At 34.7% G+C, this 72,089-nt stretch overlaps 1 protein-coding gene and 1 long non-coding RNA gene across 2 annotated transcripts; both read left to right on the top strand.

Moving 5' to 3' along the window:
* Window positions 1–13,332: 13,332 nt before the first annotated feature.
* Window positions 13,333–14,687, top strand: LOC121228128 (uncharacterized). The gene is made up of 3 exons (XR_005925597.1): window positions 13,333–13,818; window positions 13,953–14,066; window positions 14,387–14,687. It is a non-coding gene; the product is annotated as an uncharacterized lncRNA (long non-coding RNA).
* A 15,762-nt stretch (window positions 14,688–30,449) lies between these two features.
* Window positions 30,450–33,659, top strand: LOC107947817 (uncharacterized). The gene is made up of 4 exons (XM_041111195.1): window positions 30,450–30,488; window positions 32,497–32,770; window positions 32,905–33,018; window positions 33,339–33,659. Exons 1-4 carry the CDS (start codon window positions 30,450–30,452, stop codon window positions 33,359–33,361), a joined length of 450 nt encoding a protein of 149 aa, XP_040967129.1. The 3' UTR covers window positions 33,362–33,659.
* The last annotated feature ends 38,430 nt before the right edge of the window (window positions 33,660–72,089 follow it).

Below are 72,089 nucleotides of genomic sequence, written 5' to 3'. Positions count from 1 at the left end.
AAGTGTGATAGGTAAATTTTAAAGTACCAAATAATGCATGAAATGATGACATGAGGGATTTGCATGTCAAATGGACCAATTTTGTTTAGTGGTCGGCCATAAATGATGGTTGATACAACATCTATGTTTTATTATACTATTATAATAAGTGATGGCTTTATTTTTTTAAAGAAATTAATTAGTAAAACAATAAAAGTTGATAAAAAAATAAATGTTCATCCTTTTTCTTGATTGCCGAATTTGGGAAAGAAAATATTGAAGAAAGAAAAGGGGGAAGACTTTCGGTTATTTAAATGCTTAAGAAGCTCAAGAGCAAAGAGGAACTAATTCAAATAGGGGAAAGGAGAAAGCAATCGAGTAGCCTATCTGCAACTATTCAAAACATCCGAGGTAAGTCTTTGAGTAATGGAACTTAGCTTATGATTTGATAAAATCATGATATATAAGCATAATATATAAATTGTAACCTAATGTTTCTACTTGAATTAAGTAGTGAGATAAATAATTTGTACATATGACTTGTATCTGAATGCTTATAGAGATCATGTTGAATATTGAAATGAAATCGGGTTCTTTGTATGTGGCTATTGAGCCGAAAGTGAAATTATTGATAAGCATGTTGTGCTTGTGTTCTAGTAAGGTAAATGAAATGCTAATGTATTAAGATATATATATGTGCACGATAATTGAGGATTTTAACCGAACTAAGACCCGCAGGCATTGTGTGAGATTTATATCTGGGCTAAGTCCCGAAGGCATTCGTGCTGGTGTTATATCCGAGCTAAGTCCCGAAGGCATTCGTGCTAGTATTATATCCGGGCTAAGTCCCGAAGGCATTCATGCTGATATTATATCCGGGCTAAGTCCCGAAGGCATTCGTGCTGATGTTATATTCGGGCTAAGTTCTGAAGGCATTTGGGTTGAAAATCTGTGATCTTGCTGTAATAATTCAAATAAATGGGCTCACAAACCTAAGATGGTCAGGTATGTACCATATATATGTTATAAAAATTGATTCGGTTTAAATTGTGATTATTCATTTGGATAGTGTTCTTTCGGCCATTGCATATGGTTGTATGAAGTATATATATAACTTATTCAGGATATATGAATTTTGATTCAAGTGAAAATATGTTAAGATTGGCTCTGAGTATGTAAGTATATTAGTTGAAGTATGAAGTAACATGAACATGTGAATATGCGTATATGTATTTATTTAGCCTTGAAATTGGATGAGATGTATTCGGCTAAATAATGAAGTTGGTTGAATAAAAAGAAGTTATCTATGTGATATGAATTGATGTTTAATAAATAAATTAAAATGACAGGCATGAACAATAGTAGTATATTTAGACATGTTTATGTTAGGTCAAAGAAAAAATGATAAGCATTATGAATGCTATGCCTCAATTTTTAATGATTTCATTACTTAAAACTTACTATGCATAGAAATGCTTACTATGTTGCTTTAATCCTCTGTTTTATAGATCTTGTTCGTTAGCTACGGTCTCGGGGATCCCAAAGTCGAAGTCGTCCACACTATCTAAGCCCATTCAGTACACTAGTAGTTAAACTTCGATAATGGCATGTATAGGCTTGTCTTTTTGTTGTTAAATAAGTATCGTTTTGATGATGTATATATGTATAGCCATGCGAAAATGGCTTGTTAAGTTACTATATGTATTCCATATAGTTAATGTGAATGTGTGTTTGATATTTGATTAATGTTTTCAATGTTTTGATGTGAATTGAACTTAAGAATGAATCAATATGCCCATTATCTTGAGATGGCTCTTTTGTATATTGTATAATCGGAAAAACAATTTGGAATTCGGTTTTATAAGTGTGATATTGGGAGTTATTCAAATATATAGTTAAATGAAATTTCGTGCTTGTTTGGTAATACTCTTTAACCCTCCGGCAGTGTGCTAGGCCGTTTGATATAACACGGGCGTGTGATCGACGAGGCCAGGCCGTGCATACAAGACATGGCCGTGTTATGGCTAGGCCGTGTACGACATACGGGCAAGGCTAATTTGGGCCGTGTGGACCACACGGGCAGACCACATGGGCGTGTGAGCCTATTTTCATTAAATTGATTGCTAAGGTTGCACGGGTCGCTCAAGTCGACTGTGAACCTACTGTAGGGTCGGTAAGCATCATTTAAACCCGTAATTGTGTGAATTGACTGTTTGATTTATATTTAAGCCTAATATACTGGTAGCTGAGCTGCAAACTATTGTTTTGTACCGTATTTGATACTACTTGAAGTGTAGGGATGAGTGGGTTGATTTAATCCCCACATAGAATGTAGGGTTGGACGGAGATGGTGTGTAGAGGCTGGTTGGGTAAGACTTTGTTACTAAATACTGCATGACTGCTACTGATACTGTGATGGGCTAAGGCCCTAATGCATATTGATACTGAGATGGGCTAAGGCTCAAACCATTACTGATACTGAAAGGGGTTTAGGCCCAAAACTGTATTTGACTGTGCACTGTGTTTACTATTGTTTGTTTTCTGTGGGATTACACACTGGGTTTACGTAAACACACCCTTCTTTGTTTAGTGCACAGGTAATCCCCAGACTTGACGGATCGGTGCAACGATGGATTCAACGGTGGCCACACGTATTTTTAAACCATTGTAATTTCAGTTTTGGTGTTTATTTCATAATTATTTCCTAGGTTATTTTTTTGTATAAATTGGACTTTTTAGACTGTTTGTTTTTATTTCAAATTTTAGACTGTTTTCGTAGATTTAATAACTAAACAAACTCAATAAACAAATGGTTTTCTCTAAAATAAAAGGGTTTTTTTAAGATGGACGGATTCACCTAATTAATTTGGTTTTCCATAAATTAAATGATTTCTAAAGCTTCTACAATGAATTGCGTTTTAAAATAATTGAGTAAATAAGTAAGCAATTTTGGAGTCAACAAGAGTAAACAAATGGAAGCGGTTTTATCGTAACAACTTAGTTTCAACACGCTATTATGTGACATCACCAGATTCGGCCATAGCGTCTAGGCTGTGTTTAGGGTGTTACATTTAGTGGTATCAGAGCCAGGTTGCAAAACTCGAATGTGGATTTGGGTTTAAAATTTTATTTTTAAGAACTGATTTTTCAAATGTTTGGAAATAACTGACTGAATATGTGGTATATCGAGTCTCCAGCGCTGATCCTATAAGTATTCTGAAAACTAATTTTTGAAAATGTTATGATATTCTGAACTACAGTAGGTAGTATACTGTGGAAATACTCTAGTTAGTATATACTGAAAACTGTAGTTAAGCTGAAACTATAGTAAACTACTAGAGACTGCTCCGTACAAAAACAAACTCTGAACTACTAAAATTGTTTCCATAAAATATTTGCTAATAACTATTGAATTATAACTGATTCATAAAAATTTTAATATAGATAAATGCGACTAGACAATGAGCGCACGAGGTACTTGCGGATAGGGTACTAGAAGCCGAGGTAGAGGCCGTAGAGGGGCTCGAATTGAGTCCTCTTCACTGGGCAGTATGCCAAATTTAGACACTAGCAAGATGCCGGTGTCGCCTGTCACTCAGACTGGGTCACAACACCGTGCTGCTAGGGACAAGGCACTGTCTCAAGCCATGTTGAGGATATTGGAGAGGGTCACTGGGCCCAATACTGGATTTGGGTCCCGAGGTTCAGTTACGGAATGACTCCAGTCCAATGGAGCTGAGCTTTTTAGGGGTGTCACTAAAGTCGCCCCTAATGTGGCCGAGTACTAAATAGAGGCTACTATTGCACTCCTGAGCAAAAACTGAAGGGTGCGGTCTTACTATTGCAGGATGAGGTTTACCAGTGGTAGCTGACTGTTAAGGAGGGCACTCAGCCCGAATGTCTGACCTGGGAGTAAAGACTGCCTTCTAGGGGAAATATGTGGGAGCGAGCTACGTGGATGCCCGTAGGAGAGAGTTCCTGAACCTTACTTAGAGAGATCAATCTATGGCCGAGTATGAGGTCGAATTCCTGTGACTGAGCCGCTATGCGTGTGGTATGGTGGCAACTGAGTATGAGTGATGTGTTCGCTTAGAGGATGGCCTGAGGGATAATTTGAGAGTCTTGATAGCTCCACAGAGGGAGCGAGATTTTTCTTCACTGGTTGAGAAGGAAAAAATTGTCGAGGAGGTTAAGTGCGCTGAGCGCCAAAACCGTGATAGAGAGAGAGGTAAGAATAAGAGGGATTCAGAGCCTTCGAGTTCTGTACAGAGGCCTAAGAAAAAGGCTAGAGCTGATGGGCCGGTTAGAGCTGGGCCCCCTGTTGCTGCTACTAGATAGCAGCCATGTGTTGATTGTTGTAGACTTCATTAGGGCGAGTGTGGGAAAAGGGCTGGGGTGCGTCTAAGGTGTGGATCATTGGATCACCGTATCAGGGAGAGTCCGCTGAGGGCTGATCAGATGCAAGCTCAGGGTACTAGTAATGCACAACCACATAGGGTAGTTCAACAACCACCGAAAGGTCGTGGTTAGGCTAGGGGTGGTAATGGCATGGGCTGTGGGCAGAGAGCACCTGGTAGAGGTGCTGGACAGACTGAGGCGAGGCAGCTTGCTCTTGTACATGCTACACGTCACCGAGAGGATGGAGATGCTTCGGACATCATCATAGGTACGTTCTTTATTCATGATGTACCTTATATTGCATTGATAAATATAGGACCCACTCACTCCTATGTAACCTATACTGTGTCTGAAAACTTGGGGATGTTGGTTGAGAGCACTACGAGTGAGGTTACTGTACTGATTCTGTTGGGGCAGTCTATAAGGGTTAGAAAGTTATTTAGAGATGTCCCTTTAGAGGTTCAAGGGGCAACCTTTCTGGCTGATCTGATGGAGCTTCCGTTTGGGGAGTTCGACTTAATATTAGGTATGGATTGGTTGGTTAAGCACCGTGTCAGTTTGGATTGTGTGACCAAGAGGGTCGTATTGAGAACTGAGGAAGATAATGAGGTGGTCATGATAGGAGAACACCAAAATTATTTGGCTAGTGTAATCTCTGCACTGGTGGCTGAGAAATTGGTTCGTAAGGGATGTGAGGCGTACTTGGCCTATGTAAGTGTCTTGAATTCTGGGGATTCTATAGTTAAGGATATCAGAACGGCAAAAAATTTTTTGGACGTCTTTCTTAATGAGCTACTGGGTTTACCTCCAAATGGAGAAGTGGAGTTTGAGATTAAGCTTTTCCCTAGTACAACTCCGGTGTCTATCGCTCCCTACCGAATGGCATCGAAGGAGCTTACAGAGCTTAAGGCTCAGATTTAGGAATTATTGGATCGTGGGTTTATCCGCCCTAGTATGTCTCCGTTGGGAGAACCAATACTATTTGTAAAGAAGAAGGATAGATCCATATAGATGTGTATCGACTTTCAAGGATTGATGATTAGTTCGACCAGTTTCTAGGGGCTTCTGTATGCTCCAAGATTGACTTGCGTTCTAGGTATCATCAGTTGAGGGTTAAGGAAGCTGATGTATATAAGACGACATTTAAGACTCGTTATGGTTACTATGAATTCCTAGTGATGCCATTTGGACTGGCTAATGCACCGGCAGCTTTCATGGATCTAATGAACCAAGTGTTTCAGCCCTACCTAGATCGGTTTATGGTGGTGTTCATCGACAACAAATTGGTTTATTTGAGGACTGAGAATGGGCATGACGAGCACGTTAAGATTGTTATTCGGATTTTGAGGGAAAAGTAGCTTTATGTTAAGTTTAGCAAGTGCGAGTTCTGGTTACGTGAAGTAACATTTCTGGGTCATGTGGTGTCTACTAAGGGGATTCGAGTCGACCCTCGAAAGCTTAAGGCTGTACTGGTTTGGAAACAGCTTAAGAATGTGTTAGAAATTTTCAGTTTTCTGGGGCTGGCAGGTTATTATCGACGGTTTGTGGAAGGGTTCTCACTGATTGCAATACCCTTAACTAAGCTGCTACGTAAGGGTGTACCGTTTGTCTGGTCTGATACGCAGCAAGTGAGTTTTGAGAAGCTCAAGACTGTACTGACTGAGGCACCTATTTTGATACAGTAAGAACTTGAAAAGGAGTTCATAATTTATAGTGATACGTCACATGTCGGTTTGGGATGTGTGTTGATGCAGGATGGTAAGGTGATAGCATATGCGTCACGTCAGCTTAAGACGCATGAGGTGTAACAGTTCAGTTTAGACCTTAATCAGAATAGTGGTTTTGAGACCACAAATCTGAGTCTGAAAAATATTTAAATGTTATTTTTCATGTTTATGATATATGAATTAGCATGTGTGAAATTTTCGTATGAAAATTTAATCGTTTGTGTGCTTAATTTGATAAAAGGACTTAATCGCGTAAAAGGTAAAAGTTGGTTGCTCTTTGTTAAAAGTGCCGAATTGACATGGCTTTTTAAGTATAAGGTCCTTATTATGTTATTAGACTATTAAAAGTATGAGTGGACATAAATGGCCTTATGTTTAATGATTTAATAGTTTTATAACAAAGGGTAAAATGGGAATTTAGTTAATATGATAATTACAAGAAAACAAATGCATGAAAATGGATCATTTTATGTTCATCCTTGATTGAAAATACAAGAAAAGAAAAGAGAAAAGTTTGCTTAGGGTTTGGCACTTGTGATCTTTAATTAAGGTATGTGTTTTGATCGGTTTTTTTATAATTTCTACATTTTTGTAATCGTTGCTTCGAATACTATCAAGCCCATGTCTCAATTTCTGATTTTTTTTGATGATTTTGAAATGTGCCATTGATGAAACTATGAGTTTTGTGAAGTTAGTTGTTGATAAATGGAAGATATGTTTTGGGTTAACATGTTTTGTCTTTGGATTTTTGATGAATTTGAGTAAAATGGGCTAAATTGTAAAAATTTTAAATTGAAGGACTAAAATGTGAAATGAATGAAATGTGTGGTCTAGTATGAGTACCAGGAGAATTTGGCCAAGCATGAGTATATGCAAATTATGTGTATTTTTTGATTTTGTGAATTAGGGACTAAAGTGTCAAAATGTGAAAATGTGAGGGCTAGTTTGCAAAATACCCTAAATGTATGTTTGTGGATTGAATTGAAAGACTTAGTGAATAAAAGGGTTAATTATGAATACATATAAATCAAGAAAAGAGGAGTTCAGATTTAGGCAGAGGAAACTCAAAGATAATCAAGTAGACGATTCAAATCGATAATTCCGAGTACGAGGTAAGTTCGTACGTAATAAATGATATTATAGTCATCATTTAATGCTTTGAATATGCATGAATTGTATAGATGTTTTACTATGGTTTGTGTAAATGGATAAATCGAAGGTATTCGGCACTAAGTGTGCGATTTGAAATAGTTGCGGTTATAAATAGCACTAAGTGTGCGAAATGGAATAGCTTTGGCTATATGAGGCACTAAGTATGCGATACTGAGGAAGCTTTGGCTATTTGAGATGGCACTAAGTGTGCGAGATCATTTTAGCTTCGGCTAATTATTAAAGCACTAAGTGTGTGAATTCTTAAAGCGTGAAAAGACTTCAGAAAGAGTTAATGTATTCGAATGAGAGGTTAGAATAAAAATGAATAAATACGAGAAAGTTCAGGTATGTACGACACCTATGTAGTAGATGATACTATGTGTATAAAGCTTGATAAGTTGGTATGCACATATTAATTTGTGATGGAATAGAATTGATAAATGATTTGAGAACTACTAAATTTCTATTAAATGATGATGTTTTGTATTATATAAAATGTTGGTTATATTTAGTACGAGCTTACTAAGCTTTTGAAAGCTTACTTTGTGTGTGTTTTCATTGTTTTATAGATATCAAAACTACTGTGGGCTCAGGGATCGTCGAGGATTGTCATCACACTATCTAACCTTGTTTTGGTACTTTTGAAATGGATATATTAAAATATACATGCATAGGCTAGAAGTGTTTGGATTATGTTTTGTAATGTTTATACCATGCCATGTGATATGGCTAGCTTGTGTTTAAACTTATGGTTGGGAATGTTATATGGTATGTGAGGCATTATGAATTATATGGTATGTTTTGAATGACCAAAAGAATTGGTCAATGTTGATAAGTTTTGGTAAGTTTTGAGCATGAGATTGAATGATGTATTGAAACATATGTTTTGGTATGATTTTAGTTTAGGTTTTGGTATGTTTTGGTAGATGAATTGAGATTGGAATTTATTGATAATGTAAAGGCATGAATAATGTATGTTTTGGTATAGAGACTGGCTGAAATTGGTGTACAAATATGCTTAGTTTGGTGCTTGTAAGTTTGACCCAATTGGGGTGGCAATTTGGCTATTCAAATGGCCTATTTTTATCCACACAGGCAGAGACACAGGCGTGTGTCTCAGCCATGTGTGACATACAGTCACGTTACACGGCCGTGTGTCCCCTGGGGTACCCTACGAATTAAAATTAGTATATCCTCCAGTTTTAACGTGGCCTAAACACACGGGCGTGTCTATTGGTCGTGTGTGTCACACAGGCTGGCACAAGGGCATGTGGTCGGCCGTGTGGCCAAGTCAGTAGCCTCCCAAATTTTCACATGGCCTGGTACACGGGCATGTCTTCTGGCCATGTGGACAAGTTAGTATGCATGCCTTGTTTCACCACGGCTTAGACACATAGGCGTGTCGAATGCCATGTGAGGCACAAGGCCTGTTCACACGGGCGTGTGACACTTGAAAAGTTAAATTTTTTTTAAGTTTCTGAAACTTCCATATGTTACCGGTTTGGTCTCGAATGCATGATTTATGCTTTGTATGCTTGATTTAAGTTCATATTGAATAAGAATGACTTATATTTATTGAAATGAGATGATATTTGATATATGATTATTCTGAATTGAGTTACAAGTCTAGTAACGCCTCTTAACCTATTCCGGCGACAATTACGGGTTAGGGGTGTTACATAAGGCGAACTATACGACACATGATTTGGAATTGGCCGCCGTAGTTTTTGCTCGAAAAATCTTGAGGCATTACTTGTATGGTGAGAAGTGTATCATTTACACTAATCACAATAGCCTCAAGTACCTCTTTACTTAGAAGGAGCTAAATCTTAGGTAGCGTAGATGGATTAAGCTGCTTAAGGACTACAACTGCACCATTGAGTACCATCTTGGCAAGGCTAATGTGGTGGCCGATGCACTGAGCCATAGAGCTATGACTGATTTGAGGGTGATGTTTGCTCGCCTAAGCTTAGTTAATGATGGTAGCTTATTAGCTGAGCTTCAGGTTAAGCCGACATGGATTGACCAGATTAAGGGTAAAAAATTGAAGGACGAGTCCTTAGGTATTCGATTCTGACAGATTGAGAGTGGTATCACTATGGATTTTGGACTGCATAGTGATGGGGTACTTTGTTTCCGTGAGAGAATCTGTGTTCCGAATAATAATGATTTGAGATAGTCTACATTGAGGGAGGTGCATAGTAGCCCTTATGCTATGTATCCTGGCGGAAATAAGAAGTACCGAGACCTCCGTGAGTTATATTGGTGGCTAGGGTTGAAACGTGAGGTTACTGATTTTGTGGCAAGATGTCTGACGTGCTAGCAGGTTAAGGTTGAGCATAAGTTTACCTTCGGATTTGCTGCAGCCAGTTAAGATTCCTCAATGGAAGTGGGAACGAGTAACCATAGACTTCATTAGTGGGTTGCCCCTAACACCCACTAAGAAGGATTCGATATGGGTCATCGTGGATCGTTGACAAAGTCTACGTACTTCGTACTGTTAGGGTGGATTATTCTCTGCAGAAGCTGACGAAGCTTTATATTTCTGAGATAGTGAGACTGCATGGGGTATCGGTTTTGATCATCTCTGATACAGATCCTCGTTTCACGTTTCGGTTCTGGAAAAAGCTACATAAAGCTCTGGGTTCAAGGTTGGACTTCAGTACTGTGTTCCATCCTCAGACCGATGGTCAATCTGAGTGGGTAATTGAGATACTGGAGGACATGTTAAAGAGCTATGCTATTCATTTTCAAGGAAGTCGGGAGGATTATCTGTTGTTAGCGGAGTTTTCCTATAATAATAGTTACCAGTCTAGCATTAAAATGGCACTGTATAAGGCCCTATATGGTCGTAAGTATTGCACTCCCTTATGTTGGATTGAGTTGGGCAAGCAATATGTTATTGGTCCTGAATTGGTTTCTGAGACTGAGGATAAGCTCAGATTGATTCGGGATCGACTGAAAGCGGCTTCGGACAGGCAGAAATCATATGCGGATCTAAAAAGATGCGAGATTGAGTATTCTGTAGGAGACTTTGTTTTTCTTAAGGTCTTTCCATGAAATAAGATATTGAGGTTTGGTCGTAAGGGAAAGCTGAGCCCTAGGTTTATTGAACCTTACCGTATTCTGAAGCTAGTGGGACCGATTGCTTATCAGATGGAGTTATCTCCGGTGTTGGATCGTATCTATGACATGTTTCACGTCTCTATGTTGAGGCGTTAGTGCTTTGATCCTACTCATGTTGTCCCTGTTGAGGAGATTGAGGTTAGGCCAGACTTAACCTTTGAGGAGAAGCTTGTCCAGATTCTGGATCGTGACATAAAGGTTCTGAGGAGGAATTCTATTACTTTGGTGAAGGTTCTATGGCATAATCATAGTACTGAGGAGGCCAAATGGGAGCCTGAAGATACAATGCATCAGTAGTATTCTCATCTATTCTGATCAGGTAAATTTTGAGGAAATTTTTTTTAGGGGGGTAGAGTTGTAACGCCCCAAAAATTTAAATTTTTGTTTTTACGAATGTGTGACACAATTGGGTATTTTCTTCAGTAGTTAAGTGTTCTGGGTGTGTGTGGGAGGGCCCAAGTTCAAGCCATGACTTGGGAAAATTTTGGTGTTTTAGGAATAAAGCCCAATCTTTGGTCAATAGGCTTGTATGTAATTGTTGATAAGCTTATATCAGAATGGGTCTGCTGGTCTGGTGGTAAAGGGGAGTGTTAGTTGGCAGAGGGTCAGGAGTTCGAATCCCTACGTGAGCGTAAGGACAAATATTTTTATTTGCTCGTTGGTTGGAGACTTTGAGTTGTATTGGTATTCTGAATAGTGGGAGTTTGATAGAGAGAATTTAAGAGAGTGGATTTTGGGGTTATCAGATTTTCTGAGCATTATCGTTTCTTTTTGCAAAATTTCAGTTTTTTCCAAAACTCCCCACCTCTCTGACACCATCTCTTCTCCTTTCGTTTTTTTTGTTGTCAAATCCGAATTCTTTGTTCCGTTGGGTCAGTTCTCGTCATGTTCTGGTAAGTGGAGTTGTCGAAACCATTTTTTATTTTGAAAGAAAAAACGAGAATCGACTTTTTTAAAACGAAAATGTGGAGTCGCCACCAATCTCTTGGTTTAGGTGTGATTGGGCCACCTACTAAAACGTTTTGCTCCATTAAAGACAATTTTGGTCCACGTAAAATCAAAAATGGGTTCAGGAGTCGGTTACGCATGAGGAAGGGTGAGCACCCTCATTACGTCCAAAAATTGGTACCAAATTGATTCGGTGCTATCCTTATATCAAAGGTTTTTAAAAAAAAGATCTTTCGAAGTATAATTCTTTTTAAACTGTTTGACTAGTTCAAAGTAGCAGTCAAAATTCTCTCGTTCCAAAGATATGCAGCATCATATCCAGCACAATTGGACACGATCCCTTATACCTTCAAAAATACGATTGATTTTTGACCCTCAAAAACTCGTATGTTAAACTTATAAAAGGATACCCAAACATTTAGTTCACCGAAAAATCATACCCAACATGGTAGGGCTCGATTTCCCGAATTCCCCAAATATTGAATATTGCCTTATTTCAAAATTTTTGATTAATAAGGAAAATTGAAAATTATCTCAAAACACGTTTATTTGTTTTAAAATAGATGGAATGCTTAATGTATTATAATGAAATATTTGTATAGAAAAGGATTAAATAACACGAAATAATAGGCACACATATAGTACAATAAACCACAATTAATAAATTCAACAATTATGTACAACTATTCTAAGTAAAATGTAGCCAGATTCTTAATCATGGATGGAGAACAATTAATATAATGAATAAAACAATGACTAAATGATATACCTCAACAATAAATATGACACAATATAAAACAACTCACAGAATATTTACAAAATAAAATGGAAATTTGAAGCGGTATAAAACATTTTCAAAGTAATGATGAATTAATAAACGCATAATATATATAATATATAAGTTGACAAATTTACATAAAAACTAAAGGTATATATTTATTGAAGTAAATTATAGATATTAAATTTAAATCAAATTATATGCAAAATATTTTAAACACCAATTCATTTTTTAAAAATTGACAATATGCATGGTAGCTTAAATAATATATAAAATATAAAAGAATAATAAAACACATGATAAGATATAATGTACATAATAAATTCATAAAACATGTATATATAAATAGATTTGGGAATAATTATTTGTAAAAAAAAATAGCATGAAATTCATAATGTATGAAAAATTAAGTAAATATATAAATTATACATGTAAAAAATTTTAAAAATATAATTATATACACAAAAGGTAAAAAATTATATTTATAAAATACATAAATTTAGTGATGTATATTTATAAAACTATATTTATAAAGGGAATTTTGAAACAAATGATATATAACATAATTTTACATGTAACAAATTGATTTAGATTGATGGTACATATAAATAATACATACATAAGGATAATAAAATATGAAAGTGTATACAATAAATAAATTGTATGATTTAAAATATAGTTCTTAAAAGAAACGCATTATACGCATAAATAATTTTAAATATATATATACATAAAAAAATATTAATATGAAATCAATAAAAAAATATTAATATGAAATCAATAACGTGGACTATAGTAAAAATAATTTAACATGAGTAATGTATAATAGTAATTAAAAAAATACACAAAATATGTAGGATTTTCCTTTAAACAACATAGATGTATAATAAGATATAGGAATAAATTTAGAAGAAATTATGTGTATAAAATAATATAAGATTAATAATATACATGAAATAATTATATATATTTAATAATGTACAAAAACATTCATATAAAATATTATACACAATGCAAAAAATGATATGATAAAAAAAATACAATACTTACTTTAAAACAAAACACAATCATCAAAGGAGCTCCAAATATAAAAATAATTAAACAAGAATTTAAAAGAAAAAATGAATGTGAAACGAATTTTAAAAAAATGAAAAAAAACTTAATTGAAATAAAATTATAAATAAAGGGATAATTTATAAATAAAACAAACTACTAATATTAAAATGAGGACCCCTGCACAACACGCATGAATTCACAGGGGGACCAAATCTGATAATATCCCGAATCCCAAAACACTGTGTTGAGATGCGGGCTAAAATGCAAAAGTGCTCAAATTTCGGGAAAATTTTAAAGAAAACAAAATAAATCAGACACAAATGGGAGCTGATCATAACGCGGCGCAAAGGGAAAGGACCTGCTGCACAAATAATCCATTTTAGGCGCAAAGGTGCAAATCTGGGTCTCCAAGCTGGTTGACGCGCGGACCTCCCTTCCTTAAACGGCACCGTTTTATTAATTGGTTATTTAAAACCTTTCTTCTCCTATTTTCTTCTTCAAACACAGCCATTATTCTAACCAAGATACACAGCCCTAAAATCAATTTGTTAGGGCTCATTCCAGCAGCCATCGAACCACCATTTCATTTGGTGGCCGATAACGCACGAGCAGCGACCAGATCTCGCCGTCGAAGGCTCTACTCGAGGAACTCTGGTAAAACATTTTGTTTTCTTTTTTTTAAAAAAAAAACTTTAGATCCAATATCATTCGTTCAAGAAAAATGAAGACAAAGTTGAAAACAAACACATTTAATACCATCGACCCTCGCCTGTATCTCAATATTTCAGAGATATTCGGGATTTCATTGGTTTCGTTTCAAAGATTGATGGATAACACCTTTGGATCCCCCTTCCAACTTCGATCTCAACAAAGTGAACAGAGGTCAATGGCCGATTCGCAAGGTAAGACCTGACTTTCCTTCCTCTTTGTTTTAAAATGCAGAATGATGAAAATAATCGCAGGAAAAATAGATAAAAATAACAGAAAAATTAAAAAGACTAAAGAAGATCACCTTTTTTAGAAATTCTTTTCGAAATTTTTTATATTCAGTATGTGTATAGTGTATGTGTATGCGTAAAGTGTGCGTAAAAATTAAAGGATTACATCCATGGATTTTTATAGCCAGATTTACAAAATAAATAAAAAATTTTAAAATCCTATTTTCCTACTGTCATTTGCTGTGAATTCTATTATTGGCTCCTTCTGGTGTATTCTTTTGCAGGCTCGGTTGTACGGAGAAGATGACCCGATGACATGAGGCTGCACGCAGGGGTAAGAAGCCCACTCTCTAATGTCATTCCATTGTATTCCAGAAGCTTCTGGCACTATTCAGTTGCTGAGCTTCTTTTTGGGTCTTGTTGGGCCTCGGGTTTGGGCTATTTGTAAACCGGGTTGGGGATGTGGGTTTATTAGGTTAGGATTTTGGGTGTAATTGTTGGGCCATAGGTAATTTGAAAATTTAGGCCCAGAATTTTGTAAATGGACATTGACCCCATAAGCACTTTAATTTACATATATATATTTTTTTGGTTTTCTGATTTATTATAAACCCGGACAAATTGAGCCTATTACAGCTGCCCCTCTTTGTTTATTGTCGTGTAATGAGAATAGAGTAAAGACTTTAAAATGACCAATTTTGCCCGGTTTTGTTGAATCTTGACTTCTTTGGGGCAATAGGACTGGCTTAAATATGCTCCATTGCCGATACATGGAGATAAGATTCGCCATCTTCAAATTACTCCAATCTTCAGTATGCTTCCTTGCTACCTCAGGAAGATAAGACTCATTCTTCAACCTGCTTTCTTGCTACCTCAGAGAGATAAGGCTAGTGGTAAAATCTGCTCCATTGCCGATACATGGAGATAAGATTCACCATTTTCGATCCACTCCGCTGCAACCTTAGGGAGATAAGATCTTCAATCTTTAGTTTGCTTTCTTGCTACCTTAGAAATATAAGACTCATTCTTCAACCTGCTCTCTTACTACCTAAGAGAGATAAGGTTTGGGGCTTCAATCTGTTCCATTGTATATACATGGAGATAAGATTTGCCATCTTCGATAATCTGCTCTGCTGCAACTTCAGGGAGATAAAATCTTCAATTCTTAGTCTGCTTCCTTGCTACCTCAGGAAGATAAGACTCACTCTTCAACCTGCTCTCTTGCTACCTCAGAGAGATAAGGCTTTAAATCTGCTCCATTGCAGATACATGGAGATAAGATTTGCCATCTTCGGTCTGCTTTGCTGCAACTTTAGGGAGATAAAATCTTCAGTTTTCACCAATATCGCTACACTGTCCTCTAGGGAACACGTCCTATAGACCCCATTTTGTATGCACATGTTTATGCCAAATAATTTGGATGCTATGATTGAAATGAATCCAATACTCCTAACTAAATGTGGTATGAATGATATATGCAGACATGAGAATGATTCCATTTAAACAATTTAGGGTATCACCACTCATTGTTTATTAATACTGTTACTGACGCATTTGCTCAACCATCATCTTGACAGAGTATCCCAAAGAAACAATCATATCCTGCCTGGCCAGCTTGCCCCACTGTAATTCCAACGTCCCTTCCATTACTCTTTTTGAGACAAAAACATTGTAACTTATAGTTGAATTTCCCTCTGTTCAATTTGCTACCTCACTCCTCAGGTGTTATAGCCAAATGTACATTTTGATATTTGCACGAATACAAAATATCATTTCCCTTTTCTTGAGAATAAAATTGTATCATCAATACTGTATTTTGCCTTTTTGCTCAATCATCATTTGGACAAAGATCTCAAAAAGGCGATTTATTCAAATATATCCTTGAACTTGGGCATATTTTAAACAATTACTCCACTTTCAGATTCTTGCATTATCTAGAAACTTCTAGAGTAATATGCAAAACTTCCATTGTGAAAACATTACTAGTTCACTCATCATTATGTCAATGCAACATGCTTGCAATCAAATTGTAATAATGGCTAAGAATGGAATTGAACTTGAGTTCAAAATAAATCATCAAAAGAACAACAATGGCTATTAATTTTGGACTGTATATCTTGAAAAAGAAAGAATAATTCAAAGATAACCAATTTGTTGGAAAAAAACGAGGACCAGGTACCCTTGATATCGCAAACTGAGCTTCTTTGCACAAACTTCTTGAAAACCAATTCAAACTCGACATGTGTTTAAGAGATCAAAAGCACTTTGACGACGCCTCAAGATGCAACATACCCCCTTCATGGTTAATTCGAGTATAGCAAGACCACCGGCTTCTCACTTTGGATCCATATTTGAGCCGCCCTTTTCGGGTTTTCAACTCAAATCTCCTTTGGTCACAAGGCACCCTTTGCGGGTTTTCACATTGGCCTCTCTTTTTTCTCTTTTTCCTTTCTTTTTTTATTATTGAGTCTCAAAGCGCCCTTTGTAGGTTTTCACTTTGGCCCTTTCCATTTTTATTTGGTCTCAAAGCGCCCTTTGCGGGTTTTCACTTTAGCTTCCTTCCCTTGTTAAGTGTAGTACTTTTTGACTGAATTTGAGTTCACTGGATTAGACAAATTTCTTCCATCCATTTCGGCCAGGATTAATGCACCACCAGAGAAAGCTTTCTTCACTACATAAGGCCCCTCCCAATTCGACATCCATTTTCCTCTGAAATCCTTTTGTATGGGAAGGATCTTTTTCAAAATCAAATCTCCCTCATGAAACTCTCTTGGGCAAACCTTTCTGTCATAAGCCTGCATCATTCTTTTTTGATACATCTGTCCATGTTGAATAGCCCTTAGCCTCTTTTCCTTAATCAAATTCAACTGATCATATCGAGAATGTATCATTCTGCTTCATCTAACTTCAATTCTGACAAAACTCGAAGGGAAGGTATCTCCACTTTAATGGGTAGAACTGCTTCCATTCCATAGACCAATGAGAAAGGTGTTGCCCATATAGAAGTTCTGACAAATGTTCGATAAGCATAGAGAGCAAATGACAACTTCTCATGCCAATCTCTGTAAGTTTCGGTCATTTTCCCCACAATCTTCTTAATATTTTTATTGGCTGCTTCCACTGCCCCATTCATCTTTGGGCGATATGGTGATGAGTTATGATGTCTGACCTTAAACTGACTACAAACCTCTACTATTGTGCTATTGTTCAAATTTAACGCATTATCAGATATGATCCTCTTAGGCATTCCATACTGGCATATAATTTCCTTCTTTAAGAATCTGCTGACTGCCGATTTAGGCTTCACATCTTCTTGTCTGCTTACTTTGATTAGGGAAGCCAAAGTAGCCAAAGCAGCCAAAGCATATGCCATCTGATTTTCATCGCGCGGGAGATAATTGAAAGTAATGTCATCAAACTCTTCAACTAACCCCAACACCAGCCTTCGGTAATTGATTAGTTTGGAATCTCTTGTCTCCCATTCACCTCGAAGTTGGTAAATTACCAACGTAAAATCTCCATATACTTCCAATGTTTTGATCTTGCGCTCTATAGCTGCTCTGAGCCCCGTGATACATACTTCATATTCTGCCATATTATTCGTACAATCAAAATCTAATTTACATGTGAATGGATAATGATCTCCACCTGGGGATACCAGAACTGCCCCAACTTCATTACCCACAGTGTTTGAGGCTCCATCAAAATTCAATTTCCAAAAGTGACCTTTTATAGTGTCCTCTTCAGCAGCTGCCACATACACTATCTCCTCATTGGGGAATTCAAAATTCAAAGGTTCATAATCTTTTAAAGCTCGGCTGGTTAGAAAATCTGCTATTACGCTCCCCTTCACAGCTTTTTGACTCACGTAGATTATATCAAATTCAGAAAGAAAAATTTGCCACCTAGCCATCCTACCATTCAAAGCATTTGACTCCATCATATACTTTAAAGGATCCAACTTTGAGATTAGCTAGGTTGTATGATACAACATATATTGCCTCAATCTTCGTGCTGTCCAAACCAAAGCGCAACACAATTTTTCAATTGGCGAACATCTCAATTCACACTCAGTGAATTTCTTATTGAGGTAATATATCTCCCTTTCCTTTCTTCCTGATTCATCATGTTGACCAAGCACACATCCCATAGAATTACCAAACACGGTTAAATACAATATCAACGGCCTGTCTGAACTTTGGGGTGATAACACTAGAGGACTTGACAAATATTTCTTAACTTTATCAAAAGCCCTTTGACATTCATCATCCTATTCTCTTGGGTTATGCTTTTTAAGAAGACAGAATATAGGGTCGCATTTCTCTGTTAATTAAGAAATAAATCGTTCAATGTAATTTTGTCCTCCGAGGAAGCCCCGAACTTCTTTTTGAGTACACAGTGGGGACAACTCCTATATAGCCTGGACCTTGTCTTAATCTATCTCGATTCCCCTTTCACTAACCATAAAGCCCAATAGCTTTCCGGATCTGGCCCCAAAAGTACACTTTGTTGGATTAAGCTTTAACTGAAACTTTCTCAATCTCATGAACAGCTTTCTCAACACTTGGATGTGCTCCTTTTCGGTTTGAGATTTGGCTATCATATCATCAACATACACTTCAATCTCCTTGTGCATCATATTATGAAATAAAGTCACCATAGCTCTTTGATATGTTGCTCCGGCATTCTTTAATCCAAATGGCATCACCTTGTAACAGAACGTGCCCCACAATGTTATGAAAGTAGTCTTCCCCATGTCTTCAGGATGCATCTTTATCTTATTGTACCCCGAGAAGCCATCCATAAAGGAAAACAACGAGTAGCCAGCCGTATTATCCACTAGCGTATCAATGTGAGGCAAGAGGAAATTGTCCTTTGGGCTAGCCTTATTTAGATCTCTATAATCCACACACATTCGCACATTGCCGTCCTTATTAGGAACAGGCACAACATTGGCTACCCATTCTGAGTACTTGATCACCTGAAGGAATCCAGCATCAAATTGCTTCTTGACTTCCTCCTTTATCTTTAAGACAATATCTGGCCTCATTCTTCGAAGTTTTTGTTGTACTGGCTTGCAATCTTCTCTTATGGGAAGGTAATGTACCGCAATATCAGGATTTAAACCGGGCATATCCTGGTATGACCATATAAAAATTTCTTTGAATTCTCGAAGCAACCTAACAAGGTCCCGCTTTGTTTCTTCAGTTATGCATGTTCCAGTTTTTACAACTTTCCCTTATTATAAAGTCACCATGTCTACGGTTTCTTTATGAGGCAAAATTTGCTTTTCCTCTTGTTCTACCATCCTTAACAAATCCAGAGATAAATTACAGTCTCTGTCATCTTTAAAGTCCTGAGATCCCTCTAAACACATGTCTTGCTCAAATAGTGATTCTGAGTCAGTAACAGTGTCGCTCATGACATTGATATCTAGAGACCTATCATAGGTACAAAAATATACAAAGACTGAATGAATTTGGTAATTATTGTTTTGTGTGATATGTTTATGAATAAAAGAATGATTAAAGAAAGAATCAAGATAATGATACAATTGCTTGTGAAAAGAATAAAAGAATGTTAACTCAAAATGATAACAAAAATGTACTTGCTCAAAATGATAACAAAAATGTACTTCATTGAAATAATAATGTTTGAACATGAACCTATTTCACGAAGAAATCTTTATTGCTTCTAGGCTTAAAACAACAAGTTTGTTTTGAACATTATTCTAAGTGAGCTCTAAAAACTACAAGAAGGTCTTCTGCAGTCCAATTGTCTAGAACACTCCCAAGCTCATATGGACGAATATTTGACGAAACCTTTCTTCAATTGTCTCCTCAAATATGTCATTGATGTACATATTTTCCAATTCTTCTTCTACGTTTTCTTTTTTTGAGATCCCTCATTCAGGATAAATAATCCCTCCTGAGATAAAAGATCTGGAGATGTGAGGAATTATTATGGGCTCCCAATTAATTTCTCCACCGCTCACTCATGCTCTTCTTCTTTCTTGCCTTCTTTCTAGTTCTTTTTTCCTTTGTCTTGCATCTGGCTTGAACCCCAAACCAAAGCGATCCTGCTTGTCTTTCAGCATTGGAACTTCAATTCTTCCTTGGAGGCATCTTCCAAGTCCCTTTCCTGGTACAGCTCCCCGACCTACCATTAACTGTAAACCTATCATCGTAGTTTTGGACATTTTTGGCTCCAGAACTCTACTTCCCTCAGTGATGAATGTTGCATTCACAAACTCTAAAGACCAAAAAGAACACTCCATGGCTTCCTCATCTGTCTCTACATACGGCACATCACTGCTTACGGCCGCGATAATATCTTCTTCAGCATTTATCGTCACCAACCGCCCTTCTGATACCACCTTCAGCTTTTGATGTAATAATGAAGGCACTGCCCCTGCCGAATGTATCCAAGGTCTTCCCAACAAGCAGTTCTAAGAGGGCTTAATATCCATTACTAAAAAATCTACCTCATACGTGGTGGGGCCAATCAACAAGGGTACTTCTATTCTCCCCATGGCTCTCCTCTTTGTGCCATCAAATGCTCGTACTATGTTCTGACATCCTCTCATGTGAGAGCTATCCACAGGTAACTTGTTTAGTGTGGACAAAGGCAACACATTCAATGCTGAACCATTATCTACCAAGACCCTTGGCAACGTGTATCCTTTACATCTGGTAGTTATATGCAAAGCTTTGATAGATCCCATTCCTTCTGGTGGAATCTCATCATCATTGAAAAAGATGAAGTTGTCTGCACTTATGTTGTTAACCAACCGATCCAACTTATTGACGGAAATATCGTTGGTTACATATGTCTCGTTTAGAACCTTTATCAATGCACTCTGATGCACCTCTGAACTCAAGAGTAAAGCCATTATAGATATGCGGGCTAGTTGTTTACGCAACTGTTCCACCACACTGTACTCGCTATGTTTCAGAAATTTCAGGAATTCCTTATCTTCTTCTTCTTTCACCGGTTTATTAACAGGTACCTCAAGTTCAACTGCTTTTCCCCTTTTCTGTTCAATCGCCAAATCTTTTCCTTTTACAGGCTCTGTTCGAGCACTTGTCAAATCATATCGCTTCCACTGCGTGTGTGAGAACCTATATGTTGGTCCTCTTTTAACGGACAGATTGAACTCTTTTTTCCCGAAATTGTCACATTACAATCGTAATTCCATGAGACCCTTTTATTATCCTTGTAAGAAAAAACCACTGGCTTCTGAATTTTGATCTTTGGTGTCACCTGAACTCCTGCTTCATTCTTAGGACGTGAAATAATGACCACAAGATAATTGACTTTTGGGACACTTGACACGGATTCTGACATGTAGATATATTCTTCCTCTATAACCTCTTCATAAAACTCTATTTCTTTACTGTCCATCAGGCCCTGAATAACAACTCTGAACCCTTCACAATCCTAAATTTTGTGTCCCTCTTTATGATGGAACTCACAATAATTCTCCATCCCATAATCATTTCCTTCTGTGTTTGAAGTAACTAACCCTCTTCTTGCCATCTCTTTCTAAATTCATTTCAAATGAGTTTTTACTTCTGAAACATCCATCTTGGTCCTTTTTTCCAATACCTCAATCTATTGTATTTACCCAGTTATCAGTATGACTAGGTAGCAAATTTTCAGTACTGGGCGTATTATCGAATTGCACAATGCTCATCTGGATAAATCTCTCAACCAGCTTCTTAAAAGTGGTGCAATTTTCTATGGAATGACCCACAATTCCTTCGTGATACTCACATTGAGCATTAACATCGTACCATTTAGGAAACGGAGGCTGTAATGGCTTTAAGTAAAATTGTGCCACCACATGTGCATCGAACAAACTTTGATATAACTCTTTGTATGTCATGGGAATTGGTGCAAACTGAATCTTCTCATTATTCTGCCTGGTTCTCGACTCTTGCCTTGATGAACCCTGACCAGCAGTTACTGCTTTTGGTTGATTTATAGTAACAGACTTTGAATATCCCACTTTTGCATTGTTCACCTCATTCTCTTTTTTCCGTGGCATAGACCTTTTAGCACTTTCTCCTGCATCTATCCTTCAACTTCTTATGGCATTCTCAATCATTTCTCCTGTCATGACCACATCCACAAAGCTCTTCGTGGCACTTCCTAGCATATGAGTTATAAAAGGAGCCTTTAAGGTGTTAATAAAGAGCATTGTAGTTTCTTTCTCCAAGAGCGGTGGCTGAACTTAAATGGCCATTTCCCTCCACCTCTGTGCATACTGCTTAAAACTTTTATTTGGTTTCTTCTCCATATTCTGTAGAGTAACCCTATCGGGAGTTATATCTGTCACATAGCTGTATTGCTTCATGAACGCCTGTGCTAAATCTCTCCATGAACTAATTCTGTTTTGACTCAACTGATTGTACCATTTAGCAGCTACTCCTACCAAATTGTCTTGGAAGCAATGAATCAACAATTTATCGTTATGGACATACCCCGTCATTCTTCTGCAAAACATAGTGATATGAGCTTCAGGACAGCTCGTTCCATTATATTTCTCAAATTCTGGAATCCTAAACTTGTATGGAAGTACTAAGTCCAAGACCAAACTTAGATCTTTTACATCAATTCCCAGGTGTCTATCAACACCTTCCATTGCTCTGACCTTTTCCTCTAGCCATTTACACCGTTCTTCTAACTACTTTTGTGACTCTGCCTTTGCTCTTTCCTCTTTTCCAACTTCATCCAAATCAGGGACCATTGCATTATTTGAGTTGTTACCAGGATTATAACCTGAACCAGCTTGAAAATTCATTGGCACTGAAACCCCGGCCTGAAACTGCTGAGGCCTGATCGTAATAGATTGTTTCTACAAATTAATCTCAGGCTGCATCTGCACATGTGTAGGAGTGAAGCCAGGAGGATATTGAGGGTCTTCAATAGTTTCTCCAACATTATCCATAGGACTTTTTCCTTTATCCACTCTTCCCATCAGCAATTGGGACAACTGACTCATCATCTCTCTTTGGGACTCTATCATCTATTCTTTCATCTCTTACTAAATCTTAACCAGCTGCTCTTGCATCTATGACTGCATTTGCTCTTGCATATCTTTTTGCATTTGTTCTAACTTTTCTAGTCTTTTGTCCATTGACTTAGTTTTTTTCCTCGTACCGTAGGGATGCGTATTTGGTGTGTTTTTGATGGTTTCCAGATTACTGAAATAATTTTTAATTAATTAGAATCTTGTTACGATCTTTAATGCATATGATGTAATGCAATGCAAATGCATGAATGCAAAGGAGGCATCAATTCTGATTCAATTCCTTTTAGAGAACTTTACTAGAAAATAAAATTCTTTACATAAAACTAAGTTACAAATACTACTTCGCCCTAATGCTCAAGGCCTTAATTTTCCTAAGCAATGAAGCTAGTTCTTGTCTCCTATCTGACTCCAACTCGTATCTCACACTTAATACATCTGCTTGTATCGCCAAAGACTGCAAATAATCAGCTACTTCCCGAATTTACGTTATAGCTTCTCCCATGATGTAATCCTGCTTCTAACCTGGTCTTGAGAGTGATAAAGCTGGCCCTTCCATTGCTCCTCATTTGCCTCCAAGAACTCAATCCTCATTTCACAACTTTGCAATGCCGTTTCTAACTCTTCTATTTTCTCTTTCATCTCCTCGATCTTACTTAAGCTTGCTTTCAACTCTGTCACAGAATTGCGATTCTGGTATAAACATAGAGATCTCTCAAGTTCCGCTACTCTGGCTGTTAATTCATCCTTTTCATTCTTACTCTCTGACAAACTTTTCCCCAAGGCTTCATTTCGAGCTTGAGCCTCTTGGAACCTCTTTTCCCATTGATCTGCCTTAGCACTTTCTTCTCGAATCTCTTGGCACCATTATTTTGAAGTCTTTCCTAATCCAGCAGTCATCATCGGCAAGCGTAGTTTCTTATAATCCGTCTTCAAGCTTTTCAAATCTTCCTCAACTTCATTCTTTCTTTTCCGTAACTTTTCCGCCTCTGACTTCTGAATCTCTACATCTAATTTTAGGTGCATCTTTTCTTCTTTCAGCTGCTTGATCTTTTTCCCAAGCTCAGAACTCTTCTTTTCAAAGTCTTATATTATAATTTCCAACTCTGACGGGGTAATTTGTAACCGTTCCTCCATTGGTCGAGTGCTTTCTAAACTTGGTCTAGGAATATTATCATTGACCCTTTTCCTAAACCATCTATCATATTCAGGTGTTACCATGGAACCAACAGTCAGCCTCTTCATCCAGTGTGTTTTCCTCCAAGCATTAGATAATTCCCGAACCTTCTTCTTATAATTATCTCCTTTATATGGGAATTCACACTGAGCCAGCCCGTAAGTCACAGGTATGAACTGCCTCAATTTATATTGCCGTAATGCAAGAAAAGGAGTATATCTAGTAGCTCTCCAAATTCCTAACAATGGCACCCAATTATAATTCCCACATTGATACAAAATTTCATCATGAATCATCCAGAAAGCTCTCCACTCTACATCATCCTCCTTGAGATTTTGGAGAATTTCCATCCATTTCTATTCTGAAATATCATCTCTCTTTTGCATAGCCATCTCTTCTTTTAATGGGGAATAACCTTCGGAGAAGACCCGGTAAGAAACCTTATTCACTTTCCAAAAATACCCGTGAAACCATTCCATCAACAGCTGGGCACATCCAATAAATCGACCCTCACCTGTCCTCCGACACATACTCAATAATCTAAATGTCTCAGCTAATATTGCAGGTACAGGTGTGATTCCTTTCTCAAGACGCTCGAACAGGTCAGTGACTGCCTCATCCACATGCCTTAAAGCCTTAGGAAAAATCACCAGCCTATAGATGCTTAAGGCAAAGATATCAACCCTTTTCTTTTCATCCGGATGTGTCAAAACCAAATCTCTCAAATTTTCTCAAGGAATACATTTACTATCCCCCTCTGTTGAATTCGAGCAGTGACCCAAGACTCGCTTATCCCCGAAATATTCACGAACTTCTTCACAAAAGTTTGACCATTACAAACCTTAGCATAAGCTTTTCTGACTTGAGCTTTTGGATTCCTCAACAAAGTAGTATATTCTTCCAAGGCAGGCACCAAATCCACTTCCCCAAAAGTGAAACAATTATAGGCAGAATTCCAAAATTGAACCATACCTCGGAACAAATGCTTGTCCACCTTAACATCGAGCAACTACGGTATATCACCATAACTCTGGTAGAACAACTGTCTGGTTCCTTCATCCCAACGAGCCCATATATCTTTCAACTCTTGCAACTCATTCTGTGTTACATTGATGCAAGTGAAGTTCTACAACTTTGATGTATATCCTTTGCCAGGCTATCCCCTTTATCTGATTGTAACTTTTCTGACCATGCACGGCGGCCGCATTATCCTCAATTTTATTAAGAAATTCATTCTCCATGTTAAAGTTTCTAACTTAGTAATTGAATACGAACCAACACCTCCTTTGTAACACCCCTATCCCGTAACCGTCGCCAGAATAGGTAAGGGGCATTACCGGACTTGTAACTCACGTCAGAACAGTAAAATTTTACACTTTTTCTTGAAATAAAGATCATTCATTTAAATAAGTACTAAGCACAGCCAGAGGTAAAATTTAAACTTCACTAAGTAAACATTCAAAAGATGCCATTTTCGCATGGCTTATATACATTAACCAAAAATATTCTTCCGCCACTAGTCTATTCTATACATGCCATAAGATAATCCAAAACGTAGCAGTACCAAACAGTGGATAGTGATAGTGTGACTAGTTGCTGATGATCCCCGAGCCTGTAGCTTCCAAATGAGATCTATAAAACAGAGGAAACAAAGTACACAGAGTAAGCATTACAATGCTTAGTAAGTTTTAAGCAGTGTCAACAGATAACAATCAAATTATAACATAGTTGTTCGTATTTTTATTTCACTCTTCCTTCGGGCATACCATCCCTTTACCGAATATGCACATCTCATCATATATAATAGGCAGATAAATTCTCACTTGATAGTGACCTCTTATGATCATAGGTACATTACATATTTTTTTTCCTAACTTTCCACATTGACCAAATGCACAATAATCATAGAACAGTCTTATTGCTTTACTCACATGTGCATCACATAACGACCTTGTGATTTAGTCTAAATCAAACTTAAATATAATCTCAAAATACATACCTGACCAACTTAACGCATTGAACGTATTTATTACCAATTGTTACTGTGAAGTTGTATAATCTTACGCTTTACTTGAATCTTCAGCAAAACCTTTAGTTCGGGGCTTACCTGGACAAAATCTCCACACGTAGTCATCGGGTCTTTAGAGCTCGGATATAGTACGAGCACAAAGCCTACGGACATTAATCAGTGATAATATTCTCGCATAAAGCCTGCGGAGTTTTAACCCGGATATAGTACTAACACAAATGCCCTTCGGGACTTATCACATTTATACACTTTCACATCCATCACGTTGGCCACTCGGCCCTATCACATATATACACTTTCACATTCATCACATCGGCCATTAGGCCTTATCACATATATACACTTTCACATTCATCACATCGGCCATTAGGCCTTATCACATATATACACTTTCACATTCATCACATCGGCCATTAGGCCTTATCACATATATACACTTTCACATTCATCACATCGGCTATTAGGCCTTATCACATATATACACTTTCACATTCATCACATCGGCCATTAGGCCTTATCACATATATATACACTTTCACATTCATCACATTGGCCATTCGGCCTTATCACATATATACACTTTCACATTCATCACATCGGCCATTAGGCCTTATCACATATATGCATGTTCACATTCATCACATTGGCCATTCGGCCTTATCACATATATGCACATTCACATCACAATTATCCAAATATACTTCACATATCACATATACTATCATGTATACACTTTGTCTTGGCCGAATCTACATTAATCATTTTCCAATGAATAATTCAATTTCACGCCATACTATCATTTCATATTCGAACACTCATAAACTTACAATTTCACAAATTTTAATATCAAAGATCCTTCTAACACTCATATATCGTTTTACAATATCATGATTTAGAATTCACGTATGGGTTTAATCAATAGCTTATGAGTAACTAAAACAAGTTTTATCCATGTTTACAACAAAATCACATATTCACTACGAGCTGTTTTCCTGAGCAGTAGTCACTAAATTATTTATAACTGGAGCTACAAAACCCCAAATCACTTGCCGTTAATTTTCACTAATATAGACTCGTATATCTTCCATCCATAAAATTTCCAGAATTTTATGTTTGGCCAATTAATACCAGATTTTTCTTAAAGTTTCCCCTGTTTTACTGTTTGACTAATCTGACCACTCTTCACTACGAATCAAATTTTTCATTGTACAGAATTCAAAATGTGTTCTATTTGATTTCATTTAAAACTAGACTCATTAAGGAGTCTAAGCATATAAATCTTATCTTATAACCATTTTTGTACAAATTATAATGATTTTCCAAAAATAGAACAGGGGATTTCGGAGTCATTCTGACATTGTCCCACACAACTTTTAATATCTCTTTATAGGGAATTTCTTTGCTTACACGGTCTCTTTTATAAGAAATTAGACTAACTAAGCTTTGATTACACATTTTATTCAGCCTATAATTCCACACCAACAATTTATAATGATTTTCTAAAATCACGTTACTGCTGCTGTCTAAAGCAAATTATTACAATTTGCTCTTAAATTTCCAAGTCCAAACACTTATGAACTTACCATTTGAGTTTAAGACATATCATGACCACATCATATCTTATTAAATCAACTCATTATGTCCTATTATGATTGAATTTACTCAACGTTTAATCACTAAAAACTTACAAAGGAATCAAACTCAAATACTTAAGAACTTACCTCGGAAATTGCCGAACGATTACAGATCGACTATTCGGTTAGGTAGCTTTTTCTCTTTTCCGAATTAGACTCCCTAAGCTCTTGAGCTTGAATAAACAAATTTAATCTATTACAAACCAATTATACAGACTCATGGCCGAATATAACAGGAAGACTACTGGATTCTACTAGCCACTCATTGCCCTATTATTAACCTTACTTAATTATAAACGCATTCGGCAATTTGATAATTAAGTTCATATCATGGTATCATAACTCAACATTTATCAATATATCATTAACAAAACATGCTCATGTCAAATTTACTCCCAATCACATCTCAAAATTCAGCAAGCTTAGAACTCATTTAATAATTAAATTCGGTAGCTTAATCACTTTGCTAACTACTTATGCATATAATTCAATGATTTTTACATCATCTTACAATCACCATTATTCAAGACTTTGAGATTTCCACAAATGTTCATCTAATGCCTCTAGGCCGAATGTAATATTGCATCCAAATTCACATAGTTTTTTTTTTTGTTATATCTAATTCTAATGTACATAATCATAATTCAATTCAACATTATAAACCATTATCACCCATTTAGCCGAATATACCACATTAATTTTTAACATTACCCATGTAAATACCTATAGGTTCTTATACCTTAAATTCACACATTTAACCCTTTAATGCCTATTGATCATTCCTTTGGTCTTAACCTAAATGACAGCTCTCATTCTCCATATTTCAATCGAATTTTTCATAGCATGAAGACTTTCATACATTTATAAAAACTTTCATAACTCATTTGGCCTTATCAAGAACCATTTAACATGCAAGGAAAATAATCATAGAGGAAGAAATTAACATTCTAAATAGACTCAATCTTTGACCGAATGTACAAGGTGCCTCTAAGCCACTCATCCAAAAATCTTTACCCCATTCTAGTCATTCCCCCATTTGACCGAATGAACATTTGTCTATTGATGCATGAAATTAAACCATGGGTTAAATAAGCTATGCACTTATCAATCTAATCTCATAGTCAATTAAAAGAAAATCACAATGCATACCTTAAACTAGGATAGCCATGGCCGAATACCTTAGTTTTTCCTCTTCAATCTTCCCTTTCCCAAATTCGGCCACCAAGAAGAAAGATGAGCATGTAAAATTTTTTTTTTCTTTTGTTATCTTTCTTCAACTCACGGCAATGGAGGGGGGGGAACATGGATGAGACAACTTTGTTTTCATCACCCCTCCCTTTTCATTTCTTTATTACTAACCTTTTATTTTATTCTTTCTCCCATAAAACACTAACACCAAATGTTTTTAATAGGCTTTAACTTATAGCATGGCCGGCCACCTTCTTGTTCTTTGGTTAATTTGACATGCAAATACAATTATTTTGCAACATGCATAAATAGGCCACTTACATTTGCCTAGCACATTTCTAAATTTTCTCACATAAGTCCTATTTAATAAAATTCACTTACAATTAACAAAATTCAAACATGAAATTTTCACACATGCATATGTACATATAATAAGCATCAAATATGACAGCTAATTATTTTTATGACTCGGTTTTGTGGTCCCGAAACCACTTTTCGACTAGGGTCATTTTAGGGCTATCACATCCTTTAGTATGCAATGTCATGCAAAACACAATCAAAACAAAGCACAAGTTAGTATCAAATATAAGTGATAAAATATGAGCACAACAAAGATAATCATAATACACATATGGGCAATTACTAAGGCTTGACGTGGCTCTACCTAAAGATAGCTCTTAAGGTTCACTATATGTAGCTCGATTCTAGAGTAAAGGTACTCGAACCAGCAGATTCCTCAATCCTCACCCATTATAGGCTCATACGAATCAAGTTTGATTCATGGGAATACATTTCCCTATGACCATGCGGAGATGAAAAATCTCACGAAATCATAGGTACAGATGTATCCCGGAAGCAATCCACTAGCCCATACGAAGGTGAAAACCTCACGAAGGCATAGCTTCTCACTCCCACTTAAAGGTATAACCACAGCGATCATGCAATGCAATGCCATATTATTCTACAAGACTCGAACCACAACAATCATGCAAACAAATGCAACCAAAAGAATCACAATTTCCATAACCAATTTACAAAAGGACAGCAAATAATCAATTTTATGGCTTGACTCTCTTGTTCAATCCCCAGTGGAGTCGCCAAACTGTCGAAACCATTTTTTATTTTGAAAGAAAAAACAAGAATCGACTTTTTTAAAACGAAAATGTGGAGTCGCCACCAATCTCTTGGTTTAGGTGTGATTGGGCCACCTACTAAAACGTTTTGCTCCATTAAAGACAATTTTGGTCCACGTAAAATAAAAAATGGGTTCAGGACTCGGTTACGCATGAGGAAGGGTGAGCACCCTCATTATGTCCAAAGATTGGTACCAAATTGATTCGGTGCTATCCTTATATCAAAGGTTTTTAAACAAAGATCTCTCGAAGTATAAGTCTTTTTAAACTGTTTGACTAGTTCAAATTAGCAGTCAAAATTCTCTCATTTCAAAGATATGCAGCATCATATCCGACACGATTGGACACGATCCCTTATACCTTCAAAAATACGATTGATTTTTGACCCTAAAAAACTCATATGTTAAACTTATAAAAGGATACCCAAATATTTAGTTCACCGAAAAATCATACCGAGCACGGTAGGGCACGATTTTCTGAATTCTCCAAATATTGAATATTGCCTTATTTCAAAATTTTTGATTAATAAGGAAAATTGAAAATTAGCTCAAAACACGTTTATTTGTTTTAAAATAGATGGAATGCTTAATGTATTATAATGAAACATTTGTATAGAAAAGGATTAAATAACACGAAATAATAGGCACACATATAGTACAATAAACCACAATTAATAAATTCAACAATTATGTACAACTATTCTAAGTAAAATGTAGCCAGATTCTTAATCATGGATGGAGAACAATTAATATAATGAATAAAACAATGACTAAATGATATACCTCAACAATAAATATGGCACAATATAAAACAACTCACAGAATATTTACAAATTAAAATGGAAATTTGAAGTGGTATAAAACATTTTCAAAGAAATGATGAATTAATAAACGCATAATATATATAATATATAAGTTGACAAATTTACATAAAAACTTAAGGTATATACTTATTGAAGTAAATTATAGAATATAAATTTAAATCAAATTATATGCAAAATATTTTAAACACCAATTCATTTTTTAAAAATTGACAATATGCATGATAGCTTAAATAATATATAAAATATAAAAGAATAATAAAACAGATGATAAGATATAATGTACATAATAAATTCATAAAACATGTATATATAAATAGATTTGGGGATAATTATTTGTAAAAAAAATAGCATGAAATTAATAATGTATGAAAAATTAAGTAAATATATAAATTATACATGTAAAAAATTTTAAAAATATAATCATATACACAAAAGGTAAAAATTATATTTATAATACATAAATTTAGTGATGTATATTTATAAAACTATATTTATAAAGGGAATTTTAAAACAAATGATATATAACATAATTTTACATGTAACAAATTGATTTAGATTGATGGTACATATAATTAATACATACATAAGGATAATAAAATATGAAAGTGTATACAATAAATAAATTGTATGATTTAAAATATAGTTCTTAAAAGAAACGCATTATACGCATAAATAATTTTAAATATATATATACATAAAAAATATTAATATGAAATCAATAACGTGGACTATAGTAAAAATAATTTAACATGAGTTATGTATAATAGTAATTAAAAAAAATACACAAAATATGTAGGATTTTCCTTTAAACAACATAGATGTATAATAAGATATAGGAATAAATTTAGAAGAAATTATGTGTATAAAATAATATAAGATTAATAATATACATGGAATAATTATATATATTTAATAATGTACAAAAACATTCATATAAAATATTATACACAATGCAAAAAATGATATGATAAAAAAAATACAATACTTACTTTAAAACAAAACATAATCATCAAAGGAGCTCCAAATATAAAAATAATTAAACAAGAATTTAAAAGAAAAAATGAATGTGAAACGAATTTTAAAAAAATGAAAAAAAACTTAATTGAAATAAAATTATAAATAAAGGGATAATTTATAAATAAAACAAACTACTAATATTAAAATGAGGACCCCTGCACAACACGCATGAATTCACAGGGACCAAATCTGATAATATCCCTAATCTCGAAACACTACGTTGAGATGCGGGCTAAAATGCAAAAGTGCTCAAATTTCGGGAAAATGTTAAAGAAAACAAAACAAATCAGACACAAATGGGAGCGGATCATAACGCGGCCCAAAGAGAAAGGACCTGCCGCACAAATAATCCATTTTAGGCGCAAAGGCGCAAATCTGGGTCTCCAAGCTGGTTGACGCGCGGACCTCCCCCCTTCCTTAAATGGCACCGTTTTATTAATAGGTTATTTAAAACCTTTCTTCTCCTATTTTCTTCTTCAAACGCAGCCATTATTCTAACCAAGATACACAGCCCTAAAATCAATTTGTTAGGGCACATTCCAGCAGCCACCGAACCACCATTTCATTTGGTGGCCGATAACGCACGAGCAGCGACCAGATCTCGCCGTCGAAGGCTCCACTCGACGAAATCTGGTAAACCATTTTGTTTTCTTTTTTTAAAAAAAAAACTTTAGATCTAATATCATTCGTTCAAGAAAAATGAAGACAAAGTTGAAAACAAACACATTTAATACCATCCGACCCTCACCCGTATCTCAATATTTCAGAGATATTCAGGATTTCATTGGCATCGTTTCAAGGATTGATGGATAACACCTTTGGATCCCCCTTCCAACTTCGATCTCAACGAAGTGAACAGAGGTCAATGGCTGATTCGCAAGGTAAGACCTGACTTTCCTTCCTCTTTGTTTTAAAATGCAGAATGATGAAAATAATCGTAGGAAAAATAGATAAAAATAACAGAAAAATTAAAAAGACTAAAGAAGATCACCTTTTTCAGAAATTCTTTTTAAAATTTTTTATATTCAGTGTGCGTATAGCGTATGTGTATGCGTAAAGTGTGCGTAAAAATTAAAGGATTACATCCATGGCTTTTTATAGCCAGATTTACAAAATAAATAAAAAATTTTAAAATCCTATTTTCCTACTGTCATTTGCTGTGAATTATGCTATTGGCTCCTTCTGGTGTATTCTTTTGCAGGCTCGATTGTACGGAGAAGATGACCCGATGACATGGAGGCCGCACGCGGGGGTAAGAAGCCCACTCTCTAATGCCATTCCACTGTATTCCAGAAGCTTCTGGCACTATTCGAATGTTGAGTTTCTTTTTGGGTCTTGTTGGGCCTCCAGTTTGGGCTATTTGTAAACCGGGTTGGGGATGTGGGTTTATTAGGTTAGGATTTTGGGTGTAATTGTTGGGCCATAGGTAATTTGTAAATTTAGGCCCAGAATTTTGTAAATGGACATTGACCCCATAAGCACTTTAATTTACATATATATATTTTTTTGGTTTTCTGATTTATTATAAGTCTGGGCAAATTAGGCCTATTACAGGAGTTTTTGCTCTCTTTAACTTACAATTTTTCCAACTTTGATTCGGGATTTTTGACGTTTAGCATTAGCATCTCGTGTGGTTTAAAGGTCACATCGTGCTATTGCGTAATCAACTGTTCGAGGTGCTGGGGTAAGCTTTTCATTACTTAAGGGATGTCTTTCTAGTTTCAAATTCGGTTTTAGTTCGATCGAGTAAGTAATAAATTGAGTGAAATTGGTCAATTATAGGTTCTGGAGTGCTCGAGGATCATTGTTGCAATAGTCGAAACCAGGTGTGTACTCGATTGCACAGAAAACGAGGTTTCAAAAAAAGCTAAAAACCTCACTGTTGATGCCACACGGGCGTGTGGTCGCCTATGTGGTTGGTCATGTGACATAACACGGGTGTGTGATCGATGAGGCCTGGCTGTGTGCACATAACACGACCGTGTGATGGCCAGGTAGGCCATGTGCGACAAATGGGCAAGGCCAATTTGGGTCGTGTGGGTCACACGGATGTGTGGGCCCATAAAGGTAAACCTCACGAGCGTGTGGGATTTTGGGCCAAGCCGTGATATCCACATGGCCAAGGCCAATTTGGGCCGTGTGGGCCCACATGGGTAGGCCACATGGGCGTGTGAGCCCATTTTCACTGAATTTATTGCTAAGGTTGCACGAGTTGCCCAAGTCGACTGTGAACCTACTGTAGGGTCGATAAGCATCACTTAAATCCCTAATTGTGTGAATTGACTGTTTGATTTATATATATTGAGCCTGATGATAGTATGTATGTATACTAAATTAGTTATATGTACTTGTAGCACCCCGTACCCGAGTCCGTCGCCGGAGTCGGACACGAGGGGTTTGCAGACTTAAATCACTTCTTTGCACAATCCATTTAAATTTTCCAGGCAAGCTGGCTAACTGCGTCACTGTCACCTTAAAAATCATATCTTGAGTTTCACAACTCGAAAATCAGCTTCGTGATTTTTCCCTGAAACTAGACTCATATATGCATCTACAAATTTTTTTCTAGAATTTTTGGTCGGGCCAATTAGTACAGTTTATTAATCAAAGTCTCCCCTGTTACAGGGTTTCGACTACACTAACCTTCATGCATTACGATTTGGATATCTCCCTGCACAGAACTTCAATACTGATGCCGTTTGTTTCTATAGAAACTAGACTCAGAGAGGAATCTATACATATATGGCATGACTCCTAATTATCTCTGGTTAATTTATAATGAATTTCCAAAGTCGGAACAGGGAATCCAGAAACCGTTCTGGCCCTGTTTCACGAAAACCTAATTATCTCTTAACATACAACTCATATGACCATTTCGTTTCTTCCATATGAAAATAGATTCATCAAGGTTCGATCACATAATTTATCCACTATTTAATTCCATTCTTACTATTTTTAGTGATTTTTCACATCCACATCACTGCTGTTGCCAGCATCTGTTTTTAAGGTAAACTTTACCTATTTCATGATCCTCCATGGATCAACTAGTGTTTGTCATACATATACCAAAAATGATCATGAATAACCATTCCCATGGCTAACCGTTACCAACATTTCCCTACCTCTCGACGGACAACATACAAAACGATTATAATGTTATGATCAAAGTATATTTAAGCCATTTTTGCATGGCTATCCAAATTTACACAAAACCAAAGGGTCAATGACCAACAACAAAACGGGTAGTCCTATACATGCCATACCCAGAGTTCAACTAAAAGAGTACCAAAAGGGCTTTGATAGTGTGGATGACTTCGACTTCGATGATCCTGAATCCGATATCTAACGAACAAAATCTATAAAACAGAGAATCAAAGAAACGGAGTAAGCATTAAATGCTTAGTAAGTTTTGAGCAAAGAATTTAGACACAACCAAAGTATAGCATTCATGAAGCTAAACAGATAATTTCATATGCACAAATTTTCAATATCATACTTACTTCACATTACCAACCCTTATATTCATACACAAAGATTAACTTAGCCAAAGGCCGGTAGCTCATTTATCAACTGAGCGAATACTTATTTGTAAGGGCTCAACTAATTCAAAGCACATACGAAACATACCTCAATGTTGGGATGTTACAAGCGTATTAACTGAAATTTTTACAGCAAGATCGTTCATTCTCGAATCACGTACCTTCGGAATTTAACCGGATATAGCTACTCGTTCAAATGCCTTCGGGACATAGCCCGGTTATAGTAACTCGCACAAATGCCTTCGGAACTTAACCCGGATTTAGTAACTCGCACCAATGCCTTCGGGCTTAGCCCGGAATTAGTAACTCGCACAAATGCCTTCGGATCTTAGTCCGGATATGGTCACTTAGCACAAAGCCTTCGGGACTTAGCCCGGGCATCATTCGAATAACCATGCACATTTAACAATAAATCATGACACATTCGTATTTCATTTTCATTAGCAAAACTCAAACACAAGACACCTATCACTCTTGCAATTTCGGCTCAATAGCCACACACAAAGAGCATGATTTTGATTTGCTTAAAACATGATCTAATCAAATCATAATTTAAGCTCTATTGCTCAAGAACTTACCTCGGATGTTGTCGAACGATTTCGATGGCTATTCGACCACTTTTTCCTTCCCTTTATCGGATTTAGATCCCCTTTGCTCTTGAGCTTAATTAAACAAATAAATTGATTTAATCATTTGAGCATCGAAAAGAGGAACACAAGGCACTTAGCCCATATTTATACATTAGACATTAAAGTCACATACATGTGAAATCATGCATCAACTCAACATATTAACCCACACTCCCTTTTAGCCGATTGTCCTAACCAAGATAAAGGCATCAATATGCTTGCCTCTAACCGAATGCATGCAACACAAATCTTCTCATGTGGCCGAGTATGCATGTATATGTTGAGGCCAATTATATGCTTAATACTTCCCACAAGTATGGTTACTTGTATTGGTTATATACCGTTTCGTTTCAAATTCAAAACTCGGCTAATACGCATTTATACACTAGTAATCAAATACTAACATTTTGCATTTTATCTTACTACCATTTCACATCTACTTTCTACCATGGCCGAATGCATCAAGACACCATTTACCCTTATATTTACCATAGCCGAAAACCTTACTCATTCCAAAAATTCAAATCTCAACTTGGTCACAAAAATAACTTGATATCTCACCAACACAACATCAACACCAAGCAAGAATGATGCATCCATGGCCGAGTGTCATTTCCATCACATAGCAAGATTTAGACCATGGGCTAGGTAGAACTCAAGCTAACAACTAAAACATGCATGCATCTCATGGAACATCATCAAACATACCTTAGCCTAGTTACATGCATGGCCGAACCTCTTCAACCTTTCTTCTTCCTTCCTCCTTAAAATTTTCGGCCAAGGATGAACCAAAGGATGAACACTTTTTTTTTTTGTTTTTCTTTCCTTTAACTCACGGCAATGGGGGGGACAATCACACACATCCTTTCTTTTCTTTTTTTTTGTTTCTCATCTACTAACACTAATATTTTATTGCCCATGCTCTTTATTTTATTAATCCTTACATAATGCACTACCCCAACATGTTTATGACATGTTTTTAGCCATAACATCTTGTCCACCCATGCTCTTTATTTTATTAATCCTTACATAATGCACTACCCCAACATGTTTATGACATGTTTTTAGCCATAACATCTTGTCCACCCATGCTCATGGCCGGCCACTACATATTAAGGGGGGAAATTGACATGCAAGTCCTCCCTTTTGATTACATGCACTATTAGGTCCTTGTAGATTAGCCTATCACATTTCAAAAATGTCACCCATAAGTCCTTTTGACTAAATTCACATGCAATTTACTAAATCGAAGCCCAAAACTTTCACACCTTCATAATCACATATTTTAGACAATAAATATCACATTCAAATAATTTGGTGACTCGGTCTAGCGGTCCCGAGACCACTTTCCGACTAGGGTCACTTTAGGGCTGTCACAGTACTGATATCATGAGATAGGATGTCATGATTTGTATGTTGCATTGCATGGGGTTGGGTTGATTATATTTGGAGGACGTGTACTGAAAGGCTCTTAAGCCTAATATACTGGCAGCTCAGCTGTAAACTACTGTTTTGTACCGCATTAGATACTATCTGGAGTGTAGGGATGAGTGGGTTGATTTAATCACCACATGGAGTGTAGGGTTGGACGGAGATGGTGTATAGAGGCTGGTTGGGTAGGACTTTGTTACTAAATACTGCATGACTGCTACTGATACTTTGATGGGTTAAGGCCCTAATGCATATTGATACTGTACTAAGATGGGCTAAGGCCCAAACCATTACTGATATTGAAAGGGTCTTAGGCCCAAAACTGTATTTGACTGTGCACTTTGTTTACTGTTGTTTGTTTTCTCCCCAGACTTGACGGTTCGGTGCAGTGATGGACTTCACGGTTGCCACACGTATTTTTAAACCATTGTAATTTCAGTTTTGGTGTTTATTTCATAATTATTTTCTAGGTTATTTTTTATGTAAATTGGACTTTTTGGACTGTTTGCTTTTATTTCAGATTTTAGACTATTTTCGTGGATTTAATAACTACACAAACTCAACAAATAAACAGTTTTCACTAAAACAAAGAGGTTTTTCTAAGATGGACGATTTCACCTAATTAATTCGATTTTTCATAAATTAAATGATTTCTAAAGTTTCCGCAACGAATTGTGTTTTAAAACAATTGAGTAAACAAGTAAGCGATTTTGGAGTCAACAAGAGTAAACAAATGGAAACAGTTTTACCGTAACAACTTAATTTCAACATGCTATTATGTGACATCGCCAGATTCGGCCATAATATCTAGGTCGGGTTTGGGGTGTTACAGTGGATGCATGGATCATTGAAACTTAATAACTGGTAATTGCATATAATTTGGTTTAAGTAAAATTGATATTTTTCATCAATTTCCACTATATTACAAATTTTTGGTTTGTGTAAAACAAAACATTAACTCAATTAGTTTTTCTTAAATTTCGCAAATAATAATAAAATGGCGACCATACTAATGGTTTTCTAAAATATCACTATCGACAATAATGAATCCTGTGTACAGACAGCTTAATGGGCGATTTAATCGTATTTATTGGCAATTCATATGCATTATTGATATTGGTGGCTAGTCCACATTATCGGCAGCTTATCTTCTTTTTACTGATAGTTTAACTACATTATTGATTGGGGATTTATCCACATCAAGCTTTCGCTCACACTACTTAGAGTTTGATAGACGGGTTTTGGGGAACTCGTGGTGTGTAGAGGATGGTTGGGTAGGAGCCTTTTTGCATTACATCATATGCATGACATGTTCAAACACTGATTGGTTTGCCATGTACTATTTTGAAATGCTAATGATGATTATTACCCGTTTCGATTATCTGTATGATTGTTTATTGTATTTATTCACACTGAGCTTTCATAAACCCATGCCATTAGTTTCAAAACTTCTTAAGTAATGCACGAGACTAAGACCAGACTCAGTAAAGGGAGCACCACCTCAGACATCATACTATTTTCAAATAAAGTACTTTAAATAAGTTTTCTATTAGTTTGGTTGTGTATTTTTTAAAGTCTTTGGTCAGTGGCTTGATTATTTTTTATTTGGGTATTTTGCGCATGCATGGATCATTGAAACGTAATAATTGGTAATTGCATGTAATTTGATTTAAGTAAAACTAACATCTTTTTTTTTATCAATTTCCACCACATTACAAAGATTTGATTTTTGTAAAACAAAACATTAACTCAATTAGTTTTTTCTTAAATTTCAAAAATAATAATAAAATGGCAACCATACTAATGGTTTTCTAAAATATCACTATCGACAATAAATGAATCCTAAATATAGATGGCTTAATGGGTGATTTAATCTCATTTATTGGCAATTCATCTGCATTATTAATATTGGTGGCTAGTCCATATTATGGGCAACTTGTCTTCATTTTACTAGTAGTTTAATTGCATTATTGATTTGTGATTTATCACACTGTTTGGAGTTTGGTACATGGGTTCTAAGGAACTTGTGGTGTGCAACGGATGATTGGGTAGGAACCTTTTTACATTGCATCATGTGCATGACATGTTCATACACTGATTGGTTTGCCATGTACTATTCTGAAATGCTAATTATGATTGTTACCCATTTTGATTATTAGTATGATTGTTTATTGTTTTGACTCACACTGAGCTTTCATAATCTCACCCTATTAGTCTAAAACTTCTTAGGTAATACATGAGACTAAGACCAAACCCGGCATAGGGAGCACCACCTCAGACATTAGACTATTTTCAAATAAAGTACTTTAAAGAAGTTTTCTATTAGTTTGGTTGTGTAATTTTTAAATTCTTTGGTCTGTGGCTTGATTATTTTTTATTTAGGGCTTTTATGTGACAGCCCTAATTTGACCCTAGTCGGAAAGTGGTTTCAGGACCACAAAACCGAGTCATAAAAATAATTAACTGTTAAATTCTGTGTTTATTATATGTGTAAATGCATGTGTGAAAGTTTCATGCTTTAATCTGGCTGGTCATTTGTATGTGAAATTTATAAGATAGGACTCATGTGATAAAACTTGAAAGTGTGATAGGTAAATTTTAAAGTACCAAATAATGCATGAAATGATGACATGAGGGATTTGCATGTCAAATGGACCAATTTTGTTTAGTGGCCTGCCATAAATGATGGTTGATGTATAATATATGTTTTATTTTAGTATTATAATAAGTGATGGCTTTATTTTTGAAATAAATTAATTAGTAAAACAATAAAAGATGACAAAAAAAATGGATGTTCATCTTTTATCTTGATTGCCGAAATTGGGGAAAGAAAATATTGAAGAAAGAAAAGGGGGAAGACTTTCGGTCATTTGAAGGCTTAAGAAGGTTAGTATATTGTGTTAAAGTTGTGAAATTTTAGCTTGTTTTAGGTTAATCATCATGGTTCTTACTTAGCCCATGCTAAATTTTAAATTTTGATGGATGGATGAGCATTCGGCTATGGTTATCAAAGAAGGAATTTGATTATTTCCTTTAAGTTTTGATAAGAATGTGTTGAGGAAAGAAATTGATCTTGCTAAAAATATGAATTTTTAATGCTCATATATGTAATAGCTGAAAATAAAAAAAAATGCTTGATGTCTTGAACAAATATTGTTTCGATGTGTTGAATTGAGTAAATTAGATGATTGAACACCTAAGGATTCGGCATTGTTCATGATTCTTTTATTTAGAATGTGATTTTGAATGTTATGAGTATTGGAATGTAAGTATATGTGTGCTCGGTCATAGGAGTTTGATATGAAGCTTTGTTAGGTTTGAGTGATGAATGGCCAAATGAGCTATAGGCTATGTAAGGATGAATTTTGTATATAAGTTGTGTGTGTGGCTTTATTAGTTAATGGCATTCGGCATTATTATTATTATTATTATTATTTTATATATATGTACATTCAGTCTTTGGGGGTAATAAGATGAAGTTAAAATGTTAAAGAATGTTTCTAAGACTTGTTAAGTCGTTGTGAACATTGCCGAATTCATGTTTGGTTAAAGGAAATTTTCAAATCGTTTATGTATGTGTATGTGAACTAAATATTTAATGAATATTCGGCAAAATGGGGTTAAGGGTTAAGTCATAAGAATTTTGGATGGTATTAATATTTGGACATTAAGGTTATATGTACTTTGGCTATGTGAGTTAGGTGTTAAGTAACCTAATTATCTTGATATGCATATTTCAAGGTATATATGATTTGTGTTTTGGTTGCATAACTATGTTTGGTTAATAATATGAATGTAAAGAGTTGTGAATTAGTATATTGTAATAAATCTGCTTGAGACAACAGCTGTAATGTGATCTTGGAAAATCACCATAAATTGAGGGAAATGAGTTAGAAGCTGAATAAATTATTTAATTAAAGCTTAATGAGTCTAGTTTCTTATAAAAGAAACCTTGTAAGCAAAAGAATTTCCGATAATGAGATATTTGAAGTGATGTGGGACAGGATCAAAATGACTTCTAGATCCTCTGTTCTGTTTTTACAGAATCATTATAAATTGTACAAAAATGGTTATAAGATGAAGTTTACATGCTTAGACTCCTTAATGAGTCTAGTTTCAAATGAAATAAACTAAAACATATTTTGAATTCTGTACAATGAGAAATTTGATTCGTAGTGTAGAGTGGTCAGATTAGTCAAACAGTGAAAGAAGGGAAACTTTAAGAAAAATCTGGTATTGATTGGCCAAACTAAAAATTCTGAAAATGTTATGGATAGAATATATATGAGTCTATTTTCAAGGAAAATTAACGGCAATTTATTTTGAGTTTCGTAGCTCCAATTATAAATGATTTAGTGACTGCTGCTCAGGAAGACAGCTTGCAATGAAATTATAATTATGTGGTAAACATTAACAAAAAATTGTTAATGAGTTGCTTATTAATTTCTTATAAGCTTACTATGATCTGTATGTGTGAAAGTCGAATAATGACTAAGTTTAAAATTGTTGAATTTAAGCTCAAGAGCATAGAGGGGCAAATTCGGAAGGGAAAAGAGAAAGTAATCGAATAGCCGTTGTAATCGTTCGGCAACATTCAAGGTAAGTTTTTAAGTGTTTAAGCTTGATTCCTTTTTACATGCCCAAGAGTTAAATTATTATGGAAAAAGGGAATGTAAATTTTATTTAGTTAGTGTGCCGAATATGTAATGATTTAAGGCTATAAGCCGATTATGGCTATTATGCTTAAGTTGAATTGGATTTGGAAATTTGATGCACTAAATGAGTGTTACAATGGATAAACTATGCCGTATATGTGCTGGTGGAGATATCATGAGTTGTGATTATTAAATACCTAATGGAAACCATGATGTGTATAAAATTATTATTATTAGTCCTTTGTGGTAGCCGAATATGGCTTGGCACTAAAGTGATTAAATGTGAACTTCGATGAGGTAAACTATTAAAAGTGTGGTGCTATCAGACTATGGGCTAATACGATATGTGGATTCGTTCCGTAAAGTAAATTATTAAGGTATACGATATGTACTTATGCATGTTAAATCGACTGGAATTGAATCATGAATGTGAAATGCGAAGCATAGGTAAAAATGCCTATGACATATATGTGAGTAAGGGTAAAACCATCATAAATTATCGATAAGGATGGGCTATGTGCGGAACCATCTTATAATTGCTAATTTGAAAGGTTGTGTGCGAATCAGTGAGCAATATGTATATATTAGATGAATCGTGACCTTTTTGTTCTACTTGAATTAAGTTGTGCGATAAATAATTTATGTATATGACTTATCGTCGAATGGTCACTATGGGTTAAGTTTGAATGGTGAAATGGATATGTGATATTTATGTATGACTTTTGAACCGAAATGTAAATGATTATGTTCATATGGAGCTTATATCCGAATGTAGCAAATGACTACTAATGTGATATATTAAATGAGATGTGTTAATATATGATTTAATATGCATGATATTTGATGTGTATCTGGGCTTAAAGACCCGCAGGCTATATGCTGGAATTATATCCGGGATAAATCCCGCAGGCTTCGTGCTGGTAATATATCCGGGTTAAATCCTGCAAGCTTCGTGCTGGTATTATATCCGGGTTAAATCCCGCAGGCCTAGTGCTGGTATTATATTCGGGCCTTTGAGCCTAGCAGGCTATAATGCCGGTGAAATGATATGTTATGTGAATTCGGTGTTCCTTGTAAGATAGGGATTTAGCCGAATGTTAAAGATGAAATGATAGTGTATTGTATCATGCTTATATGGCCTAATGGCAAGTATAACATGTTGGTAAATATGTAATGTGCTTTTATAATCGAATGATAAGTTTGAAATGAATGTGAGTGAAATGTTATGCATAAGCTATCAAATGCTAAATGTGAAAATGAGATGAAAGAAAAGTGTTTGAGATGTATAATTATATACGTTCGAATGATGTTAGTACTTAATTGATATGAATATGTTATATGGAACTTGTTGATTTGATTATTCGGGCCTTTGAGCCTAGCAGGCTATAATGCCGGTGAAATGATAATCGGGCCTCGAGCCTAGCAGACGAAATACCGGTGATTTGAGAAAAATCTAAGACTAAGGTACCTCGTATTAGATTGACAAATGAATACATTCAATATGTTAAGTGGGCCAGGTACACATTATGTACTCATATGTGAGTTTGATTTGAAGTGAATCATAATTGTGTAATGTGATACATACGTGAATAAATGTTATAACTATATCTATGATCATGATACACCGGGTCAGGGTGTGAAGGTATGTGAAAGTATTTGATTTAATTATGTTATACAAATTCAGATTAAGTGTGATAAGAATGCTGAACGTGCATTATGTGTTTGTATGTATTCGGCCAGATGGCAATATACCTAGAATATGGCCTCTTAAGAAATTGAATAATCGAAGTAAAATTGTGTTTATTTGTTTGCATTGCTTAAAACTTACTAAGCTTATGAAAGCTTACTCCGTTGTTACATTCCTCTGTTTTATAGATTGTTGGCTCTAGTTACTTGCTCGGGTTGGAGTTCACCGGAGATATTATCATACTGTCGAGCTCACGCTATTGGTGTAAGTAAATCCTAGTATTTCGAGTCTATGGCATGTATAGGGTTTTAAATGTTGAGTATGTGATACTATAAGTTAGCCAAAGGTGGTGGCTTGTATTGATAAAGTGTTTTGGCTATGTAAATTGGCTTATATTGGCTAGTGATGTTTTGGGCCTTGTAAGCCCATATATGGGACAGATTGCATGTGAAAAAAAAAGTTTTAAATAGATTGAAATTTTTCGGCAGGGTTTTTGTGTGATTGATTGAGTTTAAGTCGGGTAACACCTCGAACCCTTTTCCGGTGAGGGATACGGGCGAGGGGTGTTACATTGTATGCATGCATGAATCATTGAAACTTAATAACTGGTAATTGCGTGTACTTTGGTTTAAGTAAAACTGACATTTTTCATCAATTTCCACTACATTACAAAGATTTGGTTTTTGTAAAACAAAACTTTAACTTAATTAGTTTTTCTTAAATTTTACAAATAATAATAAAATGGTGACCATACTAATGGTTTTCTAAAATATCACTATTGACAATAAATGAATCCTAAATACAGATGGCTTAATAGAAGATTTAATCGCACTTACTTGCAATTCATCTGCATTATTGATATTGGTGGCTAGTCCACATTATCGGAAGCTTGTTTTCATTTTACCGGAAGTTTAACTATATTATTGATTTGTGATTTATCCACATCGAGCTTTCGCTCACACTGCTTAGAGTTTGATAGAGGGGTTTTGGGGAACTCGTGGTGTGTAGAGGATGGTTGGGTAGGAGCCTTTTTGCATTGCATCATATGCATGACATGCTCATACACTGATTGGTTTGCCATGCACTATTCTAAAATGCTAATGATGATTGCTACCTGTTTTGATTATCTGTATGATTGTTTATTGTATTGGCTTACATTGAGCTTTCATAAGCTCACCCCATTAGTCAAAAAATTTTTATATTATGTACGAGACTAAGACCAGACCCGAGATAGGGAGCACCACCTCAGACATCAGACTATTTTCAAATAAAGTACTTTAAAGAAGTTTTCTATTAGTTTGGTTGTGTAACTTTTAATGTCTTTAGTCCGTGTCTTGATTTTTTTTTATTTGGGGATTTTGTGCATGCATGGATCATTGAAACTTAATAACTGGTAAATTGCATGTAATTTGGTTTAAGTAAAACTGACATTTTTCATCAATTTCCATAACATTACAAAGATTTGGTTTTTGCAAAACAAAATGTTAACTCAATTAGTTTTTCTTAAAATTTTCAAATATTAATAAAATGGCGGCCATACTAATGGGTTTCTAAAATATCACTATCGACAATAAATGAATACTAAGTACAAATGGCTTAACAAATAGATGTTTTTAATCTATCTCAAAGCAACAACAATAATGTTTTTTCCTGAAATTAGTCGAGTCAGGGTTTTAATAGATTAGTTGGTTTACTAGCCGTTTCGGCGGCTAATGTAGCCTTCTTAATTTGGCCATAGCGTCTAGGCCAGATTAAGGATGTTACATTTGGTGGTATTAGATTCAGGTGCATGAAATCGACCTATGGTTTTTAACGGGTTTGCATGCATATATTGGAAAAACAGGGGTATTTTGGGAAAAACAAACTATAGAGATTTTTGAAAAAGATTTTTCCTTCAGGAAAGAAAAACAAGTTCGAGATTTTGATGTCGATTACAATAGAAAATTGCTACTGCTAAATTGTAGATGACCAATAGGGGTGTACTACTGACATATTACTGAAATAAATAGTGTTTGTATTTTCTCTGAAACTATAAGATAAGAAACTGAAAATTGACTGAAAGCAAGTAGTGATTAATTTTCTGGAACTGTAGAACAAACTTAAGATGTAAAATAAACAATGAACAACCTTAGTATGAGGAACTATGGGGCTCTACGTTGAGCTGCCTAAGTCGAGTCATTTGTTTCTCAAAGAATTGTGCCTAACCTTGAGAAAAATGCCACCATAACTGTGCCTACTACTGAAGGTAGTGATCAAGAGACAATGGATAATGTGGTGTCTCAAGCAATATTGGGATTTTTAGAAAGAGTTTTTGAGACTTTTGTTGAGAGAACCAATGTAGTAAAAGAGAATAAATGACTGGAGCATAAGAGGAAGAAAAAAGGATATAGTATAGAATAGAAGAGATTCTGGTTCCACTGGTCCAACTCTACGACTTTTAAAGCGGGTTAAAAAAGTCAAACCTCGGTAGAAGGTTGTAGTAGCTATTATTAGAGGAACTGTTGGATCAGCTAGGGTTTCAGTTTGTATATAGTGTGATAAGTGCCATCCGGGCGAATGTTCAAAAAGGTTGGGTGCTTATCTAGGTTGTGGTTCGACTAAGCATAGGATTAAAGATTTTTCTCATCGGGTAAATCAGATACAAGCTCCAACACAAAATCAAGGACAAATTAGGGTTCAAAACCAATGGGTTAATCAATTTTCTTTGAGGGGTCCAATTAGGACTGAGGTTAGACAACTAGCACTGGTTTACGCAGCTAGGTGTCACGGGGACCGAGATGCATCCGATGTCAATGCAAGTACATTTCCTAAACTGTACTTTGCATTGATTAATTCTGGGTTCAAATATCTGTTCAATGTTAATAGAGTTTCTATTAAATTGAGAATTAGGGTAAAGGAATCTCCGAGTAATGCTTCTAAATATGATCTTTAAGAGATGTCTATTGGGAATTTAAGAGGAAACATTATTTAGACTTGTATTGAAAATCAATCGTGCGGTGAAGCGTGGGGCCCTATTTAAAAAAAAGGGTATCAAATTTTTTGACTAAGAAAATTTCGAGGATAAAATTTCTTTTAAGGAGGGGAGAATTGTCACATACTGAAAATTAGGTTAGAAGAAATTGGGTTAGTAGGCCAAGAGTTGTCACACTTTCACCTTTAATTATAAGCTTTAAAATTATTTTAAGAATGAGCCATTGGCTTAATGGCTAAGAGAAAATAAGGAGATAGGGGAAATGGGCTTAGAGACTCGAGTTCGAATCCCTTCCCTTGCAAATTAATTAATTTTGTTATTTTTTTCTCCCACTCCCCTAGGTATGTGTCATCCAACCTAGTTTAACCTAGGTATGTATGTTATTTTTCATTAAGTTTTTCAATCTATTTATTCTATTTTGCCTCCCTAGCTGTCCAACTTTCATTCTCTCTAAAAAATCTCCCATTTTCTTCTTCATTTGGTCTTCTTTGTGTCATCCAAATAAGAGTGTTCTCCACCATTTTCGTGTCGTTCATTGCTCTTATATTTCTTCTATTTTGCTATCTTTTTTTTTCTAGCCTTCAATACCAGTTATTTTGATCACCATAGTCACCCCACCTTACCGCCATTAAACCTCCATTGTCACCCTCTCCTCCTTGTGTGGCGATGCTGGTTTGCTTCCCTTTTTCTGATCTTTTTTTTTCCTTTTCATTGTTTTTTTAGCCATCTTACTACTATTTTTTAGCCTTTAAAATCATCCTTTTTGTTGCAAAAAAGTTCCTTCTTGTGTCGTCCCAAATCAGCCATTTCTTGCTGCCATTTGTGGTGCTGTGTCGCCCTTTTGTGCACTACTTTCGGGATGATGTATTTTCTATTATTTTCATACATTTGCAGTAGTATTTTCCTCAATCCTCATATTTTTAAAGCAACCCTTAACCTTTATATTTAGGAGTGCATCCAATCTCAATCATCCAACATCTCAGATCTAGTTAACATGAAGCGTCAGTCGGATTTAAGCGAGTTATTATGTTGTATTAATTCCATTAATTTTTTTAGATGGACGAATGTTCTAAGACCTTAAATTAATCGTTGGTTACTAATTTTAAGTTTTATTTTAATCATAGGTGCTAATAAGAACATCTCGGATCAACAGTGAAGTCAGATCTCGACTGCATTTCTCGTTTTGCATCAAATCAGTGTAAGTTTGCTTACCGTTTCAAATCTCATTCTCCATTTAATATCAATCCACGATTATTCTACTCTCATTTCTCTTCTAATTCAATCATGTTCTTCACATGATTTATTCAATTTGGATTGAGATTATTAATAACATGTGTGGCTAAATCCCTCAGGGGAGATTAACGAGTGGATAGGGATGCGATTAACAAAGGATTTATGGTTTCCCGAGAGAGTTAGTTGGTATAGACTACGCATTCTTAAGCCCTAGGTTTGACAACCCTAGGAAGTTATCATAGGCTATATGAGGTTGGGAGATAAGTCAAACTGAGTAAATCGTAATTTATCATAGTTCAGAAAGTGAGGTCGGGAGATAAGCGAGTATCAACCAATCGTTTAATTAGTTAGAGGTCAGGAGGTAATAAGTGGTTAATCGATAGCTAATCCATCCTAAAACCCTAATTCAAAGTCAATTAAAAACCCTAAAGCGAGTTAATATTCCTGATTAGTTTATTAATTTTTAGTCGATTTTTTTATTTTTCTTATTTAAATTCCCTTATTAATCTATTTTATAGCTTATCATAATATAGTATTTAATTAATACTATTATTATAAAAAGGCTTTCGTAGATTTATTCCATCCTCTTTTAGGTACAATCCTTAGAATACTTCCAAGGGGATGTTTGGTTTAAGGTAATGGCTATGCCATTACAAGCCTATTTTGCAGGCCTACACAAACAGATGTTTGGTTCAATGGAATACCTTATTACGGGTATATTCCATTTGGTACATGCATGGGAGCGTCTGATGAAGAATTGATTGGAACAAAATTAAAGTCGTCATGTCAATACCAATTGGGTTGAAAGATAAGGAAAATTCAAGAAGAAATCCAATTGAAATTCTCATTGGGCCTACGACTCGGGCTAGATTCAAAAAGCTCAAAAATACGATGTTAGGGTTGATTCAGCAAGTTTGGGCCAAGCATGAGAAGTCCAATTTTTATTGGACTCAAGATAATGATCCAATTTCATGCAATGTGTTGCATGTGACAGTTTGATTAGTTTGAACAAACTCTTTAGTTTTTAATTATGTGTTTTTTTTTGTTAAATGCATCTTTGTTTAATGATCTGCTTCATTATGTGTTTTGCTTGTTAAATGCATCCCATAGGTACAGCATTTGAATCAATAGAGAACCTTTTCCTCCTATATGAATCAATATTATTACATTCCAATTCCTTACTGATACCCCCTATCTTTATTTAATGTTTTGCATTAATACATCTACATATTTTGAAAAATGTGCATTATTTTTCTTGTTTATTGAATGTGTCTTTAGTTAATGCTTTGCATTAATACATTAGCATCATTTAAGACTTGCATTATGTGTTTTTTTCATATTTAATAAGTCATGCATTAAATCATCTCATTCTTTAATTTGCTTCAAGTATGGGTTAAGTTGCATGTTCATTTAATTTGTGTGCATGAGAATTATTAAATATGTTGTTTTTATTAGTGTTTTAACTTATTATTTAATCTTAAATATCTATTTTGCAGGTAACTTTTCATATGATTAAAGACTCTACAAAGTTGGACAGTTTCAAAGCTTTTAAAAGAACATTAATGAGGTTGTTTAATGGACCAAAAGAGACTCTTCAAGTCTAAATGTTTTTGGAGTCTTAAGTCTTCATCATGGTGCCATTTAAGAGGATGTTACACAAGCTTTTATCATGTGGTTACAGGGGAGCTAAAGGGACATCAATCAAACTCATTAAGGATATTTTAAGTCTTCATTAAAGAGAATCGACATGCTTTTTTCAACTACATCAAATTCCAATGAAGAGACATGACTCATTGGCTTCCTTACAAGAGTTAAAAACAAAATTATTTCTTGTAATAATAATAGTTAAGGGCTAAATATGAAAAGTCTCACATAGGAATTTGAACAGTCACAAAAGTGCCTATAAATTTCCTATAAACAGAACTTTGATAGAAATTGAATTTTTTTGAGTTTTGTGTGAGAATTCTATCTCTTTTTTCTTGGTCTAACTTACTTGAACTTATCAAGGTTCTCCTTGTGGCGTCAAACCCTTTCTTTTTTGAACATATCATTTCCATCCTTTCTTTCTTTGTTCTAAAGTGTGGCGTTCTAACATATTGTTGGTTCCTATTTTGCTAAATAGTGCGTTACAGTTTACTTCTTCTTCAAAGACTTGTTTGTTATTTCACTATATAGAAATTGGGTCACGATCATTTATATCGTTGGTTATTTTCTAAGTGTTTAATTCGTACAAGTCATCCTTCCTAAACCTTCTTTGTTGTTTTCATTCAGCCTATTTTCCATTACTCACAATTTCATTTTGAATTTCAACTTTAAATGATACTAAAATTAGACATTTGGGAAATTCAGTGTCTTATAATTGAATTCAAAAATACAAGCACGCATCACCATTTCGGGCTTAAGCAGAGATATTTGTTGATTTCTGTTCCCTCCCTCCTTCACCGTTTACTCATTCATTTCTTGAAGAACACTATCTTACCCTCACCAAATTTTCACCTCACAAACACTCAAATGGCAGCCATTTCTTGCTTCCTTCGACTCCGACACTCCTCCCCTTCATTCAGGGTCAGGTAAACATTTTTTCTTTCGTTGTTCCTTTCATTTTACTATTTTCCATTTTTTCTTACCCACAAATTTTTTCTACCTCTTTTTTTTATCTACTTCCTTCACCATCATATCTGATTTTTTTTAATAAACATAGTCTTTGAAATCTTGGATCTGGATTTTTATCCTACCAGGCTTTCGGTGAATTTTTAATAAACATATGTATTCCATCATTCAATAGATAAAGCTCCAAACCATCCAAACATTGTGTTTATTGTTCTTGGTTTAATGTTTGGGGGTGGTTTAGCTTTAACACATATCAAACTTAGTTCACTGGTTTCTTTCATGGAAAATTTTGCTCTTAGTAGATTCTTTAGGCCCTGGACTTATTTGGAAGGTTACTCGTTTTCATGCACTCAAATAGCATAAATGATTACTGCATCAATTAGCAAAGAAATGTTAATGAAAATCCTCTCTTTTCTTAGAAATTGTATTTGGAAAACTTGCATAATTGACTCTTTTGGGTCTGGACTTATTTGGAAGGTTATTCATTTTTATGCACTCAAATAGAAAATATTACTACTGCATAAACTAGCAGAGAAATGTTAATGAAAATCCTCTCTTAGAAATTGTATAATTTACATATATGACTGGCTTCATAATCTGCAATCATTATATTTGGACTATATAATAAAACAAGCTTATTTCTACAAACTATTACTATGCTCCTCGATAAAGCATATGTGCATCTTGAATGTTGTACCTTATGTTACTAGTGGATGTATATGTTCTTTGGTTTCATGCGGAAATGCAATTAGATGCTTTACTTATTTTTATAGTTTTTGTTGACAGAGGAAAACCATACTCACTTGAATCTTAATTTTCTTTGTCATATAGGCCAGAAAGACACCATCAATAGAATCTGTTGATTCTTTTGGTGAAGAAGAGTAAGTTACTCATTACATTTATAGCTTTCTAGTTTATTATTTGGATTTCTTTTAACTAGTATCTCTGCATTTGAAAACTTACCCAGTCTTTGTGTTTTTGCAATTCTTGCTTAGCACAAGCATGAATCTTAGTCCATCTTAATCATTTGATAGTCAATTGTTTGTATGATCTGACTCTGAGATTGCAGCCAATGTGGATTGGTTTTTAATCATTGATGATTTGTATTGATAACATTTGGATCAACAAATTTCCTATCCTCACTACTTTCCATACCTAAATGATTGACCTATTTAAAAGCTAAACAATCAAATAGGTGATGGTGATTCCAATGAAACAAATCAACCTCTAAAGTGGAATATAAATCATTTCCACAAACAAAAGGTAAACAAAAGAATTAACCCAAAAAAATTCTATTCTATAATAAGCAGTATCAATTATGAACTAAAACAAGATAAATCGATGCTTACCCACTTCAAGTATAGGAGAAATGATTGATTCCCAAAATCTAGCTTTTACTTTTTAGTTCAATTTCCAATTTGTTTTTTTCCCCAGTTTTCTGAATGACATGTTAAGCAAAACATAAATAATTGTTTGTATGATTAAAAGAAATTTTTTATAATTTGATAGTCAATTGTTTGTATGATCTGACTCTAAGATTGCAGCCAATGTGGGCTGGTTTTTTTTTAAACATTGATGATTTGTATTGATAACATTTGACTTGAAGTGACTTTGTTTATTTTGTGTGCATCATCAATGGAATTAATACATCAATTTTGATCCAATGGTTGGCATCAATACATTGTTGTTTGTTTTTGAGATGTTTTGTTATATACCTATCATTTGTTTTTGCAGATGTTTTTTTATATTTGGGGATTTGTGTTTTATTTGGTTTCCTTTATGGATTAGACATCATATTCTTTCCTGAATTTTTTTAATTTAAAATAAAGTTATATGCTTATGAGAGTTACTCTTCTTTAGCATCGTGTTTTTAACAGTGACTCAATTTTAGTTTATACATGTATATTTTGTTAATATATTATTGCTATTAACAGTAAGGGTTGCTGTTGTTTAATACTATTATGGTTTGTGTGTTAAATGTGTATCTCTTGAAATAATGGAATGGAATGGTTAAATGTGTTAAATGTATATCCTTTTGAAATAATTTAACTCAATATATGTGTTAAATGTGTATCCTCCTGAAATAATGGAATGATTTGTGTGTTTTAGCTAAAGGAGTGGTTGAAGCTAGCAACAAAAAGGGTAAAGATATCGCTCAAGGGTGTGCTAAGGTAACAATACCCTCCCAATGTCTTTGTTGTAAGTTGGTTATGTGTTCAACTTTGGAAAGATGAAATTTGTTGATGGAAAATGAGGTTGCTAAGGTAAAGAGTGTCGCACCGAAATATAAAGCAAAACCATAGTAGTTACCCTTTTAATGAAATTGAGTTAATACTACTTTTATTTTATATATTTTAAATTTGACTTTGGCATGAGAAAATAGACTAGTTACCCTTTTAATGGACTGATAAAATATAATAAAAATATAATTATTAACTTGGACCATCGAAAAGAATATTTATAATAATTTTAAATTCAATTTATTTATCAAGAAAAATAGTATATAAATCTATGGTTTAAATGCTATGTTTTGTTTATCAAAATTGGATCAAATTGATGAATTGAATTGATTCAATTGGTATTATAAAATTGAGAAAAAAAATTAATAAAAAATCAATTGAAATGGATGAAATTGTGATTAAAAACTATTTGAATAAAATTTAACTTAATTTAAATATTTAATTTTGTTTTATAATTTATAAAATGAATGCATGTGTTATTATTATTAATTTATGTTTATCAATTTTTTACTTTTACAAATTTCAAGAGTTTTTTGAAATAAATATATTTTGAAGTTTTTACTTTACAATGATTGAACTAATTATTTAATCATCTCTACACTCTAATCCGTTATTCATTTTTTTTATTTAAACACACAAAAATATAAATTAAAATGTGGTAAAAAATAAATAGAAAATTCATCATTTGCAAGTTGTATTAAAGGTAGTCCTAACCACTTTTTAACACTCCAAAAAAAGAAACAAATAGATAAAAATTATAGAAATAAAAAAGATACAAATTATAAAAAATATAATAATATAAAATATAAAACGAATCAAGTAGAGGTATAAGGAATAATGTAATATGGGAAAGCACTTGAATGACAACAAGATTTCAATAAAGAAAAATCCTACTCACTCTATAAAAAAAACATCATAACTAGTAGTGATTCATATAACGTGGAAATTCATCGTAAACGTGACAAAAAAGCAATGACCCCATCACTTTTTTTTTGGGGAAGGAAAAAGAAAATGGATGTATTTAACTTTTATAATAATAACTTAATAACTCTTTTACTATTACTTATCATAATTTTATTTTTTATATACAATAAAAAAAATAATTATATTTTTATAAATATAATTTTATTATAAAATTTAGATAAAAATAATATAATCTCGGTAGATATAGAAATTGGTCAACAATCAACTTCTTCTTTCTCTCTCCCCCAAATCAAGAAGAGAAGGGAAGAGAACCCAATATTTCATTACGTTTATGGTGTGCTTGACTTTGACAAATGCTCAAAGTACTCTTTAAGATTTTCAAACCAAACCGAGAAAGGAAAAGAAATTATTTTTTGATGAGCACATTCTTCATATTTCTTACTATATACCTATAATCGAATTGAGCTAATACAAAATAAAAGAAAATAAGACTTTATTTAAATAAATTTTTAGTTTAAGTGAAATATTATATTAAGTAAGTTGAGCCTTTTTTATTTAACTATTCAATATGTACCTTATAAAAAAATAATATATTCAATTATTTCTTTTCTTTTCCCACAAAAATTATTAAATTTATATTATTTTTCCCTTTTACTAATTTTAAATATTCAAACAAAATAATATATCTTTTTCTATTCACAATTATTAATTCAAATATAACATTAGTTAATTACAATGAAAGTATGAATACAATCTTTTTAAAAGGTAAATTAAAGATCGAATTTTTAAAAAGTTTCATATAATATATGTATATTTCTGTAAAACAGGAAATTATGAAATTTGGATGTGGATGTATTCCAAGTTTAGATGTTCATCATTAATTTTTCTTTTAAAACAACTATAATTTTTGTTCAAGATATTATTATTTGCTAAACAAAGAGTCGATTTTGTTAAATGAAATTTGATAAAGAAATTAATTTCAAGTTTTTTACTTGCAAAGATAGTTGTAATTTCTATTTTGGGCTTTGCAAAGATTCTTAATTTGTATTGTTCATTTTTTGTTTGACAGTGTGTTATTGCTTCCTCTTCTTCTTTTGTTTGCTTAATTGCTTCCTCCACCTACAGTTGAGTTTCTTGTATTCACTAAACCACCGTAAGTTCTTTAGAAATTAAATTCTTTGATTTTGTTTTACTATTATTGAAATTGGTATTGAAGCAATGTGACCTTTTTACTATGATTTGAAGATATGTAACACTTTAATATCTTGCAGTAATGGCTCGTCTGCCTTTAATACTACAAAGTGAGAGGCGTAAAAGAATTGGTATCGCATTGACAGTATGGTTGCAAATGTGTACAATTGCTAGTTTGTTCTTAGTTACATTGGGTGCCATCCATAGCCTACATACTTATATACCAAGGATTAGATCATATATTTTAGATTTTTATGCAAAACAAGATTATGTGAAAAGACTTGTATATGCTAGTGATGAGACCTGTATTGAACAAGTTAGGATGAATAGAATTACATTTTTTTAAACTATGTGGGATGTTACAAACTTTAGGGGGATTGAAGTCGTCAAGGAATATGCTTGTTGATGAGCAAGTGGCAATGTTTTTACATATCATTTCTCATCACCTTAAAAATCGAGTTATCAAGCATCACTTTAATAGGTCTGGGGAAACCGTTAGCAGATCATTTCACAATGTTTTAAATGTTTTCATATGCTTACAAGATGTGTTATTTAAAAAGGTAGAGCCAATTATAGGTAATTCTATAGACCCAAGTTGGAAATGGTTCAAGGTATTGGAGTGGATTCCATATATAGCTCATACATAATTTAGTTGATTTAGATTTAAATATAGTATCCTAACCCGAGATTTTATACATGTGATGTAGAATTGCTTAGGTGCTTTAGACGGAACCCACATCAAGATTAGGGTTCCAACAGTTGATAAACCTAGATCCTGAACGTGAAAAGGTGACATAGCAACAAATATGTTAGGTGTTTGTACACCTGATATGCATTTTGTTTATGTTCTTCCTGGTTGGAAAGGTTCCATTGCTAATAGACGTGTTCTTCATGATGCCATTAGTAAGAGACATGGACTAAAAGTTCCTCATGGTAAAGTGCAAAATTAGAGGAATTTGAATTAATTTTTAAGATCATACTTTTTTAGAAAATTAACCATGATAAATAGTCTTTTTTAGGTTGTTATTATCTAGTTGATGCTGGATACATAAACTGTGAGAGATTTCTTGCACCTTTTAGAGGACAAAGATATCATTTGAATGAGTGGCGTCAGGGTTACCAGCCAAGTACTTTGGAAGAATTTTTCAACATGAAACATGCTTCAGTGCGTAATGTTATTGAAAGATGCTTTGGGTTATTAAAACTTAGATGGGGAATACTTAGGAGTCCATCATTCTATCCTGTGAGAGTGCACAATAGAATCATTATTACATGTTGTTTGCTTCATAATTTTATTCGAACCTATATGAGTCTTGATCCTATTGAAGCGAAGTTGGGAGAAGGATTACCTAGTAATGTGATAGATGACACTGAACTAAATATTGTAAATATTCATCCATCGAATGAATGGGCTACTTGAAGGATGGAGCAAGCCAATCAAATGTTCGATGAATGGTAAGCATCTAGAAATTAGTTAGGTTTAGGGTAAAAATAGTAAACATTAATTTCTTTACGTTATTTCATGTATCTAGTTTATGATACTTTGGTGGGGTTTGAATTGTTTTTTGTATTGTACTAGACTTGGAATTATAATTTATTTTCTATTGATTCATCATGTGTTATAATTTTATAAAGTGTTGACCTTTTAATTCATAATATTGAACTTAATTTTAATTAGCATTTTTTTCTTAAGATTGTAACATCCCGTTTTAGGGTCAAATCGAATTCGGGACCACAAATATGAAGTAGAAATATTTTTTTTATTATTTATTTAAGGTCTACAGTATGAGTGAATGATTGTGTGAAAATTTCGTTAAGAAATTTTATCGATAGAGTGTCCAATTTGACTAATAGGACTAAATTGCAATAGGTGCAAAATGTATGTTCTAGAAGCTAGATGTGTCTAATTGCTATGTAATTTTAAATTGGAGGTCCTTAAATGGTAATTAGACCATTACACTTTAAGTTGGACAAAAATGGACATGGTTAGATAAAATTTTAAAGTTTTAAGTGAAGGGCATTTTGGTCATTTGGTTAATAAATACAAAAATAACTAAAATTAAAGTTGTTCATCTTCATCAAATTAGTCCCTTAGCAGAAATTCCAAGGGTCTCCATAGCTAAGGTTTTGCCAAGCTTTCAAGCTCGATTGTAAGTCCGTCTTTATCCAGTTTTTAATGATTTTTACGTTTTTGTGAATGTTGTAACTTGATTTAGCTATTCTAAGGACTAATTTGAAGTAAAATCAAGTATAAAATTTTACCCATGTTGAATATTTGTGTATTTTGATGTTTAATTGTACAAAATGTATGTTTGGTGTTAGATAAACAATATTTACCAAGTGATTTTTGATGAATATGTTAAATAGGGATCTATTTGTAAAAGTTGTAAAATGTGTGTAAAAATGTGAATAAATGAAAAATATGGGTTGATATGAGTACTAAAAATATTCGGCTAGGCTTGGGTAATGAAGAAATCAAATGAAAATCATTTTACGATCGTAAGGACTAAAATGTAAAAAGTTGAAAAGTTAGGGGAAAAAATAAAATTGTTATCATAAGGTGTTTTTGGGATTAAATTGAATAATGTGATGATCGAATGAGTTAAATGTGGTATTATAGATCAAGAAAGAAAATTTTCTAACCTAGACCGGGGAAAGAATAAGGTTATGGACTAAATCGAACTATTAGCCATTTTGTACCGAGGTAAGTTTGTATGTTAAAAATAAGCTTTAGAATAATTATATTTAAATGCTTTAATATTGCATGAATTGTATGTTTGATTATGTGAATGAATATAACCCTACGGACGAGTTTGATGACGAATCGACAAGTAAGAAATCCCATTTGAACCTTAGGAATAGGGTAGGATACAAGTGACAAGTCACTATGGTTATTATGTCTTATGTGATTATATGATCCGGGTGCTGGTCTTGAACGTCCTACCGGTGGCCAAGTATACCGGCATATGTTGCGGATACTTGACAGCTTGTATGAGTAGCATCGCGTAGCTACGTCTTGGCTGACAGCTTGTGTGAGCAGGCCTCGTCGGTAGCATTGGCTATGTATGTGGCACTTAGTGTGCAAAAATCTTGAGTATCCGACATTATTATTCCGAGTGGTTCACGGGTACTTCAAAGATGAGAATATGTGTAAGTTCATTTCGTGATGGTTCAGGTATGTACGTAAAGCTCATGTTTATTAAATGCTTGAAATGATGAAAATGAGGTAAGTTTTGTGATGGAATGAATTATGATACTATGGTAAATTTACATTTAATTATGTTAAATTATTTGAATGTTATATGCATGATAAGATTGCTTATTTCTTACATAAGAGCTTACTAAGCTATTAGCTTACTCTGTTTATTTTCCATATTTTTATAATGTCGCAAAGCTAGCTCAGATCCGAGATCATCTAAGATTTGAATCACACAATCAAACTTTCATTTTAGGTATTGATGTTCTTAGTATTTTGAAAGTATGGCATGTATAGGGACTTGGTCATTTTGTTATATGTGTCATTTGATTTGACCAAATGTAATTGACTCATTTAGCTAAATGATTGTAAACCCATTTATACAAGTATTTGTGTTAATGCCTTCTTGTTTTTGTGTTCTGTAATGGGATTACTATATGTTTATTATGGTTAAATGACTTGTTGTGAAATGGATGAGATTGGTCCTTTGGTGTGCTAGGAAACCTAAGTAGAATTAAGAATGATGGAGGTATTCATGTTGATACTTATGAATGTGAGTTTGGTACGAATTGATTTGGTAAATTATACTATAGTAAATATGTTAAGTGTTGGAAATTAATGATATGATTTAGCCTTAATTTTGGATGTTTAGATCGCTTAAACATGCCATGGATTATGCCATTTATCCTGTGTATGAGTAGGTGTAAATGAGGGTGACAAAGGGCTTGGTAGATAGCCTTTATTTTATCCACACGGATAGACACACGAGCGTGTGTCTAGGCCGTGTGCGACACACGGCCTATCCCATGGGCATGTGTTTTGGTCATGTGGCCCCTGCACCTTGATTTTGAGAAATAGAATGCTCAGAATTGAGAACAAGGGCAGAGACACGGGCGCGTGTCTTAGTCGTGTGAGGGACACGGCCTCAGACACGGGCGTGTGTCCCGGGCGTGTAAAGTTTGCACCTATTTTATGAAAATTAATTTTTCACACAACCTAGCACACAGGCGTGTGACTTGGCTGTGTAACCTCAACTTGTTCATGGGTTACAAGTTAAAGAGTTACACGGAGTCGAGACGCTGGCGTGTGTAGCCACATGGCTACCCACACGGGTGTGTCCCATATTCACATAGGCGTGTGACTACTGTTTAGTGCAAAAATTTTCTAAGTTTTGTAAAAATTTCTAAAGTTCTGGGTTTAGTCCCGGACCACTCCCAAAGCATGTTTAGGGCCTCGTAGGCTCGTATTAGGACCTTTATGATTAATTGCAAATTCTTTTAATTTAGACGCAAAATTTATGGCTTGGAATTGTATGATTGTTTGTGTGGTAAGTCCGGTAATGCCTCAGACCCTGTTTCAGCTTTGAATACGAGTAGGGGGTGTTACATTTAGTGGAATCAGAGCTATAGTTTAGTCGATTCTCTTGCTACCGCAGTGTGTGTAAGAGTCTAGCTATACATGCCATATATAAATTTTGATAGTGTGACAACTCGTTTCAATTTAAACTGTGTTTTCATATAGTAAATGGATCCCGACCGAGAAATGGTTGATGACGTTGAGAGTAATATACCAGCTCCTGCTCAAGGGACTACGCCAACTAAAAGTAGACCAGTGACAATTAGTCAAGGAGGAGAGGTTAGAGAAGCCTTCTTCCAAAAGGATGAATGAGTGGTTTGCCGAGTTTGTTCAGACAAATCTGGTTGCCCAACATCCTCCACCCCTACCTATCCCTCAACTGATTCCCGTAGCTCCCCATGTGTGGAATTGATAAGACTGAATAAGCCTCCAGTTGATAAGATTCAGAAGCAAGAGGTTGAAGAATTTAGAGCAAATATCGATGATGAACTTGAAATAGCAGAATTATGGCTTGAGAATTCTATCCGAGTATTTGATGAGCTTTCTTGCACACCGGAGGAGTGTTTGAAATGTGCTATATCACTTTTGAGGGATACGGCATATCAGTGGTGGAACACTCTTATATCTGTGGTACCGAAGGAAAGAGTTACTTGGGATTTCTTCCAGGAGGAATTCAGAAAAAAGTACATCACTCAGTGGTTTATCGATCAGAAACGTAAAGATTTCTTAGAGTTGAAACAAGGCCAAATGAATGTGACTGAATACGAGCGAGAGTTTGTTAGACTTAGTAAGTATGCTTGGGAATATGTTTCAACAAAGGCTACTATGTATAAAAGATTTGAAGATGGGCTGAATGAGGACATCAGGCTGCTAGTTGGGATTTTAGAGTTGAAGGAATTTGTGCTAGTCGAAGAGCTTACAAAGCCGAAGAGTTGAGTAAGGAAAAGAGAAAAGCTGAGTTTGAGGCTAGAGATTCGAGAAAGAGGTCGATGAATAAGTTATTTCGATCCTCATCAAAGAAATCGAGAGATTTGTATGCTCGCTCCAATGCTTCAGCCGGGTATCCCAACAGAGATCGTGGGAAGCAATATCCAGGCTCTAAGGCCCAAACTACATCCATAGCGAGCGTAGGTAATGCTAGGTCTAATACCTAAATGCCAACACTATGGTAGAAGACATCCCGGTGAATGTATGATGAATAACTGGGCTTGCTTCAAATGTGGCTCCCAAGATCACTTTATCCGATATTGCCCTGAAATGGCTGAGAAAGATAATTTTTAGAATGCAAGATCGAGTAACATTGTTGCTAGAGGGAGGCCAGTGAGAAATATAGGAAATGAGACCAGTAGTAGAGGAGTATCCAAAGACTCAACTGTGAGATCGAAAGCTAGAGTACATGCGAGAGCTTATGCTATTCGTGTTCAGAAGGATGCATCCTCCCCTGATGTGATCACTGGTATATTTTCTCTCTATGATCCTAATGTAGTTGCATTAATTGATCTTGGATCGACTCATTCCTATATTTGCATGAATTTGGTATCTAGTAAGAAATTTCCTGTTGCGTCTACTGAGTTTGTGATTAAGGTGTCGAACCCTTTAGGCAAATATGCTTTAGTTGATAAAGTTTGCAAAAGTTGTCCTTTAATGATTCGGGGTCACTATTTTCTGGCTAGCTAAATGCTTTTTCCATTTGATGAGTTTGAAGTAATACTTGGAATGGATTGGTTGACTCTATATTATGTCGTAGTGAATTGTAGACAAAGGGTTATTGAATTGAAATGTCAAAACAATGAAATACTTCGGGTTGAATCGGATGAGTCGGGTGAATTGCCTATTGTGATTTCGTCAATGTTGGCTAAGAGGTATGTAAGAAAGGGTTGTAAAGCATTTTTGCATATGTACTGAATACTAAGGTGTCTAAATTGAAGATCAAATTTGTGCCGGTAGTCTGTGAATATTCGGACGTGTTCCCAGAAAAGTTGCCAGGGTTACCACCAGTCAGAGAGGTAGAGTTTGCTATTGATTTAGTATTGGGGACTACACCAATATCGATAGCTCCTGCAAGAGTTCACAAACAAAGGTTTTACGAGATTGAGTTTTTCACCATAGGGTGCACCGGTATTATTCTTCAAGAAGAAAGATGGATCCATGAGACGTTGTATCGATTATCGTCAATTCAACATGGTTACGATAAAGAACAAGTATCCTTTACTGAGGGTTGATGATTTGTTTAACCAGTTGAAAGGGGCAATGGTGTTTTCGAAGATAGATTTGAGATTGGCTATTATCAGCTGAGAGTTAAAAACTTGAATGTGCCGAAAACCACATTCAAAATGAGGTATGGGCATTATGAATTTCTTGTTATGCCTTCTAGATTAACTAATGCTCCTACTATTTTTATGGACTTGATGAACCGGATCTTCCGATCGTATTTGGATAATTTTGTGGTTGTATTTATTGATGACATTTTGATTTATTCCCAAGATGAGTCTGAGCATGCCGAGCATTTAAGAATTGTATTGCAGACTTTGAGAGATAAGAAATTGTTTGCTAAATTTAGAAAAAGTGAGTTTTGGCTCTGAGAAGTCGGATTATTAAGGCATATTGTTTTAACGGAAGGTATAAGGGTTGATTTGAGTAAAATTTCGGCAATTGTTGATTGGACACCGCAAAGGAATGTATCCGAGGTTAGAAGCTTTTTGGGCTTGGCTGGGATTATTGACATTTTGTTAAGGGATTCTCGATGATTGCTACACCTATGACAAAATTGTTACAGAAAAATGTTAAGTTCGTGTGGTCAAAGAAACGCCAAAAGACTTTTGGATAGTTGAAAGCATTGATAACTGAGGCACAGGTATTAGTGCAACCTGAGTCAGGAAAAGAGTTTATAATTTTCAGTGACGCGTCATTGAACGGTCTTGGATGTGTGTTGATGCAAGAGGGAAAAGTGATAACATATGCCTCGAGACATTTAAAACCGTATGAGAAGAACTATCTGACACAAGACTTGGAACTGGCTACGATTGTGTTCGCTTTAAAGATTTGGCAACACCATTTATTCAGTGAGAAGTGCCACATCTTTACCAACCACAAGATTTTAAAGTACCTAATGACTCAGAAGGATTTGAATTTGTGACAACGGAGATGGCTCGAGTTGTTGAAAGACTATGAATTGGTAATTCGTTATCATCCTGGAAAGGTGAATGTAGTCGCTGATGCTTTGAGTAGGAAATCATTGTTTGCTTTGAGAGAAATGAATACGCGACTGACCTTATATGATGATAGCTTGATTATAGTTGTGTTGAAAGCTAGACCGGTATTTCTCCAGAAGATTTGCGAAGCTCAAAAAAGTGACAATGAACTTCAAGCTAAAAGAGTTTAGTGCGAATCGACTAGTGATTCAGATTTTCAAATTGGGGTTGATAATTGTTTCATGTTCCAAGGTAGGATTTGTGTACCGAGAGATACCGAGCTTATTCAAAAAATTCTTCAAGAGGCACACGGTGGTTGTCTGTCTATTTACCTAGGAAGCAAAAAGATGTACAATGATTTAAAGTAATTGTATTGGTGGTCAGGTATGAAAAGAGATATTTTTGAATTCGTATTGAGATGTTTGATTTGTCAACAAGTAAAGGCTGAACACCAAGTACTTTCGGGTTAACTTCAACCTGTGATGATCCCCGAGTGGAAATGGGACAGAATTACGAAGGATTTCGTAACTCGATTACCTCTAACTCCAAAGAAGAAAGATGTTGTTTGGGTCGTTGTTGATAGATTGACGAAATCGAATCATTTTATTCTGGTACATACTGACTATTCACTTGATAAGCTAGTTGAGTTGTACATAGCTAAGATTGTTAGATTGTACGGGGTGCCTATTTCTATTATTTCGGATAGAGATTCAAGGTTTATGTCTCGATTTTGGAAGAAGTTGCAAGAGGATTTGGGCAAAAATTTGAATTTTAGTACTACATTTTATCTGCAGACCAACGGTCAATCTGAAAGGACGATTCAGGTACATGAAGATATGCTTCACTGTTGTGTTTTAAAGTTTGACAGTAGTTGGGAAAAATATCTACCTTTAGTTAAATTTTCTTATAACAATAATTTTCAATCGAGTATAAAGATAGCACCATATGAGGCATTGTATGGTTGTAAGTATCGAACTTCTTTGTATTGGATTGAGCTCAGTGAGAGATAGATTCACGGGGTTGATTTGGTTAGAGAAACCAAAGAAAAAGTGAAATTAATTCGTGATTATTTGAAAGCAACTTCAGATAGACAGAAATCGTACGCAGATTTGAAACGAAAGGAGATTGAATTTCAAGTCGGTGATAAAGTATTTCTAAAAGTGTCTTCATGGAAGAAAATTCTTAGATTTGGTCGCAAGGGTAAACTGAGCCCGCGCTTTATTGGTCCATATGAAATTATTGAAAGGATAGGGCCAGTGGCATATCGACTAGCCTTGCCGTCAGAGTTAGAAATGATCCACAATGTGTTTCATGTGTCTATGTTCCACCATTATTGATCAGATCTTTCACACATAATTTCACTAACTGAGGTTGAGATTCAACTCGATGTGACTTACAGTGAAAAACCGATCAAGATTTTAGCTTGGGAAGTTAAATAGTTAAGAAATGAAAATATAGCCCTAGTGAAAGTTTTCTGGCAAAGACATGGGGTTGAAGAGGCTACGTGGGAACCCGAGGAAGTATGAGAAAATAGTACCCAAACCTCTTTTTCAGTAATATTTTCTGCGATGAAAACCCCTAAAGAGGGAGAGTTGTAACATCCCCTTTTAGTGTCAAATCAGAATAGTAGTTTTGAGACCACAAATCTAAAGTAAAAATATTTATTTTTATTATTTCTTTAAGGTTTACAGTATGATTGAATGATTGTGTGAAAATTTCGTTAAGAAATTTTATCGACAGAGTGTCCAATTTGACTAATAGGACTAAATTGCAATAGGTGCAATCTAGAAGCTAGAGGTGTCTAATTGCTATGAAATTTTAAGATAGAGGTCCTTAAATGGTAATTAGACCGTTATAATTAAAGTTGGATAAAAATGGGCATGGTTAGATAAAATTTTAAAGTTTTAAGTGAAGGGTATTTTGGTCATTTGGTTAATAAAGACAAAAATAACTAAAATAAAAGATGTTCATCTTCATCAAATTATTCCTTTAGCCAAAATTCCAAGGGTCTCGATAGCTAGGGTTTTTCCAAGCTTTCAAGCTCGATTGTAAGTCCGTCATTGTCTCGTTTTTAATTATTTTTACGTTTTTGTGAATGTTGTAACTTGATTTAGTTATTCTAAGGACTAATTTGAAAGAAAATCAAAGTTTAAAATTTTACCCATGTTGAATATTTGTGTATTTTGATGTTTAATGGTAGAAAATGTATGTTTGGTGTTAGATAAACAACATTTACCAAGTGATTTTTGATGAAAATGTCAAATAGGGACCTATTTGTAAAAGTTGTAAAATGTGTGTAAAAATGTGAATAAATGAAAAATGTGGGCTGAGGCTTGGGCAATGAAGAAATCAAATGAAAATCATTTTACGAGCCTAAGGACTAAAATGTAAAAAGATAAAAAGTTAGGGATAAAAATGTAATTATTTCCACTATTTTTGGGATTGAATTGAATGATGTGATGATTGAATGAGTTAAATGTGGTATTATAAATCAAGAAAAATAAGGTTCTGACCTAGATCGGGAAAAGAACAAGTTTGTGGACTAAATCAAACTATTAGCCGTTTTGTACCAAGGTAAGTTCGTATGTTAAAAATAAGTTTTAGAATAATTGTATTTAAATGCTTTAATAATGCGTGAACTGTATGTTTGATTATGTGAATGAGTATAACCCTACGAACGAGTTCGATGATGAATCGACAAACAAGAAATCTCGTTTGAACCTTAGGAATAAAGGTAAGATACAAGTGACATGTCACTAGGGGTATTATGTGTTATGTGATTATGTGGTCCGGATGCTAGTCTTGAATGTCTTACCGGTGGCTAAGAATACTGGTATATGTTTCGGATACTTGATAGCTTGTGTAAGCAGCACCGCATAGCTACGTCTTGACTGACAACTTGTAGGAGGAAGCCCAGCGATAGCTCGAGAGCAAACGATTATGTAATATGATATTGAGGTAGCATTGTCTACGTATGTGGCACTTAATGTGCAAAAACCCCGAGTATCTGACATTATTATTCCGAGTGGTTCATAGGTACATCAAAAGATGAGAATATGTGTAAGTTCATTTCGATATGGTTCAGGTATGTACGTAAAGCTCATGTTTATTAAATGCTTGAAATGATGAAAATGAGGTAAGTTTTGTGATGGAATGAATTATGATACTATGGTAAATTTATATTTAATTATGTTATATTATTTGAATGTTATATGAATGTTAAGGTTGCTTATTTCTTGCATACGAGCTTACTAAGCTATATAGGTTTCTCTGTTTATTGTCCATATTTTTATAACGTCACCAAGCTATCTCGGATCGGGGATCATCAGAGATTTGAATCACACTATCAAACTTTCATTTTGGGTATTGATGATCTTAGTATTTTGAAAGTATGGCATGTATAGAGACTTGGTTATTTTGTTATATGTGTCATTTGATTTGACCAAATGTAATTGGCTCATTTTGGCTAAATGATTGGAAGCCCATTTATACAAGTATTTGTGTTAATGCCTTCTTGTTTTGTGTTTTGTAATGGGATTGCTATATGTTTATTATGGTTAAATGACTTGTTGTGAAATGGATGAGATGGGTCCTTTGGTGTGCTAGGAAACCTAAGTAGAATTAAGAATGATGGAGGTATGTTGATACTTGTGAATGTGAGTTTGGTATGAATTATTTGGTAAATTATGCTATAGTAAATATGTTAAGTGTTGGAAATGAATGATATGATTTAACCTTGATTTTGGATGTTTAGATTGCTTAAACATGCCATGGATTATGCCATTGATCTTGTGTGTGAGTAGGTGTAAATGAGGGTGACAAATGGCTTGGTAGATAGCCTTTATTTTGTCCACACGAGTAAACACACGGGCGTGTGTCTAGGGCATGTGTCTAGGCCGTGTGTATCCCATGGGCATGTGTTTTGGCCGTGTGTCCCCTGCACCTTGATTTTGAGAAACAGAATGCTCAAAATTGAACACACGGGCATGTGTCTCAGCCGTGTGAGGGACACAGCCTCAAACACGGGCGTGTGATTTCTACACCTATTTTATGAAAATTAATTTTCCACACGACTAGCACACGGGCGTGTGACTTGGTTGTTCATGGGTTACAAGTTAGAGAGTTACACGGGGTCGATACACGGGCGTGTGTAGCCACACGGCTTGTCCACACGGGTGTGTTCCATCTTCACACGGGCGTGTGACTCCTATTTAGTGCAAAAATTTTCTAAGTTTTGTAAAAATTTCTAAAGTTTTCGGTTTAGTCCTGGACCACTCCCAAAATATGTTTAGGGCCTCGTAGGCTCGTATTAGGGACTTTATGATAAATTGCAAATACTTTTAATTTGGACGCAAAATTTATGGCTTGGAATTGTATGATTGTTTATGTGGTAAGTCCGGTAACGCCTTGGACCCTGTTCCGGCGTTGAATACGGGTAAAAGTGTTACAAATATAGTTCTGTCAGGTTTTTAATAGTTAAGTGTTTCTTCCCAAAATTCTCAATGAACCAAAAGGAAATGAGTTCTAGAAGAAGATGTTGCGTTAGTTGCTTGTATGGTTGACTTGCACAATGTTGGAACCTTTAATGCAGATACTGGATTGAAAGCCGATTATTTAAATGAGCTGGAAAAAATGTCAGAAAAATTTTTACCCCATGCTATGTTGAAGACTAAACCTAATCTTGAATAGATGATTAGGACATTGAAAAGGGATTGGGCAATTGTTTATGACATGCTTAGTGGAAAAAACAATAGCGGCTTCGGCTGGGACGAGCATAGGTAGCTTGTTTTTGCTGAAGATGCTGTGTGGAACTCATATATAAATGTAAGAATTATTTCAAGTCTTTATTATATTGTTTTTACCAAACTTATATTTAATATAGATTCCTCATTTTTTATAGAGTCATAAAGAAGTTCGTCAATTCAAACATCGTAGTTTCCCTTATTATGACCAACTTACTGCCATCTATGCAAAAGATCGAGCTACTGGGAAAAATCCTCAAACAACCGCTGATATTATTGAAGAAATTGATGTTGAGGATGTAGCTACTACAAATACTCATGAAGAAAAAATTATTTCCATGGATGCGAACCTGATGTTTCTTTGGATGACATGGATCTTTCAGCTACACAACTGCAACCACCTAGAAACCAAGGTGATTACACATTTTCAAAGAAGAAAAAAAAGATTTCTGATGCAAGTGATAATATTTCGTCTACTTTATTTATTGATGCTGCCACTTTATTGGCGAAGAACATCTAGATCGTTGGCCTTGAAACCAGTAAGGGTATTGCCTCCGAAGTGCTAATTCAACAAAAGTTAGAAATGGTCATTCAAGAAAGTGCTCTAAAATTATATTCAACCTTATGTGAAGTAGAAGGTTTAACTGAGGATGAGCACTATCGCGCGTTAAGCAAAATTCCAGACCATCCAACACAAATGCTCATTTTCTTTAGTTTACCTTCTTTTGTTCAATTAGAATGTGTCAGAAGGTTTCTTGCTAACCGTTAAAAATCATGGTTGTGTTGATGATATTTTCGTAACTTTTTGTGATTGTAATATTTGGATGATATAATGACATGATAGAATATCATTAGAATGTTGTAACTTTTTGACGTTATAAAATTTAACATACGGATTATGACATATAAGCTAATGAAATCATGTAACTTTTTGTTAATATATGAATATTATGTTTGGATATGAAATATAATTCTCAAGCTATTTATTACTTCTAATATTTTGTTTCTTATTGTAGAATAATTAAATTACTTGTTTCACTAATGATATTTTAGGACATTAAATATGTATTGCAGTTTAAAAATAATAAAGTAGATTATATATTATTTTTATAATATTATATATTATGATTTTTTAATTCATATAATAATAATTATATTAAGAGCATTATTAAATTATATTTAATAATAATAATAAAATATGATTAAATTATTTATTATTACTTTTAATAAAATATATTTAACAATAATTTTATTAAAATTTAATAACAACGACAATAATCATTTACCTAAAAAAATTCTATTAAGGGTACTTTGGTCATTTAAGTCTTTTCCTTATACTATTACAACATCCATTCCATTCAACCAAGCAAAAGAATGCTATCATAGCTCTATTCCATTCCATTTAACCAAATAATTGAATTATTGATTACAACTCTATTCAATTACAGTGATCTATTCCATTACAGTGAACCAAACGTACCCCAAGTGTTTTGTTGTAACTAAACTATATTACGACCCGTGCACTTACAAACACCGCTGTTCTAAATTCTTTTTTTTTTGTTATTTTTACTATAAACGATAACTCATTTATAGGCGGTCAGCATGATAATGGATTCTAGGTTTTAAGGTTTGAATACTTTTGGTTTAATTGGTATGTAGGTTGTCGTACTTAGCTGCCAGGACAAAGGAGGCTCTGGCTTTTGGAAAAGCTAAGCTGGCGAGGACAAAGGATACTAGGTGTGTGACAGCCCTAAAATGACCCTAGTCGGAAAGCGGTTTCGGGACTGCTAAACCGAGTCATCAAATTATTTGAATATGATATTTATTGTCTAAAATATGTGAATATGAATGTGTGAAAGTTTTGAGCTTCGATTTAGTCGATTGCATGTGAATTTAGTAATAGGACTTATGTGTGACACTTTTGAAATGTGATAGGTTAATCCAGAAGGATCTATTAGTGCATGTAATCAAAAGGGTGGACTTGCATGTCAATTTCCCCCATTTAATTACTAGTGGCCAGCCATGACAAAGGGTGATGGGCAAAACATGTCATAAAACATGTTGTGCTAATGGTTTATGGGAGAAAGGACAAAATAATAATGGGAAGGTAAATGATGACAAAAAAAAATGTGTGTGGTTGCCCCCCCTTCCATTGCCGTGAATTGAAGGAAGAAAACAAAAGAAAAAAAATGTTCATCTTCTTCTCCTACCTCTCTCAAGCCGAAACTAACCAAGAAATGGAAGAAAGCACACCTAAGGCATTCGGCCATCTTGTGTGGGGGGAATTAAGGTATGATATCATGTGATTCTTTTGGAATTTTTGTGAAGTTGAGTTTGTTTTGGTGCTCATAACATGACCCATGTGTTAATTTTTGAGTTTGTGTTGCAAGAAACATTTGGTTATGTCCTTATATGTCAAATTGATGATAAATTTTTGATATTTGGTGAATGAATATGGGTTTCGGTCATGGTAGATAACAAAGAATGTGGTTGTTGTTCTTGTTAATTTGGATGAATTTTTGGTGGATAGGTACTTGAATCAAACAAATGATCATGTGTGTACACTAGGTGCTAGTTGAGAAGAATCGGTCACTATATTGGAGGCCATTGCCGAATATGAGTTTAGTTATTGAGTTGATGGAATAAAAGAATGCTTAAAGATGTGTCACAACAAATTATATGTTAAGCTAAGGTTGTTAAATTATCAATCTTTCTTCCTAGCCGAATATGTGTTTATAAAGTTGTGTTGTTAAATAGATTTTGAAGTTAGCCCATGCATTTATTTTTGAATTTAAGAAGAATGATACATTCGACTATGCTTTGATGTGCTTGGATTGTTGTTCATTGAGTAAATGATTGAGGAATGGTTAGAAGAATTTGAATGCTAAACTAGTTGATTTGTTTGATGATATATATATGTATTCGGCAATGGGATAAAATGTGTATTAAGGTAAGTTTCATGGTGATTATGCTTGTGATGTTGGGTTAATATTCGGCATTGAGTAATGTGGGGTAAGGTGATTAATTGGCTATGAAATTAGCTAAATTGAATAGGTATGTTTAATAATATGCTTAGTATAATGTATGATCTTATAACTCGGTTTGGTATTGAGATAAAGGTTAGATGTATGATTGGATTTTGGTATGTGTTAAATTGGTCAATCAAAGATTAAATGATATGTGATTGCCAAATGTGATTGTTAAGTGAATAATATTAGTTAAGTACTTAAGCAAATCTATTGTTTTACTTAAGCTTAAGAGCAAAGAGGATCAAAGTCGGATAGGGGAAAAGAGAAAGTAAACGAATAGCCGTGGACATCTAATCGTCGAACACTTCCGAGGTAAGTTTTAAGTGATTAAACGTTGAGTAAATTCAATCATAATAGGACATAATGAGTTGATTTAATAAGATATGATGTGGCCATGATATGTCTTAAACTCAAATGGTAAGTTCATATGTGTTTGGACTTGGAAGGTTAAGAGCAAATTGTAATAATTTGCTTTGGACAGCAGCAGTAACGTGATTTTAGAAAATCACTATAAATTGTTGGTGTGGAATTATAGGCCGAATAAAATATGTAATCAAGGCTTAATTAGTCTAGTTTCTTATAAAAGAGACCTTGTGAGCAAACAAATTTCCTATAAAGAGATATTTAAAGTTGTGTGAGACGGTGTCAGAATGACTCCGAAATCCCCTGTTCTGTTTTTAGAAAATCATTATAAATTGTACAAAAATGGTTATAAGATAAAATTTATATGCTTAGACTCCTTAATGAGTCTAGTTTCAAATGAAATCAAATACAACACATTTTGAATTCTGTAAAATGAGAAATTTGATTCGTAGTGAAGAGTGGTCAGATTAGTCAAACAGTGAAACAGGGGAAACTTTAAGAAAAATCTGGTATTGATTGGCCAAACCTAAAATTCTGAAAATTTTATGGATGGAAGATATACGAGTCTATATTCAGGGAAAATTTACGGCAAGTGATTTGGAGTTTTTTAGCTCCAGTTATAAATAATTTAGTGACTACTGCTCAGGAAAACAGCTCGTAGTGAATATGTGATTTTGTTGTAAACATGGATAAAACTTGTTTTAGTTACTCATAAGCTATTGATTAAACCCATACGTGAATTCTAAATCGTGATATTGTAAAACGATACATGAGTGTTAGATGGATCTTTGATATTAAAATTTGTGAAATTGTAAGTTTATGAGTATTCGAATATGAAATGATAGTATGGCGTGAAATTGAATTATTCATTGGGAAATGATTAATGTAGATTCGGCCAAGACAATGTGTATACATGATAGTATATGTGATATGTGAAGTATATTTGGATAATTGTGATGTGAATG

This window comes from Gossypium hirsutum, chromosome A04 (assembly GCF_007990345.1).
Source record: "Gossypium hirsutum isolate 1008001.06 chromosome A04, Gossypium_hirsutum_v2.1, whole genome shotgun sequence".
Classification (NCBI taxonomy): Eukaryota; Viridiplantae; Streptophyta; class Magnoliopsida; order Malvales; family Malvaceae; genus Gossypium; species Gossypium hirsutum.
The sequence above is the reverse complement of the archived record's forward strand: the minus strand, read 5'-3'. Positions and strand labels throughout refer to the sequence as shown.

What these genes read in the sequence shown, in the direction of transcription:
- LOC107947817 (XM_041111195.1), top strand. Translation starts at nt 30,450, where the DNA reads ATGAGGAAGGGTGAGCACCCTCATTATGTCCAAAGATTG. An exon ending in CTCATTATGTCCAAAGATTG is followed by an intron (nt 30,489 to 32,496) that starts GTACCAAATTGA and finishes AATCCATTTTAG; the next exon opens with GCGCAAAGGCGCAAATCTGG. An exon ending in GCTCCACTCGACGAAATCTG is followed by an intron (nt 32,771 to 32,904) that starts GTAAACCATTTT and finishes TCAATATTTCAG; the next exon opens with AGATATTCAGGATTTCATTG.